At 37.0% G+C, this 72,089-nt stretch overlaps 1 protein-coding gene across 3 annotated transcripts; it reads right to left on the reverse strand.

The window, feature by feature from the left end:
* Window positions 1-11,666: 11,666 nt before the first annotated feature.
* Window positions 11,667-54,033, reverse strand: RAB11FIP2 (RAB11 family interacting protein 2). 3 transcript variants are annotated; one of them, XM_036898806.2, is made up of 6 exons: window positions 53,105-54,033; window positions 46,898-47,340; window positions 45,719-46,187; window positions 21,538-21,583; window positions 15,681-15,830; window positions 11,667-12,000 (listed from the first exon to the last, which is right to left on the reverse strand). In XM_036898806.2, exons 1-6 carry the CDS (start codon window positions 53,455-53,457, stop codon window positions 11,992-11,994), a joined length of 1,470 nt encoding a protein of 489 aa, XP_036754701.2. In that variant the 5' UTR covers window positions 53,458-54,033; the 3' UTR covers window positions 11,667-11,991. The 3 variants fall into 3 exon arrangements, with proteins under 3 accessions (XP_036754701.2, XP_036754700.2, XP_036754704.2); XM_036898809.2 differs by lacking the exon at window positions 11,667-12,000 and adding an exon at window positions 35,201-35,244 and having other exon boundaries at window positions 15,638-15,830; XM_036898805.2 differs by having other exon boundaries at window positions 11,667-15,830.
* Between the last annotated feature and the right edge of the window lie 18,056 nt (window positions 54,034-72,089).

Here is a 72,089-nt window from a genome sequence, read left to right on the forward strand (position 1 = left end):
ATCAGCTCTCCCAGAACCCCCAACCCACTTCCCCATTTAACAAAAAGGGGACACAAAGCCAACAAGTTGAATAACAAATGAAATCACAAAGCTCCTCAGTGATGAGTCAGTGCTAGAACTGGGTTGCTCAGATCCTCCATGTATCTTCATTAATCTCAGCTTCTCACATGTTGGGAACTTGAGGGAAGAATGCCTGAGTCAAGGTGTGAGTGCCACCAGCTACCTGTATTCTGGGTGTGGTGCTCATTTGCTGACGTATTTAAGGTCAACAGTAAGCTGTAGATAGCATGTGTTAACCCAAAGCATGGTCCCACTTTTCCAGAGTTCTCAGCTCTCACTGCTCTTCTCTATACATTTCACATTATAGAGAAATCACTGCACTGATAGTCCCATTCCACATCTGGGAAATGCAGGTAAGAATTGATCCATGAGTTTGTTGCATGAGTGGACCCAGAACGTACATCATTTAATTGGGCTCAACTGTTCAAGAAGTATTTGTTTTGGGTGTTGTTTTGGAGGTCCTAGGGATTCTGGTGGAATGATAGGAAAGGTTTTGGCATTAAATTTCAAAGTGTGAAAGTGAAAAGGTCAAAACAAGAGGGAGGAGGGCGGGAGGGCCCTGGGGGAGGGAGGGGCACCGGCACCCTCCCAGCCACACAGGCTGCTGAGAAGTGGTTCAACACAGCCGTGCCTCACTAGAGAAAACAGATGCCGATGACTGAAAACACCCACTGGGGCACCGATGTTTGGAATCTGGAGAGGCATGGGGCGGTCTCAACTGTGCCCTCCTGGATTCTGAGAAGGCCATCAGCACTTGACATCACGGCTCTGAACTGGACACCTGGGAAAACGGCAGACCCAGCTCCGGGACACAGAGGGCAGGCAAGGCCAGAGACACTGACAAGAAACTCATGACAGCCCCAGAGGGCAGAAAGGAAAAAACCCACCCAAAGAGGCCAGGGAAGGCAGACTTTGCCAGGTGGCACCACTTCAGTTTAATTAGACAAAGGCTTGGGGGGCGGAGTGCGGGCTGAAAGCAGAGACACCTGGGGAATGGGAGAGAAGGGGGGTGGGGGCAAAGGTTGAGAAAAACAAGCCACCTGGGACCCTGATGGAAACACTCCCTGCCAGGATAAGGTGTAAAAGAGGCAGGTCCAAGAGGCTGGCAGAAACCAGAGCAGACAGGGAGCTGCGAGGGGGCGGCACAGGGGGGCCAGGCTCATGAGGCCCCGTGAACTGGGGAAAAAACTGGCCGAGCCACTGGGGACGCTACCAAGAGCATGTCCTCGCCTGGCAATAACGAGGGATAAATGTCGCATCAGGAGGCATGGCAGAAAGTAAAGGAGCCTCGCCTAAAAAAGTATTTCTTTCTTCTAAAATTTTCTTTTTGCTATAATCTCTATTAACCCAATGAATGCATAAGAGTCACATCAGATTTTTTTCCTCACTTTTTCACTTGAAAATTTCAAACGTTCTTAGAATTCTGAGTTGGAAGAATACCTCTGAACCCATATATCTTTCACCTAGATTTACAAATTGTTAATAGTCTTGCTACACTTGTTCAGCTTTCTAGCTATATTTTTTCCTGAGCCAATGAAAAGTTGTAAACCCCAAAATGCTTCAATCTGAAATACTTCAACTTGCACTTCCTAATAGTAAGGCCTTTCTGTTGCATAACCATTAACATACCTGAGAAAATCAACATGAATTTTATTTAATCTGTAGTTCACATTCAGTTTCCTCAATTGCCCCCCAGATTTTTTTTCTCTTGCCTATTTTTTCTAATCCAGAATCTAATATTTGTGCAATACATTTGCTTATGTCTCATTAGACTATTTCAATTTGAAGCAACCCTTTTTTTGTTTATTGTTTGTTTTTTATGACACTAAAGTTTTTGTAAACCAGCTGAGTAGAATGTACCACATTCTGGATTTGCCTGATTGTTTTCTCATAATTGAATTCAAGTCAAATATCCTTGGCAAGAATATTACATAGGGGATACTGTCCTTTCTAGAATGAAAACACACCTTAAGATTTACATCTCATTGACATGACAGAAAAGGTTCTCTTCAGAATGCCATTAATCCTATTTATTTCTTTATAATTCATTTTGATGTCATAGTTTCTTTCCCCCAAATTTACACTGAATGTCATGGTCAAAACCAGATCGTAGTTATCCAACACCCAGTTATGTACTGAACACTGCATGTGGTGCTAAGATTCCAGGCAAAGAAAGAAATCTGGTAAAGAAACTGAATTCTAGAACTTCAACTGTCCAAATCATACAGAAAACTGAAAAAGGAATTCCCAGACTGAATTCTACCAGAAACTTATCATAAGAAACATGATGGGCAGCACCTTGGATGGTGGTTCCCCAGCAGAGGCAGCATGAGTCCTCATGCACGCCTGGGTCACAGGAACTCTGGGTTCTAACAGCAAGGGCGCCCTGTGTTCTGGATACCAGATGTGTGAATGGGAAGCTGACAGCTGAAAATGTAGGCGTCCAATCCTTTTCTTGGCTAGATGGTGAACTGCTCACCTCAGTAGGGCAGTGGTTACTTGAAGCTCTCTACACAGTATTTCCCAAATATTGACCCCCAAATTAAGTAAAGAGTGGCAAAAACCTAAAATTAGGTAATACTAAAATATTCCCCAAATCCATCAAAAGACAGATCTTGTTTTATTCTGAAAATGGCACACTCCTATGATGAGCAATTAAAACAGATCAAAAGAAGTTTATGAGTTGATCTGTCTTCCAGGCAAATATCCAGTCTCATTCTTCATAAATAGCCACCATCTCATATATTCTTCCAGGAGTTCCTGCAGATACACACATACCCACACATATTTTGATTTATAAATTACTGGAGCTCTCAATACTTTTCTGTTCCCTTTCCCTTACCCTTTAACAATGTATCTTGGATATTTTGGCATATCAGTTTTTATAGACAGATCTTGGGCTTTTTACTTGCTGCAAAGTACTCAATTAGATACTAAAATTTGTTTGGCTGGTCGTTGATTTTGTTTTCTGGCATTATCAACAATGCAACATCCAGGCAAGCATGTTTGTGTATGTTCCAGAACATTTTAAAGATAAATTCCTAGAATAAAATTTCTGGATCAGAAGGGGTGGTATGCACTTAAGGTATTAATACATATTGGGAACGCATCCTTCGAAGAGCCTGTCTCAAGTTGCTCTCTGAGTGACCTATTGGAGGACCCAGGTCCCTTCCCTGGTAAGCCTGTGCATTAGCTTCACTAAGCAATCTGATAGGTGAAATGTGGCATCTTCTTTGTGCTTTCTAACTTGCAGATGTTTATAAGGCTATTTGGATTTCTTCTCCTGCCTGTTTGTCTTCTGAGTATTTTCCTAATGATTCGTCTTTTCTTATGGGTATAGGAGGCTCTTCATTTAATAGAAAAACTAGACCTTGTTTGTATTACATGCTGCAATTTCTGCCATTTGCCTTTTGATTTGGTTTCTAAAAGTGTTTTCTTTTAAAAGGTTTTAAAAGCTCTGTGTGGGCAAATATTTCTCTTTTCCTTTATAGCCTTTAGGTTTTTGTGATGTGAAGAGAGAGGCCTTTTCTGTTCTGAGATTATCAAGAAACAGAACAAAAACTGGTACATATTTTTGGTGCTTCTCATATTTTATGTTTAAATTTTTAATCCATATAGAATTTATTTTGGTATAGTGAGGTTTGGATTTGAATTTGTATTTTTTCCAGATGGTACTCAGTTACCTTAAATCTACTTATTGATTGGCCCATCTTTTTCCCAGTGCTTTGATGTTTGGTTTTCATCTTTCAAAGGTAATTATTCTCAATAAAAAGGCTAAATCAGACATCATTAGATGCTGGATATGAAAATTTTTTAGTCAGTTTATTCAATTGAGAAGCTCCTAGAAAAAAAATTCTTGTTATATTCAACTCAATCCATTCAGAGGTTTTGTACTTATTTTTCTCCAAAGAACTCATGTATCCTAAATGCTGATGGTTTCTTATATAAAATTTATTTGCATTCATCTTTTATGATATGGCTGCAATTCCAAGTGGAGAAAGATAATGGGTTCTCTGAGATGTTGAAAGGGATAACATTAGTCCATTTACATCATTAACTTTATTCAAGAATTGTCCCTATCCTGGAGATAATTCAGTTCTCTTTTGTTTTTTCCAATCTCGTTTGGAAACATCTCCCAGATTTCCACTACATTTTTTCAAAATTAAATCATGGAATCATAACTAAGAGTCATGGAAAAAAAACTGCATGTGAGCTCATCACTAGTTCTTTATGCTTCTAGACACATCTATCATTAACTCATTGTCCAGGGTATTTGTCAGATGACGTGGAGTTTTACCCTCGCGAGAAAAATAACACTGAACTGTTGCTTCAACTTGAGTAAGCCTTAAAAGAGTAAAAGATGCTCCTTAAAAAATGGGAGGTAGAGTAAAAGCAGTACTTCATGAGCCCTTGGTAGATACCACTGACTGATTATGGCACTATTTCCATTTGTCTTTGTTCAACTCTGTATCATTAGTGTTTGAAACAGTGCTTTGCACATAGCAGGTATTCAATTTGTTGAATGAAAGGAAGAATGGATGGATTTTGGATTGGATCAATGGATGGATGGGAGAGCCCAAATGAGGCTTCACCAACTTCCACAACACAGCAGCAACTGTTGATTGATCAATTTAACACCCAAGAAGAAATCTATTTACCACACTGCACTGAGGTTTTACTCTGGACTCATTCTTCCTGACTGTTCAATGAAAGAGATTTACATTAAATAAAGCACTTCGGTAAGAAAAGCCTATCTTGCTTAGAGTTCTCATCAAGATGAGATGATTTATTTACTTTTTCATTATGTTATAATTAAGAACACTTTTTTTATATAGGATGTTTCCTTAAGACTCCTAAACAAAAGTGGATCGATGGACTCCCTTTTTCAATTAGGGACCACTCAAGGTTTCCTTCTTTCTCATTAATTACAAATATCAGTCAAATTAGAATGGGAGCTTCTCCCTTCCTTGAGGACAATGGAGTGTTTTTATAATGGCCATGGTTGCAATATTTTAAGGTGCAGATAATTAAAATCTCAGCATGTTGCCATCCAAATTACGTGCAACAATAAAGCAAAACCTTCTTACATCATATTTCAAAGAACCAGCCACTAAACTCCCTTTTTCTAACATGCATTTACTGAGGATGTAGAATGTGATGTGACTTGTAAGTGGTAGGCAAGCACAGGTGAGCAGCTATTATGTTTTGTATGCATACAGCTAAGCAGGGAACACAGGCAAGGAAATGCATATCTACAGTAGGATATGGGTATGACCAGCCTTCACTAAAAAAAGGAATGAATGAAGAAGTTGACTAAACATGCTTATTAAATTTTGGTAGACTGCCTATAAATTTAAGATGAACATTTACGTCTGCCTGTGTCCAGTTTACCCTGGCAATGTTGTTTTAGTGGCAATCATTTCTCCTCCAGATCTAACTTCCCTTGCCTGTTAAAAAACCTTATTTTATTTCATTTCAAGGGGGTTCCCTTATAACATCACTGTTTATGATATTTGTAACAACCATACGGATCTTAATAAAAACAATTTGATCACTGATTCAAACAAGTATTTGCTGAGTACCAACTATACACCAGGACTGCTACATGTCAATGCCAGGGCTACAATGACTAGAGGCTAAAACTCAAACTCAGGAATTCTTTAGTATTTTTATAAAACATTTGACACCAAAACAAGGACAAATAAATGAATAAGATGGGAGCGTGCAGGGCATCAGCAGAGATCAGATGGACCACCTGGCATGGAGTGGAATGAGCTGAACTGGAAGAAAAGCCAGACTTAAAACCTGTATTCACAGGTGCCCCATCCCTGAAAGACTTGAGGTGATGTACAAAAATATATACAATTCAGAATGATGAAATGAATGAGTCAGGACAAAGAGAAATATGGATATAAAAGTAATATAAATATGTAACATAGGTGAAACCTGCTCAGTGCATCCATTCATTTGAAGACGAGCTCGGTGCAAAGGCAGCTGAAAGGCACTTTTAACACCATTGGCCAGTGTCTGGGAATCAAGAGAAGGGAGGGTCCCAAATTATCTTGCATGGATAGTAATGAATAATGGTAATAGGGAGTCTGCAACAATGTTGTTAGAGTAAGGATCAGAAAAAAGGTTGAAATGACATGCTGATATTCTAAAACAGCAAAATATATGCAATAGCCAATCAGAAATTAAGATGTGGTACATTGCTATGGTCTTATGATGGCTTTTGACTGGAGATTTGCTTTGGGAGTTTGAGGAACACCCGTAATGGAGTCACTCCTGCTAATGTGAGACTAATACATAACAGGCACTAAAAAAGTAGTTTTCATCCAAGGAGTCTGGTTAAGGCAGCAAAATACAAGAGTTGAAAGCAGTTAGAGAAGGCACCACTGAAGACTGAATACCCGGTTTCAGACTTACAATCAGTGGGACACCCTCTTGGCCTGGTGGGAACTAATTCTAACCCATATACATATGTACCATTCTGGCATATTCCTAGAGAAGGCGTCCTGATGGGTGTCTGGCCTACAGCTCATCAAGGAGGAAGAAACAAAATACCTCCCAGAACTAAGCGAGGTCCCTTAGAATCCACTCCTGCTGACACAAGTGGGTGGTGTGAGAACCCAGGTGTCTACATGCAGCTGAGAGACTCAGGAAACCTCAGTTCTCAATCTTTCAAAACAAAGGCCCCTTGCTCTGGGGGACCCACACATGGCGCCAACCTGCCCCCATCCTCCACCAGTTCAGGGGAAAGAAAGAAACAAACAGCCTCAAACTCCAATACGATTAAAATATCGGTCAAGGCCTAGGATTCTAGTCACTGCACCCAGCTCAGTGTTTCCAAGACTACCAAACCTGATCCCCCCAAACCCTTCCTCCAGGGATGACACACCCCAGGATAGCCAAGCTCTCCTAGTCACAGCCTCTCTTTGGCCTGCTTCACAAAACAGGCTGCCTATCGTGATTCCCAACTGTTGTAATCACTGCAGTAAAGCCTCACACTTAATGAAGGGCTCTTATAAGCACAATTCTAATTAGTATGAATTCCAATATTTTTATTTAAAATCTAGTCACTTAAAGTCAAAATGACATCTTAATGCCACTCAGCAGAGCAATTTGCCCAGAATAAGAAGAGAGCTTCATTTTCAGAAAGACTCCTAGATTTCAGACTGTATTTTTTTAAATTAGAATACATGGATTGTCTTTACACCTCTTCCTGAATATTTCATGTGTTTTGTGCCTTATTTGCTGTACATATCTTCACAGCGTGCATATTATTCAAATATTCCTAACAGATGGTCTCAAGTGCTACATATTATATAGCATTAAGTGAATAGCTTGGTAAACAAAAGAGTCAAACAGTAAAATATTTTACAGCTTATAAATCATCAAAGATGTTCGATAACAGTACATTAATAACAAAAACTTTAATGTAAACATAAAAACATTAAATGCCTCTATTGGATCAGTCAACTGATTATGACAAATGAAAGATTTCTTAAAAGAGGTGCTTATCTTGTATGGTCTCAGATTATAACCTAAATTAATCTGAGGTTGGCAACTAGTTTCCCTGGGGGCCTGGTTTACTGTTGCCGTCTCCACCCACCCCCTTGGCTTTCTCTGCCCTGTTCCCCTCGTTAACACCTTCTTCATAACCAGGGCAGGAGAGGAAATTCATAAACCAATATTGTTGGTCTTTAGCCTACCTGTAGCAAAATTTTGCTGAAAGAGGCTGAAACTACAGGCTCAAGTTGAGGATTCTTGAATCAGCTGTGATGTTGCTATTCTGTGCTCTCAGTCCCCTTTCAGCACTGAAGTTTCCATGAGGGTCTGCATGATGATTAAAAATAAATAAGTAAGAAACCCCAAACCCGGGAACTTTTGCCAGTGCTCAGATGTTCTTTAATCCACTTTACATATTTAGAACTATTAATGTTCTAGCCATTACCCCACGGAGGGATAAACAGCAATGCTAGTCTCACTGCAGGTATTCTCTCTCATGCCACCCTTACTGTAATTACGTTATTTAACCTAATGTGTAATGGCTACTTCCTAATCATTTCATTTTTCTAATATCTGATAAAAGATCTAACAAGACTTTTTAAATTTCACTCTAGATTTCACTAGAAATGAGAACTAGACCCAGTTTTGATGGTGAAAGTAAGCTTTTTATGAACTATTTGACAAAACGATAATAACTAGCAAAGTGACAAGGTGCCTGTTAAATAAAATATCTCACCTAAAGTCACAAGTTGACTTCATTTGTTATATTAAGGTTCATTATCCAATTTCACATATATATTCAAAACTTTATTGTACCATAATTACCTATGTAGCTGCATTCTCTTATTTCCTTTTCTGCACTTTTACCTCAGGTAAAGGCCTTTGTGAGGCTGAGAAAGATGGCTTCCTTAACCCAACTTGGCATAGACAATTGGAACAAAAGGAAAACATTCTCACAGTTTTACATTAAGGCCCCCATGCATTTTTGCCTTTTCAACCACAATACCAAATCTTACTGCACAAGCAAAACATCATAGCAATGAATCAACAGGAATTTATGATGCATCTACTCTGCATAATGTATTGTGCATGCCTTATGAACATTCTATCCATGTGGTTCCATCAGACCTGAAGATGAAGTTTAAAATGCAAAACAATAATTTCCTCAAAAAACTAAAAAACCAGGTACAGAAATAAATTCAGGGCTGGCAAGGAAAGTTGCATTAAGTCAAAAAAAGGATCTCTAAACTACACTAAGCTAAGGAAAAAAAAAAGAGTGGGGGGAGGGGCTCTATATTTGAAACAGCTTGTTAGAGGGCTTGTTAAAAGAGCTTTCAGGGTTCCACCTCAGTGTTTCTGCTCAGTGGGTCTGGAATAGGGCCTGAGAATTTACATTCTAACAAGTACTAACTTTGAGAACCAGTGATCTAAACCATCTGCCTTTCCTAACCTGGCTGGAGTAAAAAAATATGGAAGAATTTTAAATGGCCAATGTACAATATTAAACAAACTATGGTATCAATCAATGGCCACTGAATTAATTGAAATACATATTTTATACCCCCTCAAAAAATCACATGAAAGCACATTGACTTTTTATCACTGGCAACTGTATGTGATTTGACCTTAACACAGCACAGTGTGATGTGCTGAACTGATCTTTAGGACACTAATAGTTTTTACACGATTTCTACCAAAAGGCAAGGCCATCATAACTGAGATGTTGGAAGCTCATAAGTACCACAAAAATGGCATACTGTAACAGACCCCATAATAACACTCCAAAATGCTCTAAACACTAGAGCAGAGCAATGGCCTTCAGACTGTAACTCGGATTACGTGTACTGTTTGCCCTCTAAAAAGCAACTGTAATCAGGTTCAAGGACAGGCATACCAGGAAGTCTTTTCTCTTTTTTGGGGTAAGAATGTTTAACCTGAGATCTACCCTCTTAACAAATATTATAAGTGTACAGTACAGTATTGTTAACTATAGGCACCGTATGTACCTATCTCTAGAACTTACTCATTTTGCATACCTGAAACATTATAATACCCATTGAATAGCTACTCTCTCTCTCCTGCCCACCCAACAGCCTTTGCTGTGTCTCTGTCTTACATATCACACACCCTCCATGTGCCCCTTGACCAACACAGAATCATTGGTGGAGGAAGTAAGCCATAACTATAACTCTAAATTTTCGGTTACAATGATGATGATAGCAATGACTGACTGTACATCAGAAACAGTGACTAAGGAAGAGATTGAACACTGGTGGCCTTCAATTTTTTTGTTTTTTTAAAAATGAAATAGTTGCTAACATTTGGAAATCGTATCTCACATGAAGATCTGTATTTTCAAGTTTTTCTAGAAAGATAAAGTTCAGCAAGCGTGGCCTTCCCGATTTCTACATGGGCAGAACGAGCTGGAGCTGAACAGCTGCTGGTCCCTTTTAGTGGGGGAAATGGGCTCCCCAGATTGCCAGTGTCCCCAACAGTTCCTACTCTTTTACACCTGGCCTGTCTTATTACCCACTGAACCCACCTAGCTCTGCAAACAGAAGAGTCTGTAATCCCTGCACTAAGGCTGGGGCACAAATAGGGAAGTTTCTTGGGAACCACAAACGAGCTGCAGTCTCGGTCCCTACAGCTTTCTGTCACTCCCCAGAGCACACTCGCACATAAGTAACATTATAGTAGTGATGAGCTTCACTCTGTTCCATTAAGAAAACAAATCATTTGCAAAGTGTGGTACCAATATCTGTAACAAAATGGACTATATCTTAAATTTGACCACCACAGCACACCCTAGCTGAAAACCTCTGAGAGAGAAATTTGGTTTTGGCTTCCCAGTGTAAATTCTGGCTTTGGAATATGTCTAGCAAATGATGAAAGCTTTGAAAACTTAAGAACCTAATTTTAGGGTGTGAGGAGTATAAGGATGGAATGAAGCACTTCTAGTTCATGTGATTCCTGGTATATAAAAATGTTGCTTTTAAGTATTAACTTTGTGAAAGAATGTGAAAGTATGACATTTGTGGTATCATGCAAAATTTTGGGGGGAAAACAGAGAATGTGGGCATACAGGTCATGGGACCATTACTTTGAAAACTGAACAGAAACATTTCTGAGACAGGCACTGCATTAAAACAAAAACTATGTAAAAATGGCTACTTCAATAGTATAATAACTGTCTATTCCCCTATTACCCCAAATATCTTTGTCTCAGCAGACTAAGGGAAAAATTAATGTATGTGCTGGGCATAGGCAGAAAGGAGAACAATCTAGAGATACATTGGGGGAAGTGAAGGGGTACATTAAATGGACCCTAAGAGTCTGAGAGCAATTAGAGACCAGGGAGGTGCTCAGGCTTGCAGGGAAATCCCTTGTTTCAAATGTGTGTGATGTATGTCCAGGACTACATATGGATCACACCTCAGAATCCAGAATCCTGGAACTGCCTAACCCACACTCACACGCACACCATCCCAGGCCCTTGGATTCCTGGTTCCCAGACAACACCCTGGATGGACAGGTGGACACATGGACTGCTATGCTGAGAAGGCTGGAAGTGGTGATCGACTGGTGATTTCTGCCATGAGCTGGACAGTAAGAACTGGTGAGAAATGCTGTGGGTTTGCCAACTCAACACTACTCTTGAGTTCTATCTACATATAGATTTTACATTAGTTGTCTTAAATTTCCTTTGAAAGCTTGAATAGTCCTTATTCACATAATTGTTGTGAGGAATACATGAAATGATGCATAAATATAAAGCCCTGAGCAAAGGCTTTACCCTCTATGTAAATACCCAAATGTCATTCTCTACCAAAGCATTAGCTCTGTGCCTACAAGAGGATGTCTTAGACAGAAAGAGCATTCATACACTGGTTGAAGAATGTTCTAAGGTAAGTACCAACCACTCTCTGAATGACTTTTCAAAACTATTTTCATGGTGAAGTGGGTTTGTAGGTCTTCCAGAATACTTGCTGCCATATGTCAAATAAGAGGCATCCAAAATATTCTTAAAGAACAAGGATTCACATACACATGCCTCAGTCACACTGTTTCATCTGCAACAAGAAATTATGACCACTGAATTCAGATTAAACACTTTAATCAACTATAATAAGTCAATAATCATATATAAAAATCTGATTCATGCATCAATTACATACATTATACAATAGTCACATTATGCAATGCTTACATTCTTTTGAGTTGGTACCTGCAAAAACATATACAAGTTACAAGAGCATTTTACTTAATGAGTGTGGTACTCTTCAGTAAAAACAATGCTTCTGTCTTTCACATACCTGCTAAATATATACACCTCTAGGTCTGCAGTATTTTTTCGTACCTTAAAATATGAAGCACCTGGAAGCTTTGAAGATTAGTAGGCCCAATGTCTTGTTTTTACAGACTTCAGTTCCACTGCAAAAGTAGATTTTTGACATAGAAAAATAAATGAAATAAAATGTCAACTGTAGTTTAATGCTTGAGGAGCTTCTACACTTCTTATTAAATACATCAGAAAACTTTTCATTTGCAGATTAATTAGTTAAGGTGCTACCTATTGCATATTAAATACTTCCAATGATTGCATATGGATTATTAAAGTTATAAATCTGTGAAAATAGGGGCTTTCAAAGTGTGCTGACAGACCCTAACATCTACCATCTCATGAACCAGCAGCACTGTGATCCTTTACCTCTTACTTCAAGGAGATCGAATGAAAGAGCATGCTTTACACTTCACTTACACACATGTGAGACACCTACTGTATCTATAAGATATGTGAGCACATGGACATCAAAAAGTTGCAGCTTGATTTACAAATCAAGGGAGGCTGCTTTTCCTAAAAAGTTACAAAGGAAGATAAAAGCTCTAGAGTGACAATTACTAGGTATAGTAAAGATAATAGTTTTTTTCTTTGTTTTAAAGATTATCCTTGCTAAAGATTAAGAACCTTTGTATGGGTGGTAGGCAGGGGGGTGTGAGGGTGGTTGGAGTTGGTGAAGGAAGGATGTGAGAAAAGCCAGTCTGTCACTGATGAGCTAAGTTTTACTTAGGTTTCCATTTGTGAGACCCTTCTAATTACAAGGCAACGTTTTGATAGCTGGAAAATTACAACTAAATCACTTACTACCAAAAGCAATAGATGTAGTTATGTATAATCTATGGATAATACTACATTCATGGGAGGATGGCAAATCTAGGCTTAATGTAGAATATAGCAGCAAAAAGCAATACATATTTCATGAATGGGTAACACATCATTTTATGTACAATTCTAAGATATGACCCTGGAGTTCAGTAAGTGAAACTTGAAGCCTAAGTGGTAGGAAGTTCAATACTTTGAAGTGGAATTTCAGATGTGGAAGGGGAACTGGTTGTGAAATAATGCTCTTTTAAAATTACAGCAGAGCCATTTTAATTATGCAACAAAAATGTATTAGCTTAAAACAGGTGTGAGATAAATATCAATTCTGTAATTATTGGTGGAAATATTTTTGAGCATGCATTTTTTTAAATCATAAAAGCAAAAGTAAAATGTTGAAAGTCTATTGTGTTGTGCAGTACTTAATGAGTACATGTATTTTATTTCCATTTCTAAGCCACTAACAAAATATACCACTAGAACACTTAAAAGTTGCATTTTGAAAAATAAACTAAGGTGATCTTTTTGGCCTTTTTTCTACAATGCTAGAAATTAAAAACTATTCTGTTTGCACTTTGGCCCAAATACAGGAAACACTGACATGATTACTCATTTTTACTTTTTGTTTTTAGTTAATTACATTGACCAATTGGGAAAATATATGTTGTACTTTAGGTTATAAGTGAAAGTTTACAAACATCAGAACAGAACATTTTTAGGCAGTGATAAATGTAAATTCAATTTTCAATACACATCTTGTCTCAGATTTAAAGATAAAAATACTGATTCAGTTTTAACCAAATCATTCATATATGAATAAATCTAATCTTTAACAGTTCTTATACATGAAAAGAATCTCTCCTTAAAAATGAATTTCCTCATAAAAAGAAGAGCAGTCCTTGAACCACACTTTTTAATGAGCTCTATTTATATAAAACATATCTCCAATACAAAACTGACATCTTGGTTCATTCTATAAAGAGTAAATTTGGCCAAAGCATACAGATAATTTGTCATAATACTGAAAAAAGAGCTTCAACCATATTAACAACAGAAAAAACAAATACTAAGAATTTTGTAATACTTAATGTTAACTAAAAATGGTACCATGTTAAAAAATAATAATTACTAAGACCTCAAATGGGAAAATTAAATTCTACTCCAGATTTTGAGATTTACTACAGGAATTTACAAGCAGAGGAAAAAGTTATTTGGTAGAAACTATTCTTGCTTCTCCATTTCTTCATTTAAAAACATTATATAATTTTTTTATATTTGGGAAAGTTTTTCAGAATTTCAAAATGTTTGCTCTCATAGGAAAACTAAAGAAACTACAAAAATACAAATAACCGATTTTAGACGACAAAAATAAGCTTGGACACTATCTGATTTAAATATTAAAATGAGCAAAACCATTATATCAGCTGTATATTTAACTTTCAATGAAGACATACCAGAGATAAATACCAGACAAAAATGTGGTTCTTTAAAAGGTCAGGGAATATATGTCTCCATATAAAGGTGAATTTTTCTTTTTAAATTCAAGACATATATTCAGTGTTCGTAGTTAAATATTTTAGATTTTTAAAGTAAAAAATAAGCAAATGATTAGTAATATTTTTATACAACTGTTTTTCACTTTAAATTTTAGACTAATTTTGTACAAATATAGTTAATTCATGGAAGTAATCAACACTTTTTAGGAACAGACTTTTTAAAAAAAGCCAACCTATAATTTTGTAATAAATCAATTCTTTAAGGGTGGATGTATAATGCCATGCTAGTAAAGATTTGTTCTGAAAACTCACTCCTTTAGTAACACTTATTTTGGTTCAAGACCCTAATGCAACCATCTGTTCTTTTACTTTTGTAACTTGAAACCAAGCCTAATTCTTCATTCCCAGAATTTGCCCACTGCTTTGGGTTATCAGGCATCAGATGATATACTTTTTTCCCAAAAATTACCTTCAGATATAACTTATTATTTTCCTTGCTAGTGATTTAAAGGCATTCAGAATCTCAACAAAACAAATTAGCTTATCTTCTGCTTACAGCTTAAACAAAATTCAAATGTTAAGATAAAAAATTAATTCAAGAAATTCATGCTGTTGTGAAGCTAATGAAGCTTCCTAAAGTAAAAAGGGCATTGGATCATTTTTTGGAAAAAGAGTAAAAGTTTGATACTGGGATAATATATGGAAGCAGCTCATTTTGAAACCAAGGTACACATAGTCGAGAGTGATTTGAAGCAGCTTCCCTGTCACAAACCGTAACAGTAGCAACGATGATTTGTTTTGTAATGATGGAGCACAGTACTTTCAAATTAAGAAATTGGTATCCTCATTTTAGGGGCGACCAGTTGTTTTTAAATGTTCTAAAAACACATGTACATGTGAGGTATATGCATCTATTCAATATACAGATACATGAACATATACTCATGTATATATATATATATAAAATATGGACTTTTTTTAGTAGTGTTTAACTGCAGCTAAATACAACTACAAATTAACTTCAGAAAAAGCAACCACAGTATCAACTCTGCTTTACGAGAAATTGATGCCTGAGGAGTAAGTCATGTACTTCTGAAGGTATTTCTGAGCCTATGGCAGACTAGTGGGCCGGCACCAGCACCTAAGTGGACCCTAAGAAACTGCTAATTCTTTGAGAATCTGGCCCATTTTCACTTTAAAAGTTTAGATTATTTAGCTCACTTCAAAGGTCACTCTTGACAGTCTCTGTTAATATTTACAGGTAAAACAGTTTTTTACCACACAGCAGAATATGTAAGGAAACCTGATAATGGAGTCTCTTTCAGTAACAAGTTTTTCTTCTTTTTTCCCCCAATTATAAATGCAGTACAATCAGCTTATTAACTATTGGAGAATTTGCCAGCTTTCCTGGACGGTTCGTATGGCACTCTGAGAATACTGGGTGTTTCTTCCATTACCCTTACGAGGAGGTTGTCGATGTAGTCCTCGAGTTCCCGGATGTGGGTGTCCTTCCTCCTAAGAAGCTCTTTGTGCTTCACTAGTTCCTGTAGTACCTCCTCATAGGTCAGACTGCGATACCCTGCAGTGGCATCAAAAGGGTTGCTGTCCTGGAACAGGATATAGGCTGTCACTTTAGCAGATTATAGTATTGGGCACAAACTAAGAACGAATGAGATAGTTCACAGAACGGCCAGCTAGTTCTGAGGCAAGGACTAAGGCAAATATATGAAAGCCTTGGTTATGATTCTGAATTCTCCTAAAAACTTTTTTACCATGTGTACAGTGCCCTAAAAGATTGACCATATACTTTAGATTAAACTAAGAGAAAAAATGTTCTTCAATAAATAACTAAAATAGAGAAAAACTAAAGATCTCTAAGAATTAACTTAGAGACTGTATGAAAAATATACTTTAGACAGTAGTCCTCATGGAACTGTTTCCATTGAATCGTGACTTAATTATGCCCTTGGCTTTTTATTGAAGACAGTTATAAGAAGCAGCAGTACCAAATCTATTTCTCCAACTTGCTAAGTAATGTTGAAGGCATTCAGAATTAAATCAATGAGGATTCTTCTAAGAAATGCCATGGCAGTAACTTCTATTTTAATTTAGATGAAAACAGAACTTTTTTCTCTAACTAGTCTCTTCTTCCTCCTAGGACAAATACTTACATCGTATTTCCCTTTTTGCCATGGTTATCAGGAAACTCAGAGTTCAACAATGATCATGTTAATACTTAGGATTAGTGTATCTGCATTCTTTCCCATTTCATTTATTTACTATTTTCCTAACCTTATTCTATTGATGAAAATTCATTTTACACAAAAATATAAATAAAAAAGAAAAAGACATTGACTTAAATATTATTACAAAGCATTCTAATATTGAAAGAAAAATATTTCTCAGGAATGGCTTCAAAAAGGCCCTGTAATGTCAACTATTTATAGTGCGCAGATTTTTCATTATGTAAAATATAAATGCCCAAAAATAAATTAGCAACCTTTATGCCTTTTTATACATAGCTCTGTCACTTAACTCAGCAACTTTAAAAGATTTTCATCACTCTCTTTCAAAACGTTTGATTTGGCTTTAAGGAAAATAAACTAAAATACTGAGGAAATTAGTCTTGAGTTTAAGGACTAATTCTATCTAGTGTCTTCAGTGGAGGAGGCAGAATGGGGACTGGTGAATAGAGGAAGACTTTTTTCTCCATTTTTCCCATAGAAATTAAAGTTGTCTTTCCATTTTCAATATCTATTTTAATTTGCTATGCAAATTTTTTTGAAGTACAACTTTTTATGCCCCTGCCCCTGGCCCAGGCACCATGATTTCCAACACCAGAGAGACAAATTAGAGAACAGATATCAATATAATGCTTGGGTTACCGAAGCACGCTTCCTTCTATGGGATAAGGGAAAAAATAATCAGGACTGAAAACTTCCCCAATCTCATAAAATCTCTCAGGTTTTGTAGAGAAGATATAGCTTGTACAATGCCTTCAAAGACTTTGCCAGGCAGAAATGGGTAATGGGCATCTCAAGCAGCGGGCTCTGCTTGTTCAAACGAGGAAACAGGTTCAAGGCATAGTGGTCAACAGCAGGTAATCAGTGTAGTACGGCTGGAAAATAAAGTTCAGGATAAGGCACAGAGGCTGAAATGGTAGGCTCCAAATAGATGATCAAGGACACTGAATGCTATTATTAAAGACTTTTTAGACTGATTGCTTGGGAGCTAGGAAGCCATTAAAGGTCTCTAAACAGGAAAGATATGTTAAATCTAAGTTATAGGAAAATTAAATGTCAGCAGTGCGTAAGATCATTTGGAGGGGCTGCAAAGAATCACAAATCTTTTGAAATATTAAAGACAAGAGTTAATAAGAGCCTCCACTAGATTAACAGAATGAATAGAGAGATGCTAAAGAGAAGTGAGTTCAAATCAGTAACATAATTTAAAACAACTTATTTGAGCATTAGAAACTGGAACAGACACAATTCTAAGATGTGTATTACATCTTTATCCCCAGAACACTTCAGAATATTGCTTTGCAAAAATTAAAGGACAATCCTGGTGACAATTGTTACCTTACATTTATTCTCTTCTCTTTCAGATCAAATAATCTTTTGTAAGCATAAGAACATATGCAAACTCAGTATTTACTAGTTAATTTAATTGATCACAAGTAGTTTAGAAATATAAAGCTTATTAATTTCCTAACCACATTCTTATTAAACATTTATTATATTATGCAGGTTTCTACAGAAAAGATAAGACATACTATTGAGGTAAATATAGTTTTTTAATTTACTAAAAATAAGATATAGTTTCTTTAAGCTAAGTAATTCTCCACAGATTTGAGACAGAAACCACCCAGGTCTGACTCAATCTTTATCTGATAAATGAGATGTTCTCCAAGGTCCCTTTCAATTCTAAAATTTCCTGATCTACAAAATGACTTTTTCAGAACTGCATTTGAAAAAATAATAGTGTCCAACTAAAGTGATTTCATTTTTCTAATAAAATATTTACTGAAAAACAGGAGTTCTTATGAGAATTGCAGGTATTAATGAAATTAAATGGGACTCATTACTACTTAGTTGACTGTTTTACTTTTTTTCTTAATTAAACATTGCATTGTAATAATAGCATTGGTCTGAGTCACTCTAACCTTAATCAAATTATGCATATATGAACTGGTTTTTCTCCAAATTAAGTGATTATATACAGTTAGACAATCATTTATATTATTTAACACCATATCAGTACTACCAGATAATGTAGTTAAAATTTTTTTTATTTCTCTAAAGACAATGAAGAAGAAAGACATGTCAAAAAATTCTTGTTTTGATATAAGTAGTTTAATTAATACCATGATACAAATCAAGCTAACAATTTAATCTCTTAAAATAATCAATTACTATCCAGAATACTATTCAACACTATAGCCATAATTTAGAATACACAAATCCAGTACTTGGCTTATTTTTTCCCTCACAACCATCTAATATTTATGTATAGATAGATTTCCTGGAAATACACTTCTGACCTTTTCAATAAATTTTCCATTTGTTCTTTCATGTCAAAATTTTGTCCCAAATTTCTGCATCAAGTTTCTAAGCAGGAAAACATCTTAGAAACACATGTACTATAAACCATATTCTGGAAAATAATATCAAATAATTAAAAACAGTTTTATGCTTAGTTCCAGATTTTATCTCATATTTGAAAATTATGTAAACCTCCTAATTTTAGGCAGAAGGTTCTTAAACTGACTTATATACTCAATAAATATATAAATCCTTCTGTTTGCTGATATAAGTCCAAATCAAATACTAAAGATTAATATTAGCATATACAATAGGAAATTAAAGCATTTCCTCGTTATAAAAATTACTTCACTTAAAGAAGAAAACTCAGGAAAATACACAAACTGTTCTTTCAGAAGATACTTTTGATTCTTAGAAAAACTGCTTAAACTGAGAAATCTCCAAACTATGGTAAAGACTCTAATAACCTACAACAGGACTGACACCTAAGTCCTCAATATTTTTTCCTCTAGCACTCCACAGAGATAGTACACATGGTTTTAACATATCTTCTTATATTGAAATCTAATGTAAATTTTTCTTCTCTTCTTCCCTTTTCACAACCAATCCTTTTTTATTCCTACCCAACCAGTGTTAAAAATTTCCATATACAGATATAAGAAAATAGGGACTGGGTGAGAGAGTAACAGAATCATTACATGAAATTTTCTAATCAGAATTTTAAAGAATATAGTTGTACAGAAGACTGAGAATTACTAGTGATCTATTTGTACTTTACACACAGTCTAGCCTTTTAAACTAGGAAATGTATATTTTTTACAATATTTAAATTTAAACAAAAGCAAATTATCAGGACTCAAAATAACTGAAGATTTAAAGAAAGGTTGTCCTGGTAACCAAATATTGGTGGGGTACTAACTGACATCCAAGGCAACTAGAGGAGAGAGAGAGAGATAAGATGAAGGCCTGGCATTCTCTGATCATCTCATTATTGTTCTAATGAGGAACTTTGCTCTGGGAATATCATCTCAGCTACTTTCACATCTTTTGTCCTACTCCCTTCATCTCCCTTTCAGTTCTTAATTAGGCCTTAAAGAGCTCACACTGCCCTTTCAACTGGCTACTGCTCCTGTTTAAACACTGTGCTTTCACAGACAGGTGTTGGCACTAGCATATAAGACATACAAACTTAATTACAAAATACTATGTCCAGAAGGGGAAAAAAAATAACTTGGTAGATGGCTATTATGGGAGAACTTAATGTAAATTACTTCAAACATCTTGTAATCTTCAACATAAAAATTGTTCAAATACTTTTCCTCAATAACGATCAGTATGAGGATGAGCTTTCTCCTCTTAATTGTATCTTGCAGTAAATTAACAGCACCTAGTAATCCTTTAACTGTCATTTAGAATAGTTAGTATTCCAGAGAAAAATAATCACACATCAAGGATTCTTTTATCACCTTTAAATCCTTTAACTAAAACAATTTTCACATTTTATTTCTTTAAAGAATTCTAAGGATGCTTTTACAGCAATAAATTACAAGATTGGAAAAGTACATTTACGAGTACATAGAAATTGTAATTAAGGTTACTTAATAAACAATAGCTGCACATTAAATCGATTTTTTGATGTTGCATTTTGTTTGAGATTAAGTAACTGCCTGATAGAATTCATTTTACTATCTGATCAAAGGCTGATTTCATATATACTGACATTTCTCGCCAGACTGCCATATTATAAAGACTTGAGTATTTATGAAACATCAAAACTTATAAATCATTTACATAAAATAGCAAAAACAGTACAAAGTCCTCTGCTTCCATAATGTTTTCTACAATTTTAAAGACAAATAACTACACTTAGAATGGCTTATACACCACCATGGTTTCTTCTAGGAACATCACATCATAGAAAATTGTGATATGTTACTGCTTTAAAAAATCCTTATTATACATCTGGATCACACACATTAAGGACAGATGGTTCAAACAACAACCATCAGTCTCTTGGAATAAAGGCCCTATTTCTGTTATTCAGTGAGAATTTACTTTTCTACCAAGAACATGTGCCCATATTTTTGTAAAGTAACTTATTCTCTAGGTTTAATACATTCAGCAGTGACTGAAGATGCAATGGAACTCTGAACAGAGATCCAAACCTGTACTTCAAATAACAATAAAATGAAGTTACGATATCTGAACAATCCTTGCAAAATATGTGAGTTAATTTAGCAGGTTGCTTCCAAGCCTGTTAATATATTTGGTTTTGTTCTGACTAGGAATTTAAGTGTCTTAAAGGTTCTTTCAAATCATTTCCTGGTTAACTGCATCTCTTGACAGGATGCCTTTCCTACCGCTGAATGTTAACAGGCAGTTTTATTTTTTCTTCAAACTTTGTCAAAACAACAAAGTGTTTTCTCCACATACTTTTAGTTCATAACTATAGTGTTGACCTTGACATACAGCTTTCATATTAATTTAAATAGTCTGCAAACAAAATATGTATTATTCTAAATTGGCTTCAATTATAATTATGTTTGCTAGAACTTCCACAGATCGTTACCTAAGTCATACCCTACCATATATTAAAGACAAAGTTTGAATTTTGCTTTTCTCCTTTCTCCCCAAATTACCATGCTAAACTGTAGTCCACAGGTAGCCGAGGGATTCAAAGAGATAGAGACCTTTTTAGAAACATGTTCTGGACAGAAGGCTGGTTTGTGGCTTACTTTCTGGTAATTCTCTAACCCCCTCTGCAACTTACCGGGATTTTCCTGAGGTCTTCATTACTTGTCGGATTCATATGAAAACTGAGTAATGAAAGACAAACATAAATGTTAGAAGTGTATGATAGTCGACGTGGAAGAAAACATAAAAACAGAACATTTTTAACCAACATTGCAATAACAATTTCTCAAGTCTTTCTCAGATGAGTGAAATCTAATCCAGGATGTAGAAAAAAAGCAGTGTTTATTCCTTCCACATTCTAAAGCAGCTACAATTTTAAACTTTGAAGTAAAACCCTTCAGTTATTTGTCAGAACTGAAGAAGTATAGTTTCTAAACATCTTTAAACATAAATTATTTTAGCCACCTTTTTCATTTCATATACATAAGCACATTCACTCACCTTAGGTGCTCTGATATAAAACTACATGGAGAATTAAATAAATTTAGATTGGAAATATTGTAGCATGAAAGTTAAAGCAATCTTTTAAAAAATTCTACAGATGTTAGAAAAATTAACTGTTAAATATTATTCCATCAATGTGAATGAATTCAGAGTTGTACGAACCATTGCTATAATTAATGTGTTTTCTAAGTAGCTGGTCTTCAAAATTTAAATACCCAAATGAACCAAAACAAAATGGATATTTTCCATGAAGAGAGTAAGAAAACATCACAGCTGAATGCTATAATCATTTCCTTCTTTAAACATGTCCATTAGGAAGAGGAATGCAACCAAAAAGAAGCTAAACTTCAAAGCCATCTGATGAGTAAATATTTCATCGTTGCTATTCAAGCTTAATTTTTACCCTGCACTTAAGAGTATTAGCCATTAGAACCTCTACAAAGCATTACTGTCCTAGGAACCTTTTTATCTCCTCCCCCCCTAAAAAAGACTTAACTATAAAATGTATTTTTTCATTATCTGTACTTTATCAGCCAAATAATTGTAATCCTTTGGAGAAATTCAATTATACAACTTTTGATTGTGTGCACAAAAAGCCTGGACACTGGATACAAGGTCTGGAAAATATCTGTTATTACAGGTATATACCCCAAGCTGTAAATCTATAGGGCATACATGAAGGAACTACCACCTCAAGAAAATTTCTCACATATCCAAGGTTTCATTTGTTATGACTAAGATTTCTAGAACAAGCTTCCAGAACTGGTTGCTGACTTTTTCTAGCTAAAACTCTTCTGGATAAATTTAGTTATTTCCATAGAGCTGGGTGACATGGTAGAGAAGATTGAAATGTAGTTTAAAATACCCGCAATGCACCATATATAGGCCGATGCAACTAACACTTTCTCATTCCTGTATCCCACCATCTTTTGGTGTTCTGTATAGTCCCAGACTAGAGTCACTGTCCCAGCAAAGCCTCAAGGCCCTAACAAAAGAACTGCTTAAAGGAAAACAACAAAAACAAAATCCAAAAAGCCATTATCATATAGCACATGCAGGCCTAGAGTGCCATGGCAGCAGCTGCTAACACATGCGGTTCCCATCCTCTGATTTCCAATTCAAGGCAGTCAACATCACAGTCCAGTGGGACTAACATCTCCTTGCCCCATTACCTCACAGCATGTTGCTTTTTAATAGGTCAAGAAATGTGCTCGCCTGCCTCTCTCTCCATCTGACTGTGATATTCAGAACAATATGATTTATGTTCAGTTTTGACAGTAAACCACAGTGGTTACAAGCAGAGAAATGGTTGAGGGCCCTGGAGCCAGGTAGTATGAATTCAAATCCCAGTTCTGCCTACACTCGCTGTGGGACCTTGAGCAAGTTACTAACCTTTGAATGTGTCTGGGTTCCCTCATCTGTGAAGTGGGGATCCCAACATTATCCACCATATAAGACTACTGTGAAGATTAAATGAGTCAACAGCTTAGCTCTATGACTAGCAAGCAGAACATGTTCAATAAATCATTTTATTTAGTAAACATTTCCATAGCACTTGGACTGTACCAGATACTATTCTAAGCAGCTGACCAAAATTAACTCATTTAATCTTTATAACCATTAAGGTAGGTATGATCTTCATTTTCAGAATAAGGAAATGAGTCACAGGGAGGTTAGGTAACTTGCGTGGGGTCATACAGTTGGTAAGCGGTGGAGGTCTCTGGCTCTGGAATCTGTCCTCTGACCTGGGACACACAGCCCTAACCCCGTTCTCTGCACACAGAGCTACTCAGTGAGCCCTGGCTGCACTGCTGAAGACCTGAACCTGAGGACACACGGAGTGATCAGAAAGCAAACATCACCTCGTTCGGAGTAAGCACCGTGGAGCTGCACTTGTGGGAGGCAAGAGGAGAGCGCTCTTGAGAATTAAACTCTTAGATTCCACAGAGGAAAGAAATGTTCTACCACAGCAATTAGTCAAGGAAGGCTTATGTCAAGGAAAAAGTAGGATTTAAAATCACATGAAGGATAGATTTGGTAGGCCAGAGAAAGAGGACTCTGAAGACATAAGCGATGGCCTGGTGCTGCTGGACAGCAGCGCCACTGCAGGACACGGAAGAGCCAGGGACACAAGGCAGCGGCTGGGAAGGACCCTTGAAAGGTTTGGATGGAAAAGATGGGGGCCCTCAGGCCTGACTCACACAGCAATTGGCAAGTTTCTGACAGCTGTAATCCTTTCATAAACATCCTCTAAATGCTTGAACTAAATTGCTGAACTAAGAAATAGAAATACTGGTATAGTATTTATTGTCATAAAGGTTTTTAAGGAACAGATATTTAGAACAAAGATTTTATTAAAATCACAAAACTAACAATATGTCATATCCAGTGGATTTAGCCTATAGATCTAAAGTGAAACTCGGTAACAACCTGAAAAATGTCTGAGATTTCTTAAGAATGATTCAAGTGAGAAGTTCGCAACTGTAAGGGAAAATGGTGTCTAATGCAGCAAGGCCTGGCGACTCCCCATTATACCTGAGGTAACCTGAGTTCTCGGACACTCTCTCCAGCAATCCACAGGGCAGAGCTGAGGGAGAGGGAGCTCTTGTGTTGGGCATTGTCTGAAATCTAAAGGCAGAACCCCTCCCTTGTGGTCGGCTTTATACTCACACACTGACGTGTCAAACACATGATGAACTCAGTCATTCATGGCTGCCTTTTTTGATCTGTCCTTAAAGGGAAAAAAGAGTTAACTGAACTGGATTGAATTAGCTTGAGAAAAATAAAATGTCTCTATTTATCGAAGTGTGGCACCAATTTGTGATATCTTTCTCTCTGGACTGCTATCCTCAATGTCAGACAAGATATTGTGTAATACAGTCTGACTGCTCAACTGAGTTGTTAACAAGTTAAGGAAAATGGTGGTTTTTAATCAGGTAAAAATAAAGTTAGACATATGCACTCTGAAAACGCCTATACAAATTAACATTTCAAAATTAAAAAAATTAATTTTAGAAATCAGAACTGAAAGGAGTTTCGGGATGGCATAGGATTTTAAAGTAACTTTTAAACTGATAAAAAATATTTTAAATTCGTATTTTAAAAATAATTTAAAGGAATAAAATGCTTACTTTACCATTCTGAAGTTTTCAGGTAAAGCCTATTTTTTATACTATGATTATTTCCAAATGTTTAAAATAAATTTTCCAAGTAAACTCTAATTTTTAATTTTAAAATTAAGAGATCTCAAATATTTATCTCAAGGAATCATTAGCATCTCTTCTTCTATAATATCACTTAATTTATTTTGAAGTGAGAATAAACATTGAATAAAGAAATGTCAATTGGTAAGAATGTAAAACTGTCTCTCAACTTCTGCTACAGACAAATCTTCCACAGGCCAGAAAAGCAAACCAATCTTTGTAAAGTGGTAAAACTGACCACTGCAGAAATCACTAAGGCATCTATCTGGCTGTGGACAGAGCTTTTTTCTTTGTCCCTATTTTCTCTTTTTAAAACATGAATACATTCTTTTGGAGCAAGAACACCTAAGACAGAGAAGAGACTACTGAGAGTGTAAAAGTGGTTGTCAAGACAAAAAAAAAAGAAAACCCACAAAAGAACAAAGATCTATTAAAAATGATTAACTGTCTTGTTCGCAAAGACAATGAAGCTGTGTATATTCCTGGCTCGAGGATTTTAACTCTTTCAATGAGAAGTCATGTAAGAATACTTGAAGCTCTTGTGAAGGTATTTAAAAACAAGTATTACGCCTTCCATATCTATTTCCAAGCCCATTCCTGCTGAAATTATAAAGCTAAGCCCACTTGGCCTACAACTTGACACATTTTAACACATGAATTCAAATTTTCTGCAAAATCCAGAGGTTTCCCACCTGGCTGGCAGGGGGCAGAGGGGATGGGATAGAACGGTAATTTTCTCAAATACCATTCAATTCCTCAATGTGTACAGGAAATAAGTATAACTAAACTATCACAGAACTTCTGCCATTAATTATTTTCAAAGGAAAGACTCCTGTTGATCTTGTTTCACTGAGAGAGTGGGCTCTAGAGACCTGGGCCTTCACTTTGGTGACAAATGTAGTTGGGGGAGGGGAGGTATAAACTTAGAATTGTAAAAATACATAAACCCTTTAATGAGTCTGAAAAGAAAAATAGCCCATTTACAGTGAAACCAGGGCAAAGAATAATGACACTAGGCCAAAGAAAAATGACATTTGTTCTTACTGGACTTTAGCCAGGGTACCAGGCACATTTCCGAGCACTTTACATGTTAACTCACTTAATCCTGTAACAATCCTATGAGGTGAGTGCTGCTTTTATTTCCATTTACAGAAGAGAAAACAGGCACAGAGGAGTTAAAGCTTACTCAGGAGAGCAGTTACTGAGTGGCAGAGTCAGGAGCCAGACTCCTCGCTCAGCCCCTGCAGCCATGAACCGCACTTCTTTCACACAGGTGTTCCCAGTGTTCAGGCCCACCGTGAGCTCAGATGGCTGGCTTCAAGGAGTCCACTACAATTTCCTGAGGTTTCTTCCAATCAGAAACGACTACCAAAAGTCCAAGCCTTAGACAATGTAAAGAGATAAAACAAAGCTGAACAGCAATAGGCTTTGAAATAGCTGTGACTAGTTCTCTGTCTGCCCTTGTGCACCCCGGGAGGCTGACCTCCAGAAAGCACATAATCTGGGCCCTGTTCCCACTGGCTTCCAGTTACGCTCTGCCACTGGGAGGCTCCGCAAGAGATGGGAGGACAGAACAAAGAGGAGACAGGGTACTGACCTACCCCATCCTACCATCTCACCTCTGCCTATCCCCTCCTCCTACCAGCTCCTCAGCCCCTCCCTGTCACAGGGAGGCCTCGGCAAAAGCTTCTCTTCCACCAGCCGCAGCTGCAGCTACAGTGTACTGTCTCCCCACACCTCAGCATGGCGGGCCCTTCTGGACACTGCTGGTCCCTTGCACTATGCCACCCCTTGGTGTCCTCAGTCCTAGCCACCCCTCTGTAAATGGCCTCTTTTACTAAAGTTTCTTCAATGATCTGTTTTGAGTATGTCATTTGTTTCCTGCTGGGATGAGAATACAAGACTACACAATAAATGCCACTAACTATTCACTTAATAATTTAAAGTGGTTAAGGACAACGTTTGTTTTGGAAGGAAGGAAGAAGAGAGAAACAAAGGAAAACAATCTCTCATGATTATTCAAATGAAGTATCTACACTTCCCTTTCCCCTTCAATTTCTGGGTTATGCTCCATAACTACTTACTTTAGCACTTTTAACATTGTTTTTCTCCCCCAAATACATAGTCTCCTACTTTGTAAATGATAATTCACTACCAGTACCAGCCACAAAAAAGTTCCTCGCCTTGACTGTACGACACTTCTCACCTTCACAGAGCTAGAGTACTTTACGTTCTAAATTATTTTCTTGGGATTAAATTATGGGAGACTGAGTGTTTGTGGAGTTCTGAAATGGTTTAACTGCTTAAAGTGACTTGGATTTTAATAATACCACTTCATATTTATATACTGCCTTACAATTAAAAGCACATTTTCACAAAGAGAATGTCTTTAAACATGTTTCCAAAGGAACAATTACCAGTGTGGTGGGATGCAGTCACTCAGGGTGAGAGCTCACACAATCCCAATCCCTCTGATCAGTGTCTCCTCCTCATTCTCCCACTCCCTCACTCTTGGCAGACCTGCTTTGTAGACCCCACTATCATCCCAGTTGTTTCCTAATCCATTTGTATTTATTCATCTCTGTTACCAGAGCACATTCACAGCCCCATTACCCCTCAGACGCTTTTACCATTTTGATGCTGCCAATCTCTAATCCCTCCCAAGAAACCCCTGCTGATTCTGTTAACATTATTCACTCATGTTCTATAATCTGAAACACCCGACTCCAATACTCATTGCTACTTTTATGAAGATCGCCAACAAACAATTTTTAGCTAAGGCAACAGCCTCCTCCTCTTTAACCCCTCAACTCCATTTGATATCAATGACTTGCTTTTGATTCTCTCTTCTGTGATATCTGGTAGCCTATTTTTCTCCTATGTTTCTAAATACTCCTTGTCCTTGTATCTTCCTCCCTTCATCCCTAGGTGGGAAACATTGGATATTTCTTAAAGTTCTCTTTTCACACCTCCTCTTCTACTCTACTTCAGTGATTTCATATTCTCCCACTCAACTACCATCACTAAATGGACCGATTACTGCTATATCTTTTACCTTCAACCATAATTCCTTTATCCTTTATAATACCACCTTTACAAATGCCTGGTTAAGTTTTGAACTGGGTATCCTACTTGTACCTCAAAGTTAACATGTCCCAAACCAATCACCATCATCATCATCATTATATAAGTTCTGTCTGGTTTTCCTCCTTCTGGTACAACCAGCCTTGTGGTCACCGAAGGCAAAGCCTCAGAAACGCCCCTGACTTCGGCCCTCAGCTTGTATGCCTCAGCAAAAAGCTGCCAGTCTCCCAATACAGCTTCGGGACGCAGATCTCTTATTGTTTCCTTGCTAAACATTCTCCCTGCTACCTTTCTGATCACAAGACCACATTATCCCCAACCTAGACTACTTCAACAGCCTCTTACCAGTCTCTGCCAAGGTCCAGTGCAGCCTATACAACATGTCTGGGTAGGATGCGCTAAAGCTCAAGTCACATTGCTATTTATATGCAAAAACCATCTGACCTCTAGCATCTCCCTGAATAGTAACAAAACTTCTTAGCCTGGCTTTCAAAGCCTACTGGATTTGACTTAATTCATCTTTCCAAACTTACTGCTCACTACCTACTACCCATTTACAACCTACTTAACTGCTCTAAATATATTGTATCTTTAATCAAGAAATAGAACCACCACCACCTATTTCAAAGAATTACAATTAAAAGAGGAATGAAAGAAAATGAGTATGAAATGTTTCGTACGACACACTGCTATTTAAATATAAAGTGAATGAACCTAGGAACAGATCTTACATCCTTCATAAAAATTAACTCAAAACTGATCACACACATAGATGTGAAACACAAAACAGTAGAACTGCTAGAGGACAACATAAAATCCAGATGACCTGTGCATGGTAATAACTTTTAGATACAACACCAAAGGCATGATTCATGAAAAAACTGATAAGCTGTACTTTATTAAAATTTTCTGCTCTACAAAAGACACTGTTAGGAGAATGAAAAGACAAGCCACAGACTGAAAATATAGGTGACCCTTGAACATGTGGGTGTTAAGGATGCTGGACACCTCTCCATCTTCTCACAGCAGAAAACCTACAAGTGACTTCTGACTGCTCCAAAATTTACTAATAGCCTGCTGTTGATCGGAAGCCATACAAATAACATAGTTGATAACACATATTTTGTATACTATATGCATTATATACTTTATTCTCACAATCAAGTAAGCGTGAGAAAAGAAAACGTTCTTTCAAACTGTTGTAAATGTCCAAAAATTTTCTCCATATATTTATTGACAAAAATCCATGTATAAGTGGACCCATGCCATGGTGTTCAAATCCATGCTGTTCAAGATCAACGGTATATGCAAAAGATACATCTGATAAAGGACTATTATCCAAAATATACAAAGAACTCTTAAAATGCAACAGTAAGAAAACCCAATCTAAAAATGCACCAGAGATCCTGACACCTCATCAAGGAAGATACACAGATAGCAATAAGTATATGAAAAGACGCTCCACAAATGACATTGGAGAAATGCAAATTATAACAATGAAAAAAACACTACACACCTATCAGAATGGCCTCAATCTAGGACACTGACACCACCAAATGCTAGCAAAGTTGTGGTTATCAGTAATCTGTCATTCCTGGTGGGAATGTAAAATGGTACAGCACTTTGGAAGACAGTTTGGCAGTTTCTAACAAAACTAAACATATTCTTACCATATGATCTAGCAATTGCATTGCACGGTATCTACATGAAGGAACTGAAAATTACATCCACACAAAACCCTTCACACAAATGTTTACAGAAGCTTTACTCATAACTTTCAAAACTTGGAACAACCAAGATGTCCTTCATTAGATGAATGGATAAACTGTGGTACACCCAGATGCTATTATTCAGCACTGAAAAGAAATAAGCTATCAAGCCATGAAAAGACATGAAGAAAGCTTAAATGCACATTACTAAGTGAAAGGAGCCAGTCTAAAAAGGCTACATATCATATGATTCCAACTACATGACATTCTGGAAAAGGCAGAAACTATGGAGACAGTAAAAAGATCAGTGGTTTCCAAGTGATGGGAGAGAGAAAATTATCAATAGGTGGATCGCAGAGGATTTTTAGGGCAGTGAAAATACACTGTATACTATAAAGGTGAGCATGTGTGATTTGTCAAAAGTCATACATCTGTCAAACCCACAGAATATACAACACTAAGAGTGAACCCTAATGTAAACTATGGACTTGGTATAATTATGATGTGTCAATGTAGGTCCGTCAATTATAACAAATGTACCATATTAGTGGAGGATGTTGATAATGGGAGAGGCTATGTTTGTGCGGGGGTAGAAGGTATATGGGAAATCTCTGTATCTTCCACTCAATTTTGCTGTTGTCTAAAACTGATCCAAAAAGTAGATTTTTTCTTAAAGTTTGCCTTTTGTGTATATAGCTTAATCCTTGGATCCCCCACCCCTTTCTACTACATGCTGAAGTGTAAGTTGCAGGAAGAAATGGTATCTCATTAATATTTTCAGTCCTAGCATCCAACACAGTAGATGCTAGGGCATGGCAGATGCTTAACAAATGCATGTTGAATACATTATATCCAGTGCTTAATAAAAATTTGTAACAACTGAGCTAATAGTTGACTGGGTAAAACAATGAATAGGGTAATACAAGTTTCAACAAGATATCAAGTCCTCAAAAAAGAAAGGAAATCATTTTTCTGAATAATGATTACTTTTATCTAGACCTGACAGTACATTAATGGAATGTTTTTCAATTCTTTTTAAGATAGAAATATTCTGTTACTTACAATTGCCAATATGAATTAAAATAAATTTCAAATTGGTGACTTCCAATAAAATCAATATAACTAGCAAGTTGAATTGCCAACCAAGTCTATATACCAGTTTAAGTATTTGACCGTGATACAGATTAATTTGAGATTTTCTGTCAATCCTGAAAAGTTATTCCATAGAGGGTCAATGTTAAAGGAGTTTAAAGAAATGTTCTTTAATCATCTTCTTTATAAGTAAAAAGTCCTAAAAAATTAATGTGTCCAAAGAGAGATTCTACTAGTAAACACAACCTTTAGCACATTATAGTTATGTTGATTACACATGCACAGAGGGTTTAACAGGCAAGGCGCAACTCAATATTGTTTTTTTTTTTCCTTTTAGGAAAAAAGTGAGTACCAAATCAAATTAATGGTATTATAGATTAAAATATTGCACTATCTCTCCTGGGACTGGGCATGCAACACTAATACCTGGATGGCAAATAGAACCTAATACATAAAAGTCTATGGGGATTAACAGTAATTTACTTATTAATATTCTCACAGGATATCTTTTATGAGATCTCATAGGCAAGACAATTAAAAATTGTGGTCAGTGACACCAAAGATCATGGACAGAAAATTCAGACCTAGCTGCTTTTCTGTCATAAGCAGTACAAATATGTTGTTGAAGTCTAAAACTTAAGGACTTAAAGACACCTATGAAATTAAGGCATGTTTCATCAAGAATGTTGTATTCAATCAAGCTTAACTTACTATTTCTCCTGATGATGAAAATAAATAATTATTAAATACGGTAAAAAAATTCACACATTTCCAAGCAGAAGCCCTATGGATTCCAAAAGTTCTCCATTTCTTTTAAACTACGCTTCTCAAGCTGACTCTAGAACATGAGAACAAATCTAGCAACAAGCCTAAAATTTCCCTGACATCTCAAATTTAATTTAAAAATTCAGGCAGAGTTTTGCATTTTACTCCATACCATAATCTTATTTCTTCTTTAAAAAGAATCTTTTCTCCCTCAATCTTCAGTTAAGTTGTCACTCTGGAAGTGGTGCTGTATTCATGTGTTGCTCTGAGTAGACCTGGTCCACTGCCTGCCATACATCCACTAGCATCTATTTGGGGGTGGGGGAGATGGGGCTCTAATGCTGTTTATTTCAGAAGTAAACAGTGACTCTGGAAGGAGTGATGAGAACAGGCACCAGGCCCCTACTCAGGGACAGACCCTGCAAAGGCTCCATCAAGACAGCATGTCTGTCTCTTGATCAGCCTTCTTCTGTGAGGAGAGGCTGAGGACAACCTGTTAAAGGAACTCTTCCAGGAGGTGGGGTGAGGCAAGTTAGCCCTGGGTCCCTCTGAACTAGGAGAAAAAGGCCAGAGAGCCCACAATGCCCCTCAGCCAAGAGTACCCCAAGTTGGCTCTGTTCCTGGGACAAAGCCAAGTTCTGGAGATGAAGCCATGGTGCCCTCTGGTCACCAGGAAGGCCTCAGAGTTGAAGAACAGCCTGCAATAAGGCTCCTGGCCGGAAAGCACCTGCCTACCCAAGCACAGTCATTTCTGTGGCTTCTCCAAGGGGTACACAACGACAGCCTGACTTCCCAGGGTCCCTCCACTGGGCAACACAAACCCCAGACTGCTTCTCCTTGAAAGCAGAGCTGATGGGGCAACTGGGAGACTTCTGGCCACTCCACACCCTAAGCTGAGAAGCCTACCCTTAAAACATTCTTGGCGATGAAGAGCTGGTTTTGAAGGGCTATGAAATTATAAATTTTGCAGGAAAAGAATATTATTTTGTATAAAAATATACTCTCCAGCCACCCCCCCCATTAGATGACTATATAATTCTATGGGAAATTGTACATTATACTGTATCTTTCAGCCAGCTCTTTCTGAATGGTTCTTTACAAAACAAGAAAAAACTACTCAAGAATATTTAAAACACAGGTACCCACCGATTTAAAGAATGTACCTTGTAATATCTGCAAATTTCTGATGCCATAATAATTTCCCCATTGTCTTTTTCCTATAAGCTATATAATTAAAATCACTTTTTATTGCAAAAATTTTGTTCTGAATCTAAAATTGCACTTAGAAATGTAGTCTTTCTGGTTTGACTTCAGGTGTGTCTCTTCCTATTCAGGTCCATTATTGCATATATAATAGCAATGTCACTGTTCTCTGGGTTTTCCTAAAATTTAACTTTCATCACATCACTCATTTTCTGAAAAACCTTCTTACTTACTATAGAATTAAATGCAAATTCTTCACTCTAGTATGCTAAGTTCCTAGTAATAAGGTCCCATCTCCATTACTACTTCTAACCTTAACAAGTCTTAGATAGACTGGGTACACTGAGAGCCACTTAACACACTCATTTTTACATCATTGCCTTTTCTCATTTTAATCTCCATTCATAAAAGCCCTTTCCTCTCTCCTTTCACAGATCCACCCTCTGAGACTTGTCAATTCCACCTTTTCTACGATGCCTAGACTACCTAACCTTACCCTGTAATTTTTATCTCCATCAGCACTTACCAATGGTACCACCAATTAGGACAATTAATTACATATTTTGGACCTACGTATCTACAATCTTAAAGACAAAGACATTGTCTTATACATCCATGTGTCACAATATGAACAGAATCCTTATATGAAGAAAGGAGAGCAATGTCCATCTCTTATTATCAAGTTCTAAAACAAACATCTTTATTTTAGAATGTCACCCTAGTACACACTGCCTAGTAGCTAAAGATAGAAGGTGCAAGATGACATTAAGACCCTATCTATCTCTGTAAGGACAAGAGATAGTCCATAAAATAAATGGATGATAATCCAAAAATATCTTACATTTAAGTTTTGGTTATATATTTTTTCCTGTTAAGTGAGGAGTATTTTTTAAACCAGAATGACAGAATATTGCAAATACAATTAATATTATTTCAGGCATATAAGGAACCTTGTTGAGTCAGGCCACTCAAGTAGAATCTTATACTCTTGGTGAAAAACAAAGAGGAAGAGGGTACTTTCACTGACAAAGAAATGAAAGTGGCAACCTCCAAGTCGTGGTTAGAAGAGATACACTAGTACCTGTGTGAACTTCCTGAGGCAGGGGCCCTCTTCCCAAAAAGGACTTTGAAATGTTCTGAGTTTTCCATAAACAGCATTTATCCTGCTTAATATGATAGTTTGAACTGCCTTCTTCAACAATTTATCTGAGCTCAGCGATGTGAATTTAGGAAATATTCATTGTGCTTTAAAGTAAAGCCAAAGCTTAGTATCTACCCTGCAATGTCCTTTTCAGTGCTATGCAAGAATTTCTGAACACAGAATTTAACAGCAATATTGATTATAATGCCTTTGCCTTGTAAAGTAATAAAATTAATTTTCTATTTAATACAGGGAATACTTTTAAATTTCAACGTGGTTTAGTTTATTTCATCAAAGATTATTACTGAACATACATCTTGAAAGAAACTAGAAAAACTATCATGTTTCACTGCTTTCTGTCAATATATATGTCCTTTATAGACCAGTGAAAGCATGAGCTCCTAAATTCTACTTTTATTCACGATTTTTCTTTAAGTTGAGAATATATTACTTGGAACTGATTTCATTTAACTTATTTAAAGCAGTTGTTATATATTCTGTAGATGCTGCATTGTAAGATCATAGTGAAAGCTACCACTTCCAGACTGTGGCAAATACTAGCCTCAACACTTTATGCAGGCATATTACATTATTTAATCTCTTCCACAACACCAAGGTTGTTATTCCATTTTACAGTTGAAAAAAAGAGGTTTAGAAAGGTTAAGTATGGTCAAACACCTATTCAACAGCCTCAAATCCAGACCTGAATCCTAACACTGAACTCTTAATACCTATCCTATAATCCCTTCCGAATATACTATTACTGTATTTTTATTTTTTCATGTTACACTATAAAATTCTTGGGTGGAAGAAGAATGTATCAAATATATCTACTGAATGAAATATCAAATTATGTTCAGTATGATTTCCAACTTACTTCGGACACTTAATTTCTTTGAAAATGAAAAAAAAAACTATATAAAGCAAATATACTGTAGCCTCAAGTAAACAAAATATGTGATTAACCTGAACACCCCATTCCCACACCAAGATGCATAACAAAGAGGTCATTATACTTAATGCAGAGCCCCTGCAGGGCATTCACTAATTGGCTCCTTGGTAGCCTAAAGTAGGAAATATACTTCCCCGGGAACCTACCAGGCAGGGAATGACAGACACAGAGGACAGCTCCATGACTCCAACTAGAGAAGAAATGGTAAAATTACTAAGTAGTTAGTAAAGGGCTAATGATATAATAATATATAGCCACAGAACATATTCCTTTATAGTGTACCTCACAATTTTTAAAAGGAGCTTTCTTGCTATTTATTTAACAATTGCATATTTACTCATTCCCCAACTAATAAAATCAAGTTCAGTAGTCAAGAGCAAGCTCAAAGGCCTCTTCCTTGAAGAAGCATTTCCCAATTCCTAGCAAACTGTTCCTCTCTCTACATTTCCACAGCAAACTCGAAGTTCAACAACGTTCATTCTGCTTGAACTACAGGTCATTGCTGACATATCCCCCTCACCAGCTTGTGTGACTACTGGGACTTCAGTTCTCTATGAATCCTATATTCAACCCACCCACCCCTAGCCCTAGTAGAGGTTTACATACCTATTTGTTAGAATAATTTTAACAACTGCAATTTGAATTAAGTTTTAGTTTAGGCCAAGCTAATACATGTAATTACTATTTCAGTGGTATTAGCACTTTGTCAGAATGATTTCTAAGCTGAAAACAGATACACTAAAAACATTTTTATCTGATGTATATTTAATATGTAGTAAATATTTGTATATTTTAATATTTTTATATTTGTATTATAATTAACACATCAAATCAAAGAGAAATCATTTATTCTTAAACTACAAGTTCAAGAAGACAACTATCCAATGTCTGGATCCTAATATTCTTAGTTAAATGCATATAAAGAAAATCATTTCATAATTAATTGCTTTAGTTCTTATTGCCAGAAGCTATTTAAAACATACTGCCCATAGGTAACACTACCCACTTTTATTAAAAATGTAGAAACAACACCTGTATTTCCAAAGTTTAAGCTTAGTTGTTATGTAAACAGGTAACCCCCAGGTGATGTGGTCAAAAAGGAAATGTTCTAAATATGAGTGGCCCAAAAGGAAATACACTAAACACAGAAGTAGGAGGCCTGAAAAAGTGATGTACATAGAAGTAAGAGCTGAGTGTAGAAGAAGGAAAAGCTATTCTCTTGATGAGACAATAATAGAAGGTGTCCAACAAGGGACAAAGGTGTGTAAAGTCAACACCACTGAGGAGAAATACATGTAGTAACTACAGTGTTAAGGTGAACACACTTCAAGTGCATTGAATCCATAAGCAGTTACAAAAATGTGCATTCTTGTGTTCAGGGAAGCCAAAACGTCTTTCACTGTTCAGAAACACTCAAGAACCGTTACTGTGCTGATACTAACTTGCCTGTCTCAAGCAACTCAAAACACATAATAACTATTCTCTAAAACAAAACTCTAAAAAGACAGCAACTCATTAAATACAAAAACAAAGAACTCAAATCCCTCCATCAAGACTAAAACACCAACTTCAATTCAAACACTACAGACCTGACGTTGTAATACAGAGCTTCCTCAGCTTATGATGAGATTACTGGGGTTACATCCCAAAAAACCTACTGAAAACTGGAAATATCATAAGTGAAAATACATTTAATATATCTAACCTGCCAAACATCATAGCTCAGTAGCCTACCTTAAACACATTCAGAACACACATTAGCCTACAGTTAAGCAAAATCATCTAACACAAAGCCTGTTTTATAATAAAGTGTTCAATATCATGTAATTTATTGAATACTATACTAAAAGTGAAAAGCAGAATGGCTGTAGTACAGAATGGTTGTTAGTGTACTGGTTGTTCGTCCTCGTGACACTGGGGCTCAGTGCTGCTGCTTGGAGTTATGAGAGCATCATACAAATCACAAGTGCAGTAAAAGATCCAAATTCAAAATCTGAAGTATGGTTTCTATTGAAAGCATATCACTTTGACATCATAAAAAAGGAAAAATCCTAAATCCAAGGCCATCTATGTAGTTTTTACAATGTTGTCTATTTTAGCCCAGGAATATCTTACAGATACTCTCTTCTCTTCCATTCTCACTGCCAAGTGACGTTCATCAACTCTTACCTCAACAATCACACTAACTTCCTAGTTTTCCTGCCCCAAGTCCTCTCCTCCCCTTCCCACTCCTGTCCCCAGCAGATTCTCCATGATACAGGGCTAAGTTACTTCTTTGATAGTATCACAATCCAACTTAAAACTCTTCCAAGGTTCTCCAATGGCCAGTCCACAGCACAGAATTCAGACGTAATATTTACATGCCTGTCTGTATGAGCTCTGGGAGCAAGATTTATATCTTAATAACTTCCGATTTCCTAGTAAATATTCTAAAACTAATGGAAATGAAAGTATCATTTGATTATCAGATCTGAAATTGAGAAACAAATCATTTTGAAGGACTAGAGCAGTCAAACTGAGGAGGCAATGGAATGAATCAGAACTGCAAGGGCTTCCTTTATACTCTTTAATCTTCAGAGTGTAACTTGTCTCTGATGATAAAGGTTTGCTGATGCTGGGAGTTTTCTGAGCCAAAACTTGATTCATAGCCCAACAATTTCAAATTTACACAGAAAATAACTAAACCAAATATTTGAAATTGGGAATACCAAGTCTCAGACTCGAAGGTTCCATAGCACGAGTGGAGGGATCCATGCATATGACGTAGAAAATTAGCTGGTGAAGAACAGTCTCCTCTCTGGCCTCAAGCCTGAAAGTTTTAAAGGGGCCCAGCAACGTTAGGTCAATTTGGAGTAGGCGATTTTAGCCAACAGGCCACACGTGAAAAACACAACAGGAAAGGTCTAAAACAACTTAAAATTGTATTAATTTACATCTTCCCAACATGCTGTTCTCAAAATATGTATGTTCACTAATTGCAATTAACAAAGATTATTAATCTGCATGTAACAAGCTTAGCTGCTTATTGGCTTTACGAAGAAAAAACCCTCTTAAATCCTATCTTAAAAGTTAAACTAAAAAATTTACATATTGATATATAAAAATTAGTACACTGGGTCCCTGGAATATAATCTTAATACTTTCCTATCAGAAACCTCAAGAGGACTTACATATTATATCTGGTATTTGATCATATCATAACAACCTGTTCTTTAACTATTGGACTCACTGTGTTATCCTGTGTCCAGTCCTAACAGCTCATTAATTACCTAAACTATATCTCCATAGGTCTTGTTAATTACCCGTCTCCTGTCTCAGAGGACCTTGTTAATAACTTGTACAGTCTCTCTAAAGAGGTCCTAACAACACATTAAAATTAAAGATGCTTTTCTTTTAGCACCTGTCAAGTGCTGTAAATTGAGAAATTTTCACATCGGTTTATTAGCCTACAGTTTTTGTGGATTTTTTAGGCTGCTTTTCTCCTCTCACAGAATCTCTCGGTATCTCAATCTCTTAGCTCAAAATAATAATAACAACAACTTAGCAAAGTTTGTCTTTTTTTGTTATAGGGCTTTTTTTATTTTCAATTTTGAAGTCTATAAATAGCAATTTGCATTAGTGAGTTAGCAAAAGGATGGCATGGTTGGTATCTGCAAATTAACCCATTGGGAGATGTACCAATTAATGAGAGCTATTCTAATGAGCATTAGGATGACAAAGGGTAAAAAAGTTTCTAGTATCTGGGGAGCTAAGCATAAAAGTTCTAGTTAGTGTTAAGGGAACTAATCACACTGCATATTCCATGTTCCCAGTCACTGTTTCATTGGATACATTCTGTAAATCCCTGGGCACTAATGAATTAATGAGTTTAAAAATCATCTCAAAAGTTTTTGTTTTCTGTCTCATAAATGAGGCTACAAATTTGCAGCTGTGTAAAAGATTTATAGCCTGCCATGAATAAGCAAATTATGTTTAGTATTAGACAGATATGAACAAAAAATTATATTGCTATTAATACAGCTATTAAAATAAACCTTATTCATGTTAAGGTTTATTGTGCCAAAGACTGAGCTTTAAATTTACACAGGAAAAATAAAGTCCATAAAGAACATTATAAAAATGAAGATTTTAGAACTATGAACAGGATTTTTTCTTTGGATCATTTGTTTACTATAACTTTTTAAAATCAAAATGTAAACCTAGAGTAAACAGTCTATCATTTTTTAATGGACATATTATATAACTTCATAATAATGGTTATACACTTATAAGCCTATAGTGATTTTTGATTTGTAAGAATTAAAAACACATTTAAGTACACATTCTAGGTAACCAGTTTTTTGTAGCTTCTAAGAAAGGTATGATACAACCATAGGTGGGAATTAACTAAAGGAAAGAAAAGGAGGGAGGGCAGAAGGGAAAAAGGTAAGTAGGTCAACTTGATCCCAAAAGTAAAAGAATGCTGTCATGTCAAAATTATAAAATACTAGTGATAAATATGAGGTCTTACCTAGACACTAATTCTTTGATAGTACACTAATTCTGTACTGCCCTAAAAAATAACTAGCTGCCCCAAGTTCATCAGCTAAGAAGTAGACAGGTTCTTCCACAGCCTATGGAAATATGAGCATATATGCTCTAATAAAATCAGTAATACTAGGAACATTATACAACACAATATTCAGTTATCACAGAGCAACTAAGAGTTTGCTACATAGTATTCACAATTACAATTAGGCAGGAAGTAATGAAGGGCAAGCATGTTCTTTGTGAGAGCCACAAATAAAAGGATGTTCCAAAAATAAAATTCTATGGAAAAATTATCTCCCATAAATTCTTGCTCTCCCATGGGCTGCCCCTCTAACCTCAAGCAACATTAAGCTCATCATATAGAGTATGCTTATGTTATTGACTATTTTTTAATTTCAGAATAAGACATACACAACCAAGTTTCTCCTTATATTAATGAATTCCCTGAAGTAGGTAGAGGTTTTTCCATCCTAAACTTGTTCATGGAGCCTCAGAATAATACATTACAAACACAGTTTCTCTTCAATTTATTATAGGTGGCATACAAAAACAAGCATTATTTTAATGCTTTAAGTTTTATTAATCACTACTGATGCCTAGGTTTTACATATATCCTGAGACAATTCATCCACAGATGCCAGAAATATTTAATAGACATTTCTGCCTGGTCTTCAATGGCTACATATAATTTAGATGTTTCTTAGCTATTCAGCGAGCTCTCAAACTCCTCCCCACATCCCTGTTTTAGTCAAGCTGATCTCCATACTGCGTCCTCCACCTTAGTTAGACCCCTACAAGCAAAGACAATGGGACTAAGTTGTCTATTCTGTTTACCCACATACTGCCTGATTCCTATTCATCACTATGCATTTATTTACTTAACTCTCATGAAATAGACAATATAATTTAGATCAGCAATTTTAAAACCTGCCTGAGAGTCAGTGGGAAGTTTTTAAATGTTGATTTTTATTTCGGTGCCCATTCACTGAAGATTGTAACTCAGTCTGAGGTAGGACCCAACAAACTGTAGTTTAAAAACTCCCCAGGAGCCATCAACGATCAGCACTGAAGACATGTATTGATCTGGCTGCCATGGGGCACTCAAAAAAGAAGACTCAGCAAAAACAATTAAGAAGCTTACATAGTTTAGTAAGGAAGACTAAAACCAAGACACAATAAACATCATATAGCAATCATGTTCTTCAGTATCAGCAGAAATCCAAAGAAGGGAAACATCATATTAATCAAGAAAGAATTAAAGAGATTTTAGCATCAAGGCTAGACAGGCCTGGCCACTCAGGCAGGTTAAGAAAGCACACCACAACTGAGCTGAGGCATGGAGATGGCCAGGACCTCGGGGTAGAGAGGTGTAATAAGGAAATTAACTAATCTAGAACAGGAACATGAGGAACAGAAGAACAAAAGTTGAATAAGTGAGGAAAGCCTAACATTCAACAAGCCTTGAAGATTAGAAAGAAGAGTAGGGATTTGGTGTTGCAAGTTTATAGTTTTTAAACTTTTTTGAACTAGGCATTCTTAGAACAAGAGGTACTATGGTGGCTGTGCCCTACATGCTAAATAACAGTAAGGCTCAGTGCCATAAATAAATAAATGCAAAAACTGCACTAACTTAATATTTTGAGAACCTATCAATTACACAAGGTTTAACAGGTTACCCTTGGTTAGATGGCCTTCCACATATACTCAGGGACCCAGAATAGATAGCTGTTCCTACCTTGTCTGTCTGCCCTTCATAAAGATCTCCACTCAGCTAGTGAAAAGTTCAGCAAACTATTTCTGTATAAGGCCAAATAATATTTTTGGCTTTGCAGGCCATATAGTCTCTGCTCTACTATCATAACACAACAGGAACCATAAACAAATGGGTGGGCTGTGCTCCAGTGAAATGTTATTTACAAAAACAGGCAGCAAGTCATACTTGATCCCAAAGCCTTGTTTGCCAACCCTGGTCTAGGATAGGGAGAAAGAGGCAAAATGGAGGCTTGTGAAGGAGGTTTTCATGACCCAGACCTGGAAGCAGAATACATCTCCTCCACTAACTCTTCAATAATAAGCCAGAACTTAGTTGAGTCCCCATCTAAGGGTGTAGCTGTGTCTGTTAAAAAAAAGAATGACAATTTGGTTTCTGAACACACATTTCCACTTTCCAGTGAAAAGACAGTCCAGTGTTAAAGAACTGGTTGTGAACAAATTACTGAAAATGGTATGACAAATGTAACATACATCCAGGTATATTTGGTTTTGAAAAATTATATACTGCTGGTGCAAAAAACATTATTTACAAATTGTGGGGTTAACCACACAACAAAATAGTTGATAGTGATGATGCTAAACTACCTGCGATTTACAATTAAAAAGAACAGCAGCAATTTTAAAACACAAACTCGATACCAATAAGGAACTGATGAAACATTTAACTGAAAAGTACAAGAATCCCAACTACACTTTCATTACAAGTGTGGTAGGAGTTCTGCTGCATGCCACGTGTGAGACAGTGTGTGGACTTCTTAGAACTGGCATCTATGGCAAGCAGAACACTGAGCTCACTGCACCTGATTGTTTCCTCTGGGTCCATAGCGAATCCTATTTCTTACCTGGCTGTACTGAGGCTGGGACATACCTGAGCTCTGGCCAATGGGACATATGTGGAAGTAATGCATACCACTGCTAGGCCTGGCCACCAAGACGGCCTGCGTGGATCCTCCACTCTCCCCCTGCACCACCTTGGGGGTCAGGTGTTAAATGGTGGCTTTAAGAGAAGGAAGGAGCCTGGTTCCTGGATAACATGGGGAGCTGAGTGACTGTATGCATACAGCAAAGCACCCACTTCTCTCTTCCCCATCATGGTGAATTCTTAGGTTGTGAAAATGAGCAATCAGCTTTAACTGTGACAAGCCACTGAGATCTGGGGTTCTTTATCACAGTTGATAACCTATCTTAAAACAGAATTCTAACAAATTCCAGAAATATGCTGTTTAGGGTATGAATACTAACTTTTAAGAGTCCTTTAAAACTAACTTCGACATTTAATGATGTTTAATTATACACAGAAGTGTACAAATTTGCCTTTATTCAGTCTATTAGAAAGATCTTCACAGCCCACACTGGGCTGGAAGCAGGAGACTAAGGGAAAAACAGCTTTTAGGAAATAGGTCCACTATACTGTATTCATTTGTTCAAAACTGTTTTTCTAACACCTACTACCTACCAGGCATCATGTTGAAGATTAAGGCAGAAAGATGAATGAAATGCAGGTACTGCCTTCAAGTTGTTCATGGTGGCTGGAGGGAAAAATGTGGCTGGTCTATTAGTCAACAAGATGATGCCCCATAAGCAAGCAAGACTCATGTAGGAGAGGGCGCAACCCAAGACAGCTCCGAACCCCTCCAAGGGCAGGACAGGCTTCAGAGAAGGCGGTGCATGGAAGGAGACTGAGAGTCAGTATCTAGTAGCTATTAGCAGGGAAAAGTGTTTCAAGAGCCCTGTTCTTTGTTAAGTAACCCAACAAAAAGCCTGATTCATTTCCTCTCTCGGTTTTATTCACGACTACAGGATTTATTCCAAGAACAGAAGCAAAATACAGTATTTTTTGTGACTTTTAAGGTTGTTTCTTCAGATGGTTTAACTTACACTATGAAATAAAAACTTTAAATTCTAAGAAAAGTGTCCTTGAGTACTTTAAAGATTTTTGGCATAAGGAAAATTATCCAGTTTTAATCACACACATTAGTCACTTAGAGTACAAGGACATGGTTCCCGTGCACCTACAATCACAGGTGAGCCAGGTCACTCACAAAGAACAAAATCCAGTTTCATTGCTATAGATTTTACCCTTAACTTTGTTAGGCATTCTCACAAACATCGGTCACAAGAGTCCAGGAGACTCTGTAAACAGACCTATTTAGCACTACTGGAAAAAAAAGATTCACAGCATGTGTCCTAGTCTATAGCTTCAAAAATGTATTCGGTGTAGATGCTAATTGAGAAACCTACTCACTCTGTCCCATACACCTGAGGGATGCTAACGGGAAAATAGGTAGGAGTGCAAGTAATGTAAAGACAACATTACCTTGACCATAGCCTCCCAAATTCCACTCAAGATAAAGTTGCTTTCCAAAAATGTGAACTGCATTTGCATCCTTCAATCTTATTTTTAATACAATTAATTATAGCTACTCCTTCTTGCAAATGTTCTACATTTACCACAAAGACGGTTTGTGACAAAAAGGAAGAGTAACTTCCCAAGAATCTATAAATGTTTCAATCCTCATATCTGGCAACTCACAGAATATGAAAATGAAAGAATATGAAGAGAGAGTCTAAAAATTTTTAAATCTATAATTTTGCAGTTATTTTATACACATACCATGAAACAGCTCTAATTTTGATAAAAACAGTGCTAATACTGAAGTAATCAAAAACAAAGTCTAGATGTAGCAAACACCACATTCATAAACCCATGGTAGCCATGTAAAATAGCCCAAGTGTAAGGCAATTTAAGATTTGAGGATACTTATTTTTCCATAGGCTACCATAAGTTAAAAATATTGTTTCCTTACCAGTTCCCATTTTTTTTAATTTTGACTCTAATATAAATTACCTAATCTCTCATACAGGTGCTTTCTACAATTGTTTTTCAAAAAAAAGTTCAGTAAAGGGGAAAAAGCAAATGTATTTCTATTTACCTCTATAATTTAGAACTTGATGCAATATGAAGTATACTATGCATAATATCAACATAAAACATTTCAGAACAACACACCAGAACTATGGATTCTTCAATAAAATATTAATACCGTATGATAAAAATGTGTTTCTTTAGAATGCAGTCTATAAAGAAAACATTTTAAAGCCATAGCAAATACTCATTTGTTGCCAAAAGCAAACAAAATACACACTTCCCTTTGAAAAATTTAAATATATGTTTTCATGTCTCATTGAAAGGTTAGAAGACAAAGATAACAGCCTAAAAGGGTGACTGTTAATACTCTATTTTCTGTTTATAGTGAGACAAAACAGTTTTTGAATAAAATACGACATGACTGTATATAAAATACAGTATCAGCCACCATTTATGGGCTCCCTATTTGGGGCCTGGTATTGTACCATGTATTTTATAATTTATCATATCATTACCCAATCCTACCAAGTAGGTGTCCTACCAAAGATGGAGATGCTAAGGTCTACAGAAATCATGAAGCTACTTAAGACAGGACTGCCACTCGGGTCTGTGTACTATACAATATTTAAATAGATTTAAAATGTTGGTATACAATATACCAACATTCTGCCAGGCTCTTTCTTCTATAATTGCTTAAGATTCCAATAAATTCATCTTGTTCTTTGCTTGAGGTTTCCTTAATTAGCTATTCCACTGTTCACTTCCGCAAATCCAAATTTTATTTAAATGTATAGAGTTCCAACTTGTACTGAGGAGTAAGTACCACTATATATGTAACCAAAAATTCAGATTTTGAAAATCTTATCATGATAGTGATTATTATTCCTGTGACTAGATATCATCATATAGTTAGTTACTCCTTGGTGTATTCATAGTACCCACAAGGGTCACTGAACTCCAATAAACTTTGCAAATAAAAACTACTTCTAAATAGCCATTTAATAAGGATAGTAAGACCTATTAAGAAAATCATTAATACTTAACTTATTTCTTAAATGATAGCCCATGGGCTGCTATTAGTCCACTAATCCTCTCCAGAGAGTCTATAAACAGATCCCTGGAAAATAGTATCTAGAAACATAACATGTCACCTAAATTTCTGGGTTGAATTAACACCCACTGGTGACTTCCTCTATGTCTCATCAAAAGCTATGCCGTTCTCTCCGTAAGTTTCAGCAAGTTTCTTCTGGCTCTTTACATAAAAAGAAGCAGACTAGGATAGGGATTAAGAATCTTTTATCCTTCTAAGATAAAAAAGGTCAATTCCAAAGATGTATGCAAAGCTTCCTGGCTCCATAATTAATTATGAAAGTAAGATAAGATTTTTTCAAGTAAAATAAAAGCAACTGAAAATATTCAAGGATTGAAAAGATATTGGATACTTTCAAGTGCAGTATTTTTCAAAATAGCACAACTTCCATGTGAAGCTTACCTTGAAGATGGCATTATATTTGCAGCCCTGAATTTTGCTGTAAACGGATTAGTTGACTCATAATCAAAATAGTCCTGCTGGTTTTCACTAAATGCATTGGGTGATTTCAAGTCACAAGGGCTATCAGATCCCCCATTGTTAAGTTTATCAGATCTTCTGCTATCTTTTTTTCCAGTCACTCTTTCAAACAGGCTAACTTTCTCCCTTTTCTCTCTCTTATTTTCTTTCCTTACTTCAACTGATTTTGTAAATAAATTCACGCTGCTGTCCCATGATTCATTGCTTTCTTCAAATGGATTTTTCTTCCTTGGCAGTGTTGCAAATTTTTGGGGTAATGAAGCAGTCACATTTGTAAATGGGTCATTTCGTCTTCCAAAAGACGATTCACCTTCATCCACACTGCTGTCAGGTTGGTTCATTTTAGAAGTATCAAAGCTTAATGTTCTTCTGTGTGGAGATTTGAGACTTCCTGCAAACAATTTTGTAGTTAGTACATAATCAGTGACACATTACATCACACTGTTTGACACATTCTGTGTGCATACTGCTGCTTTTAGAATGAGAGCAATTAGCTATTTAAAGATATTAACCTTTAAAATAATCAAGGAAAACAATCTTAAAACACTAAGGTGTAGCAGTCTTAAGGACATAGGCTAGTAACAATTAGCAAATTGCTAGATAATCAGTAATTTACTCAGTTCAGAAAGAAACAACCACATAAACAAACTACAATGTCAAAACCAGAGGTTCTGCTTGGCATAACAGTGCTATAAATTCTCAAAGACTTCTTTACATCATTAGGATTAAATTTGCTTTCTTACTTCTGAATAAAAAGTTTTTTCCTGGGAATTTTCTGATTGAATGGAATATTCTTTTATGCATCAGACTTTTGAGACAAGAGAACAACAGTAAGAAAAGCAGCCAGGCCATGAAAAGTGACTAGGAATCATTTTTATTATCATCCAATAATATAAATAAAATACGGAATGCAGACAAGTGCTGCCTTTAATAAACATCAATTTTGAGTGTAGTAGGTACTCAACTATTTGATGGCTGAATTTAGAAAACACTACCAAGAAAATTATAATTTTTATTTCCTAATGTTTAGAAGTTAAATTTTAAAATTAAAAGGGCAATGTAGACCACTGAGGATACAATTAGAAAGAACGTGGCACTTACCACTTTCAGGAACTCCTCCAAAGGAATCTATCTGGCATCCAAGAAGATGTGATTGACCAACGACGCCAGACTTCAGTTTCTCAGAAGACATGTGGGCCCCAGTTAAATCAGACATTGAATGTGCTGAAGAGAGTCGCTGAGGACCCAAAAGGAAAGGCTTTTTTGGTTTGGATTTCATCGGTATCTCACCACTTGGAAATTCAGTATTGGCATCAGGTGTGTGAGAACTTGGAATGATTGCAGAAGACGTGTCAGAAAATGTCCCATCATTTTTTCTACCTTTCATCTTATCTTTTAATTTTGCAAAAGGAGATCTTGTTTTGTCCTTCATTGATAAGTCAAACATACTCGCTGTCATATTGTTCCTCATGAATTGAATATTGACCTTTATCTCACCCCTGTTTTTGGCTCTTTTTCCTTGTTTGGATTCTAATCTAAACCACCTTAAAGAGAAGGAAAAACTGGGTTTGTAACATGTAATGAAGAGGATATCGAGCTTTGTTATATACAAATAGCTTTTTAGGTAAAGCTACTATACATCAAAGCAATCTAAGCACTGGATAAGTGAGCCTCTGTTAGCCAGAGTACTCCTGGTTTTACTCAATGTTTAATTTAAAAAAAACTCATCACTGTATCTGTGGTGACAGATACTAAAGGAATGGGTTTAGTAAGTCTGAAAAAGTTTTTAGATAACCTCCTTCAGGATTTGAAAGTCATTCATCATCAAAAGTTCCTAACCAACGACAGCCATTATGTTTCCACCTGGGATAAGTGTTGGTAATGGCCTAAGAACATTTCTTAACTTGAAAGAGGCAGAGGTTGAGACTCTGACCGTATTCATAAATGCAAACTATTTTTGAGCACTATAAAATGAAAATGACCACATTTTTAATAAACATCAAGCCCCACCCCAAAATATTTCTTCTGTAAAAAATATTAAAATTAATCTTAATATTGGAGACCAATACATAGTTTGCTAATCAAAAAAATTTCATATGCTTAAATTCATATAAAATGGGTCAAAGCCTTTTCCTGAACAAAAAATGCAACATGAATAAAGTACAGAAAATGACAGATAGTTATCTTGTAAAGTTTTTGACGAAAAAAGCAAGCTTACACGCTTCCTGTTGGAATCTATGTGCTTCACTGACTACTGCTACTGTGACAATATCAAATAACAATTATTTTAATTGGAGCCAAATGTATTCTGCAGTCACTTCTCTGTATTACATTGACCATTGTTAAAAGATGTACAGCAGTTCCCCCTTATCCAAGGCTTCCGCTTCCATGTTGTCAGTTACCCGCTGTCAACTGTGGTGGAGAAGCAGATGATCCTCCATCTGACATGTCATCAGAAGGTAGCCTAACATTACACCACATCAGCCACCTCACTTCATCTTATCACCTAGGGATTTTACCATCTCACATCACCACAAGAAAAAGAAAGGTGAGCACAGAGTAAGATATTTTGAGAGAAGGAGAAGGAGACCACATTCACATGACTACTATTACAGAATATAACTGTTCTATTTTTAATTATTGTTAATCTCTTACTGTGCCTAATAAACCTTATCATAGATATGTGTATGTACATAGGAAGAACATGGTATATATAATATGGTTTGGTACTATTCTTGGTTTCAAGCATCCATTAGTGGTCTAGGAACCTGTTCCCCATGGGTAAGGGGGGATGATTATAAGAAGCAGTTTGTTTTAGTTTTGTTTATAGTATTTTTATCCATGAGAGGGCAGTTGGTGTCATAAGAGGTCATTCTACAGGAAAAACAGCCAAAAATTACAAAATCAAGCCTAGAAGAGAGTTCCTACAATGTTTCACATTGCTTAACGATGAAGCATATTACCCATTCCCGGAGACAGGTTATCATTTAAATACAGCTCTACTCAAATGTAACAAATTTCGTAGCTACAAAAGAACTCTGATCTAATTTTTCATTAGTTTTCTCTCATTGTTACCAACATGATATGCCAGAAGCAGCTTACATTTACTATACATCAAGTGGGAGGCAGTGCACAAGTATTGCTAAGCAGGAAAGAAAACTAGCATGTAGTACATATACCAGCTATACCTTAGCCAGTAACACACAGGGAAATATTTCTTTGATTAATTTAGGGTAATTCAATCTATTAAGACCTAGTTGCATGAAAACAAGCAATTTTTTAAAATAAAATATTTTATGATAGAAAGCATTAACCTGAGAACCTAAACTGGGAAAAGCCCTCATCTGAAGCAAACACTGAAATCTGAAGACACAGGACTTAGAAGAAGAAATGACAGCAGTCAACCCTGTGGAATAGAGGACCCAGACCAACACAAAAATGAGCACTTCTTAGAAAAGCCTGGAAATCAAACAAGGTTAGTGCCCAGTTATTGGAAAACAGAGACATTTTTAAGGGGAGAGAAGTACTTCTGGTGAATGGGACATGAGAAATACTCTAACATCTCTCAAGTTTTACAGAAAACAGTGAATACACTTGGCAAGCAATATACCAAAGACAAAACAAAACAAAACAAAACACCCCAGCATGTAGAATTTCCATGTATCTGACACATCAAAGCAAACCTAAGGAAAAAACAAAAACAAAAACCGATAACCCAATAAATGAAAGGGGAGATGAGGATAATCAAAATTCACACCATTTCAGATATAAGACCAAATAAATCAACTACTTAAACATCCTTATTGCATAGATGAAGAAACTGAGGCAGATTCCCAATGTCAGATTAAAGTCAGTAAGGAAAACAACCCAAGTTGATGACTAACATCTGTATGAAAATAATTCTTTCCTACCTGATGAACCACACGTTAATAAGGTTAAATGCATCGCTGATCATATATTATAAGACACTGTATTTAATCAGGAGACATGACAGCCAAAGAGAAAGGCAATGCAGGTTTTCTCCTGCTAGGGCGTATACTTCTTGAAGGCACTTGGCCTTGCACTAAATAAATGTTCACTGAATTTTTATTTCTAAAATATTCTTAAAACAGCCAAGTTACAACTCTGTGTGTGTGTGTTCTTCATTCTTTTGTTTTATGGTGGGAATGCTAAAGACTTAGGTAAGCTTTAAAGAAAAAGTAAGTGTTTGAATACAAACTGTAAATACAGTATATTTCCCATCCTTCCCCCTTCAAAAAAAAAAAAAGAAAAACTGCAAAGAACTTTAACAAATACAGTAATTTAAAATGTGGTGTGACAAATAACTTTAGCTGCTTTGTTTTGAAAGTAACGTTAATAGGGAAGTCTTAATGAGACCTTCAAGAATCATTCCAGAGATAGCACTTGTTTTCACAGGCTTTGAAAAGATAAAATGAAGACACAGCATTTGGGGCTTAGTGGATTAATGCTGACTTTTTTTTACCTCTGGAGTGCTGGATTTAAACTGTATATGGCCTCTGTTCAATCTTTAGTGGGCACAGGTCCATGTTCAAAAACCACCACACATGTGGGAACTATTCCTAAGCAATTGGTGCTGTGTGGTCAGAAATGGAACAAGGTTGGCAGTGAGGGTGCCAGAGGCCAGCACACAGGTGCACAGCAGAGACCCACACAAAAGTACCAAAATCTGCTTGTGTTTGAGTCATACCTACTCTAGGGACTCTGATTGCTATTACTTTACATGAGCATTCCAAAAAAAAAAAAAAAATCAACATCACCCACTGCTGTTGTAAAAAAAAAAAATTGGTATTACCTAACAGCATGAACAATTTTACCATTCTATTATTAAACAGTGTATTATTTCCTTAAATCTTGTGCCAGAACCTACCCAGACACCCATTAAAAGTGAGAGATACAGAAGTTCTCTTTCCATGCCCCACTCAAAGTGTTCTGGCTCAGGCCCTTTTTCCCTCTTCTTAAGAGAAAAAAAAAAAAGGCATTTAATTTCAAGGTATAAAGATAATAAAATAATAGTTTTAGCCACCACACTTCTTTGCCTATCAAGACACAACTAGAAGACAAGCTGTAAATACTTTTCTTCAGTGTCAAAAGTAAAAAGTGTCACACCCAGCAGCTTCGTGGGACTTCTAAATCATCTGATAGCTAGCCTTCATCACTCATACTGGTTTTCCAAAAAGCACATGGGAATATGCGGACAAGGTTCAGCAATATGCAGAATATTAAATATCTTTCTTGCAATACACTGGTGGCTCAACTCCGTCTCTTACTGTGCCATATGTACAGCTGTGCTGGAAAAGGAAGCTATTAAATATATTAAAAAGCCAGAAATATTACCAATAAAGATACTTCATCAAATAGTGGTCCCCGTTTATCCACAAAGAAAATGTTAGGGATTTAATAACATATGAAAATCACTTTGAATGCAATAACATCACAAGCTCTGTTGATAACATTTAAAAGCATTTTTCCCCTAAAACTTCTAATTGGTTTTATATAGTAGCCCAGAGAATTTCTGTAGGGAGACTATGATATTAGAGTATTGCTTACAGCCAAATTTACTGTAATTGTGATGCTGCCAAAGATAAGAAGTAAAAGAGGAGGAAACTTTAAAAGCTTATTTCACCCTCAGAATCTCTGAGTCCACAGCAGGGCCTAGTTTTACTTGGAAAATTTCTATTTCAGAGAAGGCCTGTAATCCTTCACTCACTACCATTAAAAGTACTGAAAATGCAGTATGCAATTTGAAGTTACAACATACTTACAAGTTTACATTCAAAACATTTTAAATATTATATAGGAAGTGTCACCCAAAATTGGCAATCTGAAACAAATTATTTGGTAATTATCCATCTTTTATTTTAAATTTAATAAAGAGCCCCTCAGGGAAAAGTGAATGCTACTTTGTAGGGAATCATTTTATTAGTTTCATCGATACATATTCAACTTCACTTCCTTTGAACCCTTTTCACTCATTTTTCTTAAAATACTTTCATATCCTCAATTAGTTTAAATATTTACTATTTTTCCTTTTGAATATATAGTATTTTGTATCTCTCTACCCTTTTATCCCATATATATTAATCTTAAGCAAAGACCTTATGTTCTAAAAAAATTTTTTAATGAAAACATAAACTCCAGAGAAGCTTGCAGGAAGACATGTATAAAAAATAACAAAGGATGGATGTTTTAAAATAGAGAAACTGACATGAACTTCAAGAACATTACCATTATAAAAAAGTTTTCAACAGGGTAAATAAATTTCAGTTTTGACTGAAAGAAACACCAAAGCTATTTTGGAAATATGAAGTTCTCTGATAAATTCAACATAAATTTTTCTCTCACTAATTCAATCTTAAGTTCTCTTGGACTAAAAAAATTATAATTTGAAGGACAGAGTGAGTATACCTATCTCTGAAAACACACTGCTTTTCTATTTAGTACACATATATCCTAGTGTTAATATTTATATTAAGGTTTTCCTAGAATATATCTCCCCTAAACTTGAAAGTCATATTTAAAAAGCCATGTTTTCATTGACAATTTCATTAAACCATTTCATCACAAGAATTTAATCACTGTCTCCAATCTGACAGCACTCAATGTGGTCAAAACACACTGGTTTTGCAGAACAAAATCTGAAGTAATGCACCAGTCAACAGATTGAAAACTCAAGGGAAAATGTTAGTGTATTCAAGGTTGAGAACATTTGTACATACTTTTGAAACTTTTTTTTAACAGCTTTAGACTTCATCAAGATGTACTGATCCTAAAAAATGGTTGGGCTAAAAGAAGAGCCAAATGTGTTACAATGCTCAAATGACAGTGAGTCCTAAATTTGGTAATTTACTTTTGACAGCTTCAGAATTCTCTATATACATGTTATATTGGCAGATTTAATTTTCTGATGTTCCCATTTCCTGGAAAACTGTTATGTTTAATGATCGTTAACAATTTACTCTTTTAAGTTTTAGGTGGTGAACACTGATCCAGACCTCTTTTAAGTAGTGAAACAATTTAAATTTACTAAAAATCCAGTGCAAAATACTCAACTGTTTAAGATGTTTAACTTAAAATAGAAATGAGAAATGGATCATTAATGACTCCATTTAAAAAATGTTTCTACACAAGGGCTATTTTTACTTTAGATTCATGCAAATATGGTGCTTAAAAGTGGGTCATATTTCAATCCAAAAACCAATGCCCAGCTATACAAATAATTTCCAAGAACAGAAACTCCATAAGATATTGTTAATCTCCCCCCAATTCAAAATAAATTACATAACTTACTCTGTTTTCCTTCTTTGTTTGTCCTCAAAGATGTCATTGAGATTGATTGCCACCTGCCCTAAAAACTTATCCAGACCCACCAGGGACCTGTGCATAACTATGAGGAAAAGAACGTATTTCTCTGGATTCCCCTGCATTAACAATCCAGGTAGTTCAAAAGAGGCCTCTTCCTTCCAGACTGGCTCAAGGGTTTTCTCAGCTACAGAGGTGGAGTACTTTTCCTTGCCCAGCTGAATTATAGTGTATGTGTCATTGGTGCCACTTTTGCCTTTTGGCTTAAGATCTTTGGCTTGGAGCACTGTGACCTGTACGTGGGTGGGAAACCACTTTGGGGCTTGCTCGGACAGCATCATTCCGTCCTGCTTCTCTGCACCGAGTTCACATGCACAGGCAGTGCCCCTCCCGGGGCCGGGAGAGCCTAATTCCTCAATCACTGCATCCTAAAGTACGCTTAAGCGCGAGAGGCAAACTCACAAGTGCCCGACTTCCCTAGGGCTGATGTCAAAACGCCTCACTGGAGCAGCCCGGGGGCACGGCTGCTCTGGGGGTCCCCTTTCCTCTGGAGAAGCACAGGAGCCCACCATCACCTGGCCGCGCCGTCCAGGCCTCCGCGTATACCCCCGCGCCTAGGGTCCGCCCTTTCACTCTCCGCAGGCCCGGGGACGGGCCCTCGGCGGCGGCAGCGGCTCCCGGGCCTGCGGCCAGGTGAAGCCTGGCCTCCAGGGCCGGGCGGAGGGCTGCGGAGGTGGCGGGGGACGCTCCCCCGCCCTACAGACTAGAGCTCGCTTGCCCAAATTTGCAGCCCCCGGAGCCCCGCTTGCCTCCTCGAAGCCGGGCCGCCCCCGCCTCGCCCGCGACTCCCAGGGCGCTGGCGGGCCCGGCCGGGCTCCTCCTTCGACCCCGGTAATACGAACCGCCGGCGGCCCGCTCGGCCTTACTCCCTCGCGCAAACCTCTCCCTCCTCCTCCTCCCCCTCGCCTCGACTCCTCCTCTCGGGCGGGGGCAGGGGCGGGGCGCCTGGGGGCGGAGTGGGCCAGGGGGCGGGGGACGCGGCTGCCCCGGTGCGGGCCGACCGCGGGGCGGTCTGCAGGCTGCAGGGCGGCTGGCACCGAGCTTGTCTTCGCCGACCGGCGTCTCCTAGCACCTGGCGGAGGGCAGCGGCGACACTTCCGGGTTGGCTTTCTCCATGTGGATCTCGGGAACGCGAGGGGGCGGGGCCTGGGGGTCAGGGGTCAGCACCTCCCCGGTTGCCGTGACGACCGCGGGCGCGCGACGCGAGCTCCCCGCCCAATGCAAGCGTGCTGCTCGCGTGATTTAGCGCCCGCTGCTGCAACCAGGCACAGCGCTGGCCTCCAGGGACGTGTGGGCCTGCTCCGGCCGGCAGAAGAACCTGGTGCAGATTGGGGGACAGTCCTTGAGAGGTGGCAGTCAAAGCCCCGGACCTGCCGGACCTAGGGAGAGACCCAGGTTCAATCACTGGAAGCTGGCTTTGCTAGATGGAGCCTGGATGCCCGGAGCCTGGCACAGAGCGGGCAGGAAGTTCACTAAATGGTGGTGGAATTAATCAGTCCCCTTCACTGACCGAAAGCATACTTCTCCCAAAGCCCTTATCCACTCTTTCTTTTGCAAAGGAGAGAAAGCTGTTATTTGGCTGGAATGACTCCCATCCCCCCCACACTAAGGGTGAGGGAAGCAAAGATTTCAAACAGGAATTAATAAAGGCCATAGGAGGCACTGGACTGGAATCGGAAGACCTGCTTCCAATCCCAAATCTGCCACCATTGGTCTGTGTGACCTTGGGCAAATCGTTTCCCTTGCATGATTCCTATGGCATTTCCTCATGGGTAAGAAGACTCCTGAAACACCATTGCAACTCTGTGGACCTCAAGGCCAAAAGAACTACCTGGGCACTCACAGCCTGGTAGGCTACACAACTTGAAAGTCAAACAGAAACAATTCTGCTTATATTGTGTCTACTAAGAAAAGCAAAGAGCATTTCACCAAAGGCAACAGATATTGCCTGACCTGCGCCTGAGAGACACCAGCGCTGTGCGAATGGAAGAACTCTGTTGAGAGGAGAAATCAGGGATACTTTTGTTAATACTGCCCGTTTTCCGACCCAGCCTGACCTAGTGGGAAAAGTATGCGTAATGCTGATGAGTCAGGAGCTTTGCTTGATGTCCTGGCTCTGTCAGAAAATCGGTACATAGCTGGTGATGGGCATTCAGCTTCCCGAGGCAAACAACTTAGATTTCAGGAGCCTATAAATAGTTATTTACAGAGTTAGGAGGAATGGTTATGAGGTGATGAACAGTATAGCACATAATTCTAAGTCTCCCTTTGCCCCTCTAGTTCTCAGTTACAAGAGACATTTACATACTACCTTTATTGAATTTATTTCTGTTTTGTTTTATCTTCCCAAGGAAATTTTCAGTTCTTTGGTCTGCCTGTGTATCATGGATCCTCCATCCCTTCACACCGCCTAGCACGCAGTAGGCACAACATATTGAATGACTTAATGCCTTGTGTCCATTTTTGAGAGACTGATTTTGAGAGTAAAACAACATGATAGATGTGCATATGCTTTCCAACTTAAAACAGCCAAAAAGTGTAAGGCATTGTGTTTATTATTATCAGGCAAGGTTTAAACCTATTCCATTTGAGGAGGATATTATAGTCTCTGTGTTTTTCTTAGTGTCCCCATGTTTATAGGAATGCTACCTGCAGCACTTAAAACTAAGAAACAAAGGTCTTCTCATTAAGTATTTTTTGAACTGAGGTATGTCAGGGCCCAATATATTTGTATCAGAAGCACAGCCAAAGAGATGAAAAACCTTGGGAGAGAGGAGATATCATTATGCATTATTTTAATCTTATAGAAGGAAGATACTTCCCTGTCTCTAAAGGGTAACACACAAACCTCAAAGACCTCCCAGATTCTAGCACATTCTTTTGGGGACCCACGACACTTACTGTGTCTGTAGATTTCCTTTCAGTTATTGGAGACTCCCAGTTTTTTAGTGTGGTTTAAGCATAGTGGCTGGTGTGAGTTCTGTTTGAAGTAGACATTCCAAAAAGAAACATTGGATTAATTTACCACCAAGATCTTCAGGGAAACAAATTACAGATGAAGTTTGAGTACTCCTGAGCTAGATACCATACAGAATGAAAGGACCTGGCTTTAGGTCATTTTAATGAAAGTTTCCTATAAAATGTTAAAAAAAAAAAAGAGGCAGAATTTTCAATCTCTGAGAGACAGTGTAGGAAAAGGCCATGTGTTCAAAACAACAAAATCATTGCCCTGTGAATGCAGCATCTGGATCCCAGAGTGGGCAGTTGTCAACTTTAAAGAAAAATATTGATAGGGATTTTTAAAGGGTGCATCGAAATAGTGGTGGAATTTCAACCCAGCTCCCCAGGGAGAAATAATTTGACACCTGAAACTCACCAAAACAAAATAAGCACCATGAAAACAAATTTAATGAAGTTTAGAATTTTTATAAATTGCATTGTAAAAGTCTTCATGCCTCTATTAAAGGGTATAATTAAATAAACACTAGGCAATTAATTATAATAGTGGATGTGTGTTTCTAAAGAGCTTAAATTGTTTGGTAAGCTTTATGAATTATTATAAACTTGTTTATAAGTATCAAGTCACTCATCTCTGAAATACAGCCATCTCTAGGGTGGAAACTGGCATCAGTTGTTCACAGCAATAAAATAACATACATATTCCAACACAATTCAGGGAATACTCTAAAAGGAAGGGGCTGAACAGCTGGAATTACTAACATCTCTTCCTGTCCCACCTAAATTACTTTGGAGTTTTCCCAAAACCTGGCTAGAGCCAAAATTGTTTCATTTTACTATCTGGCAAGATCAGAAATTACGACTTAATGTTTGTAAGCTAAAATAAGAAAATAGCATATTTTTGCCCCAGGGAATCAAATAAACAACAACAAAAAAAATGAGCTGAGAAAAAAGAGGATTGGAGAAAAAAACTGAACTATATAGAATTCAGAATTGCATTGTGAAAGTTAAATGATTTCCTATAAGGAAATGTTTTTCTTTTTTGATTATTTGTATTAAGAGAGTAAAAGCATGTCAGTTGGGTCAAATACATGGTTGGCTTGGAGTGAAAAATAATGGCAATTATATAAGATCTTGGATCAAAGTGGTTCTGCAAAAATGTTTATTGTCTTAAAGTTTTAAAAATTCTTACTTAATTTTAAGGTATACATGGACAGTAATTTAAAATAGGAAGAAGGATTATATATATAAGGACAACATACCAGAATTGAAGAGAGTCACTTTTTTTTATTACCCTATGACTAATGATATGTCCAGAAATGTTTGGTATAATTCCAAAGTCAAGGGCTTGGGGAAATAATTCATCTTAAAGAAGAAAACTGCTGTAGATGGTCAATTAATATACGATAAAGGAGCCATGGACATACAATGGGGATATAACAGCCTCTTCAACAACTGGTGTTGGCAAAACTGGACAGCTACACGCAAGAGAATGAAACTGGATTATTGTCTATCCCCATACACAAAAGTAAACTTGAAATGGATCAAAGACCTGAATGTAAGTCATGAAACCATGAAACTCTTAGAAGACAGCATAGGCAAAAATCTCCTGAATATAAACATGAGCAACTTTTTCCTGAACGCATCTCCTCAAGCAAGGGAAACAAAAGCTAAAATGAACATATGGGACTACATCAAACTAAAAAGCTTCTGTACAGCAAAGGATACCATCAACAGAACAAAAAGGCATCCTACAGTATGGGAGAATATATTTGTAAATGACATATCAAACAAGGGGTTAACATCCAAAATATATAAAGAATCCACATGCCTCAACAACCAAAAAGCAAATAGCCCGATTAAAAAATGGGCAGACAATATAAACAGACAATTCTCCAAAGAAGAAATTCAAATGGCCAACAGACACATGAAAAGATGCTCCAGTCGCTAATCATCAGAGAAATGCAAATTAAAACCACAATGAGATATCACCTTTCACCAGTGAGGATGGCCAGCATGGAAAAGACTAACAACAAATGCTGGGGGGGATGCAGAGAAAGGGGAACCCTCCTACACTGCTGGTGGGAATGTGAGCTAGTTCAACCATTGTGGAAAGCAATATGGACCCAGGAATTCCACTCCTAGGAATTTACCCAAAGAAAACAAGTTCTCAGATTCAAAAAGACATATGCACCCCTATGTTTATTGCAGCACTATTTACAATAGCCAAGATATGGAAGCAACCTAAGTGTCCATCAGTAGATGAATGGATAAAGAAGAGGTGGTACATATACACAATGGAATACTATTCAGCCATAAGAAAGAAACAAATCCTACCATTTGCAACAACATGGATGGAGCTAGAGGGTATTATGCTCAGTGAACTAAGCCAGGCGGGGAAGGACAAGTAGCAAATGATTTCCCTCATTTGTGGAGTATAACCATGAAGTGAAACTGAAGGAACAAAACAGCAACAGACTAACAGACTCCAAGAAGGGACTGGTGGTTGCCAAAGGGGAGGGATGCGGGAGGATGGGTGTGGAGGGAGGGAGAAGGGGATTGAGGGTTATTATGTTTAGGACACATGGTGTGGGGGATCACGGGGAGAACAGTGTAGCACAGAGAAGGCAAATAGTGACTGTGGCATCTTACTACACTGATGGGTAATAACTGGGGTATGGGGGGACATGATAATATGGGTGAATGTAGTACCACGTTGTTTTTTCATGTGAAACCTTCATAAGAGTGTATATCAATAATACCTTAATAAGAAAAAGAAGAAAAATGCTGAAATTTCTAATTCTAAACTATTACAATGCCTGCTGCAATGAAGAAGAACAATTTGACAAGAAAGTAAAAAATAATATTTATTTTCCAATGGTGGAGGCTTTCACTATTGCGAATATTTCATTATTGTGACTATTTCACTAAAGTGCTGTACCTTCAGGTAAAATCCCTTAAGGAGACTTATTCTGAGCACTGGGAAAGATTTTTTTTCCCCTTTGGGTGTCAGCATCTCTAAAAATCACAACTTACAAATCTATTGTGGGACAATTATAATGTTCTTAGTATTTAGATAACCCACCAGGTCAAGAGTGTTAACGCTCCCATGTACTTCATGGAACAGATATTAATTATTTTCCAGTTGGAGAGGTTCAGAGACATAAGGGCAACAAGAAGCATTCCCAAAGTATTATTACAATCTTCAGACTTCAGATACACACCCACACATTTCACACACACACACACACATATACAACTCAACTATATATAATATGTATACATATACACATATGGCAAAACTCCAGAGTTGTGTTACAGATACATACATAGATTAATCTTCAAAAATTAAAAAAAGCATTTGGCAAGTTGATCTGAAACTATAATCACAATCAACCAGTATTTGGCGATTATTTTGTTTTCATCACTGGATTGCTTAATTTGTCTCCTGGGACTGGGCAGTGTATGGACAGTTTGTGATGCACAAGAAGCATACAATATGAACTATAAAGAGCTCAGGTCTTAATCCGAGGTCTGTCTTTTACTAGCTATATATCTTTAGGAAAGTAATTTTTCTTATTTTGACCTCTATTTCCTCATCTGTAAAATAAGAGTCTATAATAGGAACCACTAAAGCATTCTCTAACATTTAATAATTCTTATAGTACATCCTCAACACAAAGAAACAAATTGCATTATAGTTATCTAATTGAATTTGGTCCCTATACTAAAGCAGATTCCCTTTTTATATAACTTACTATTGAAGGATCTTCTAATCAGGAGAAAAAAATCTTCAAAATGTCCTGAGAGCTTTTTCTCCCAAATGAAAATCATTACAGAAAGGAAGTAAACATAATTTTTGTTAATAGACCCTTTATGAGGAAATTGACACTAACAGCTTAATATTTGGAAGAAATTATATCTAAGTGTTAGTGGTTTTGCAAAGCCTTAAACTTTTCATTTGTAGTCATAAACTTAATTCCCATTCATATTATTTGTAGCTTTTCAGGCTATGAAGACATGATGAGGAGAATAAGAACTTAAAGACCAGAATACATACTTGCACATAAGGAAGTATGTTTTGTATGGATGTCTTTCTTTCCTCTTCATGGTATCATACTGTTATGTTGTGCAATTTTTGTTCCCCTAACAAAATCAATGCATGTTAATGCACAGAATGTGAACCAATTTACTGAAAAGCAAAGATTATTGTTATTGGAAAAAGATTTTATGAATACTTGGTTGTCTTCAGGACTCAACTATCTCATTGTCATGAGTCTGAAATCTTCTAGAACATTGTTACTTGTATGGATTCATGTGGAGGTTAAAAAGGACTGGATAATTTTGATTATTAGTGAAAGAAATGTTTATCAGAGTTATTTAAGCTTATCATCCATGTACTTTCTAAACACCTGTTAATATTTGTTCATGTTCAGTTAAAATCCAAGATGGAGAATATTTTAGATCTAAATGCTAAAGGTTATAATTTTATTATTTGTGGAGCTAATATATATGTTCATTTGGAAAGCATTGAACTGGTAGGCAGCTGGCAAAAACATTTAGTGGCAGAGTTTTTCACCCCCTACCTAAGATCTAGTGCTCTTCCCCTTTCTGCTTATTTAATCTATGCTAAACGAAATAAACTACATTAAAAGTGTTTGTTGTATTTTGTGTGTTTGGTATAAAGCCCCGGGAAAAAACTTGATTTTCAGGGATAGATCCAATTCTTTTGATCCAGGATCAGAATTAAACCATTTTGGCTAAGCAGTTTTCAACGAACCTGAACAATGTTTTAATCCATTTGAGTATCTGATAATAAAAATAGTTTTGGCTTAGAACTGGAGGCTTATCTTTTACAGTGTTTGCATTAGGTCACCTTCAGAGAACTTACAGGTTATGATACAGGGAAGGACTGTTGCAAAATGGTGCTGTCATCATTTTCTAGTTATTGGAATAATCATTAATCATCTACATAGCCATAATTCATCAGAGGACTTAACTTGGCAAGTAAATATAAAAGAAATACCTGCTTCTAGGAAATTAAGTGGTATAATGGAAGGAGAATTGAACTGAAAGAACTCATCTGGCTCAACCAACTAATGGAGTGTATGACCTTGAGCAACTTTAATTCTTCCTCAGTAAAACAGCAATTTGTGAATTTATTTTACCTCCAAACTTCAATCTCAAATTATCCAGAACAGCTTTTCAGTAGACTCACATCAATGAGCAACTGGTTTTTACTGTGGTTGTTTATCATATCAGGTTTATGCAGAAGGATAAAGTACTTAGATTGTGCAATTTGTGCCTGTAACTGTGCTCTTGTAACCTAAGGTATTAAGAAAAATTAAAGCAGTTGTTAAAAAATCTCCTATTCTAAGTATGAAGTGCATTGTATGAGTTTCTAAGTTAAAATTGTAACTAAATCACCTTTGTAATTTCAAGGGGTTTTGTTTTCCTTTTGTGTATATACTTAGACATTGGAAATGAATGAAGCAAACTAGCTTTATAAAAGTGAAGTCTGGTGCATTAGATACCTCTGGAATCAAAGGCTTGCAACATTTTCTAAAACAAGATTTTCTTCCCAAAGTTCCTGGGATATAGATGTTCACTTAGAAGTACTCAACTCAACTTTTGTTGTGTGCCCATCTCAGGTTAGGTTTTGTCCCTTGGGCACTAACTACCAGTGTAACCTTGGAAAAATTATCTTCACTCTCTAAATGTATGTTGCTCATCTACAAAACGGGTTGTTGGGAGGATTAAATGAGGGGTCAGGTAAAGCGTACAGTGAGCCTGGCACATAGAAAGTAGTCAAAAGATGTTTATTGCTATTGAGTGATTGTTGCAATTCCATCTCTCTTCACAACTGCTTTCGTCTTCTCTAAATGCAAAAACTAGATAGCACAGTTTTGGGCTGTTCTTCACCAAGTAATTAAGGTCTGGGGCTGCAGCAGGTGCCTCCCTAACCAAGCTGGTGAGAGCCAACAAATGGAGACCCTGAGTTACTTTTGAGTCAAGCCAGGCCCAATGTTCTTACACACTTTTTCCAAAGAAAAATTTTTTTTAAATAACCCCTTAAGAGTGTTTCAAACCTTCATTTAAAATTTAACAATGACTTTTTAAAGTATCATATTAATAACTTTCTAAGAATTAATCAGTTTCTTGAGCTGCAGAAAGATAACAAGGACTCCCTAAATTATATACTTTCCATCTCCACAGAGCTGAATTAGAAATTTAAGTAATACATTATACTGCAGGTATTTTAATATACTAGATTTCCACTTAGAGTTGTGAAGAATTTAAAACAAAATTATGACACCCTTTGGTTCACCTAGTAACAAACATTCAGCGAGTAATCACCGTTTTCTAACTCCCTTGTAACACTCTAATTTTAAGCATGTTATCTCTATTTTAATAATAATAACAGCTAATATTTGCTGATTGCTCACCTTATGCTTAAAGCGTTAACATCACAATATTTAATTTGAGAGAGATAAAACTACAGCCAACACAAACATTACCATTGTTTTTTCCTATCCCATCACCAAGAATGAAGAAGATTGTGTGGAAACTCTCCTCTTTAGGCATTGCTCACATCAGGATGAGGCAGGAAACTTGGAGACCAAGTCCTTCATATTGAACAATCTTGTGCTTCATTTGGCTTTAAGTATTATCATAGCATCTTCCACACAATCCCAGAGCCTAACACTGCTTTGGTGAAAGTGCAGACAAGCAAAAGACAATTGATTTGTTTTGCAATTTACCGGCATTCTCGGTGAAGCAGCAGCCTGTACTGTGGTGTTTGGCATTCATAAACGGCAGAGGGGTTTAAATGTATTAGGGAACACTATACATTGAAAAAAGAAATCACTTCTGACATCACTGAATTCTTGTGCTTTCATAACAAAGGACAAAAATGCTAATAGTCTCTCTTGTGGAAAAAAAACCCAAGGCTCACATGCCACCTCAATCTTCCAGTTACGTTTATAGACATTTGCTGGAGACTAAAACACAGTAATGTAAGTAAAGGCATTTGTGAACAATAAATAATTGTACAAATATGAAATTTTATCATAGTTTTTAGGCTTTAATCTATTAAATGTATACTTGTTAGCATTCACACTTTTTCCTGTAGCATCAATAGATGTTTAAATGATAAGAGTTGGACAGTTGTAAAAGCAATATAATTCTACTTTACCACCACCATTCACTCTTGTTAAATCCAACCAGCTTTATAAGGTAATGACTAATAAGAACTTGACAACTAAGTAGATAAATATGTGTCACGGGTCAAAACTGAGTATTACAGAACAGACAGAATATACTGTATTAAGGCACACAAAATTTATTATGGAATGAAAATCCCTGTGCCTTCTTGGAAAAACACACCTTAACAAGCTCATGTAGTTGTAAGGTTGATAATATGTTGATAATAATTACATTCCGAATAATACTAGGTCTCCTTGTGACTTGCCTCCAGGTTTCAGGCAGCACCAAGGCAAGCCAGACTGGCTGCTCCAGGGTCCATTCTCAGTGCTGCCATTTCAAAGTAGCGAGTAAGGATAAAGGCAACAAAAGCCAACATTTATGCAGCAAATGAAGAATTTTGAAAGAATTCAATTGATGACAAAGATTTCACCGGTCAGGGAGAAGGAGCAGAAAGGAGACTGGTAGAGAAGGCCAAGCTCGTTGGGTATGTGTGAATGCCTCCAAGACATTTCCCTTCCCTCCCTGCTGATCATGAGAATTGGGCAAATTATTGATAAAGCCTCCAGACCAATTTGGGCACCCAAAAGCAGTTGTCATCTATGTCTTTCCTCCCAGGAGGTCCTTGAAAGTGAGCAAGGTCCTTGAGCTCTCTCTTGTCCCTTGCACCGTACTGACATGGAACAGCAACAGCGGCCTAGAATAGCAGGTCAGGAAGAGCTTAGGCAGAGATCTGAGGCTACCCCCTGAACCTCCTGTCATCAGAGGGGCTCCAGAAAACCTTGAGAATTTCATCTTCTGCAGAAAGGTATGAAAATGACTAAGAAAAGGCAGGAAGGCCAAAATGAGCCTCCAAGGTAGGATTGAGAAGATTTGCAACACAAGGATCGAGGACCAGAACTGCCTGTGATGGGACCTACACGTATTTTTGCTCAGAAGGAGGTGCCAGAGGGAATAGATGCTGACAGCGGGAGACTCAGTCTGGCTCCTCCCCGCAGGCCTTAACGCCGGGCAGCCCTTCAACTCCAGTCCTGTTCCAGGGAGAAGGATAGGGAAGCAGAAAGTCTTACCTTATTGAGTTTAAAAGCTGAAATGACTGAGTTTTTACAGTTAGGATGTTTTCTGGATGAATCTTGAGAGGAGTAGAAATGGAGGAATCAAAATAGAGATGAAGTTGACTAATAGGAAAACAGAGTTACATTTCTAAGTATGTAGCCTGAAATGCTATACTTGCTACAAAGAGATAATACAGTATAAACAAAGTGGGGTGATTGCCAGAGTCCAGGGAATTGAGGGGTTTCTCCATGATATTGTAAAATGATGTTGGATCCCCTTTCCATCAGTTTATCATGGTACATTAAGACTAAATGATAAAATGTATTAACATTTGTAACACATATTAAAATGTATTAACCTGAAGTGATGTCTCTGTTGAACCTGGTTTTAAAAATCATCTGCAGGTGGATTGAACAACCTCTGAACAGCATGCAAGGAAAGCATGTGGGGCCTTGGGTGCTTCCACCTGCAGCTGAAATTGATATCGAGGCTTCTTGCAAAGTTAATGCAAATTTTGGATGCATTAATGGAAATACAGTCCCTGAAGGTGTCCCAATTCTCTCCTTCCCTTTCCTCTCCTGTGACAGTGGCCCACCTTCTGTGCTCCCATGTGAGGACAGTTCCCCTGCACAGGTGATGAGTCTCACCTCTTCTCATTGTCTCAAGATTTTGTATCTGCCATTATCCCTTCTCTCTCCCGCATCCGCAATTGTTTTCTTCTCTACTTTTCTTCTCATCAACGTAGCCATTCCCTAATATTAAACAACAGCTCATTTAACCCAATATCTCCTCCAACTACTACCCCACTTTTCTGTTTCTTTTGGAGAAAAACTTCCTGAAAGACCTGTCCATACTTACTCCCTCTTTCTCCCATTTTGTCTTGAACATGTTCCAATCAGAGTTTTGTCTTTACCAGTCCATACCTAACATATTGCCAGGGTCGATTTTCAGGCCTCATCTTATTTGGCTGATTAGCAGCACTTGATACAGTTAATCACTTATATCTTTCATCCATTAGGTAAAATTGGTGTTCAAGCATGAATTTATTAAGCAAAGACGTCAGAGAAGAACACCAAGGTTCAGAATGATGGCCTACTCTGCTGTGGTAGTTGTGTATTGCAATGTCACGGTGACAACTGATGATAAGAAATGAAAACATAAACCAAGATCCATTTTACCATAGTTATTCAGTATATTTTCCCAATTATGTTTAAAATATGTCTTATATTCATCCACTGCTCCCATAATAACATTTATTGGATGAATTAAGCTAGTTCCTTCCCTAAAAAGTATGATCATTAAAAAGAATTCTAATTTAATAGCTCTAACAAGGGACTTGGAGTTTGGACTTCAAGCATAAATATTTGGGTCCTGGGACCTTTCTCTGGTTGGTGATATATATATATAATAACCTACAATGTTGTATATAATGTATAGCATATATATGTGATTACTATATGTTTACTATCAGACATTATTATAAATATATATAAATATTATACTATACTATATTATAAATATAAAACAAGTAATTACATGATGTAATATGAAATTATTATATACTTATAGGCTATATATAGTTAATGTGTATAATCTTACACATATGTATATAATTTATAGGGATTTTTTGGCTGCAGGAACATGGGACTCAGACCATTTAATTTGTTTAGGATGGTTTTATTGCTCTGATACTTGTGGAACAACATTAGGGAGATGGAATTGCATGGGTATTTAATCCCAGGAGCCAGTTCCAGGCTCAGGGTCCTCCTGGACCTTGGGAGGTTTGGGATCCTTGGTGGCTGGAGTTCCTGGATTAGATGGGGAACCCCCATTGCACACCTCTCTCTGCAGGCTCTTTCTGCTTCTCCCTGTATGGCCATCTACTCACTCTTTCCCTGGACTCACTATCTTATCTCTGCCTCACAGCTTTTCCTGCTCACGTTCTGCCTCTTTATCTTAATGCTCCCTCTCTTTGCCAGAACTGAACTTCATGGCTGAGAGGAAGTCTCACAGGATCAGCTCAAATTTTTGAGGCAGGCCATCTCATAGGAGCTCTGGCTCCTTCACCTATGTCTTGGGCCATGTGCAGAGAGGAGGCTGGAGACCTGGTGTCTGCATAAGATCCTCCTTTATTAGGGGGGGTGTGGGGCCAGTTCACTGGGACTGGGCTGTTGCCAGGCAGATGAGATGACTGGCATATAGATCATGTTCAAACACAGACCCTGAAGACTTCAGGTGAGATACACATTTCAGGGTCAAGCTTCATTTAGAAACACAAATGCAGTCTACTTATCTGTGTAAATGAAATGAAGTGTTCAAAACCACTAGTGTAAGTTCTTGTAACACAGATGTTGTATGATAGAAGCCCATATTACTACAAGTATGTCTTTCTATAGTCTAGTAATGTTTGTATATTTTTTCTTTCAATTGGACTAATAATGACTGCAAATGATAATTGCTAATATTTTCTAAAGTAGTAGCCTTTCAAATCGCCTTGCAGCATTAATACCTATTTTTCTAAAAAAAGCAGCTGAGTTGCGTTTGGAATTTCCTGGATTCTTCTGTTTGTCCTGCAGATACTCAGTTCTGTTATTTTCAAGATAATGTAAAGGAGTTTCTCATGGTAACATTGTAAATCATTTCCTCTCTACTTCATGCAGCTGGTTTTGTTACTATAATGATACTCTATAAGTGTATATTGCAGAGCACAAAAGATGCAATATGATAATTGCAGAATTTATATGCAATTACTGTTTGCCCAGAAATAATGAGACAATTTGGAAGTGTAGTAATTTATTGTAATACTTTTAATATATATCTACAGTGAGGGGGAAAAATTCCAAATTTCCAAAAATCACATGCCATCTCTCTTTGTTATATAGACTAGAGTGTTTTCATCTCACTGAAAATTCAAAATCAAATCAAAAACAGCTGAGGTAGTTACTCGGGTGCCTTCCTTCAGCTTATTCAAAAGAATATAGGATGAATGGTAAGAATTAAGTAAACCACAAATTATTTTGCTATGTCTGGTTTGTATTATAAATAAATTTTTCACTGCTGAGTGTTTTTCAAAAATATTAACTGTATTTTTGATATTCATTCCTGTGATCTAAAGTAAACTGTGTCCTACAAGTTTAATGTATTGTTTGTTCAAGATTACATTTTTTATTACACTCATATGCCATAAATATTTCTCACTCAGCTATTTTGGGACTCCCCCAAATAGCGATAGTCTTTCAGATATGTCATGGAGAATGTTATTAAGAGAAACATCCCCCTTTTGCATTGGTTCATAATAATTTCACACCTTGAATAGAGTCTAACCACATTAACAATGAAGTATCTCTTTTTAAGACACCAAATTAAACATTAAGAGGTGACAACTACAAAAAAAGTCAAAACAGAGTGTCACTCTGGCATCAAAATTTTCTTCCTTATTGGTCTGGACTAGGATTTTTAAATACTTGATGGGAAATTTGCATTAGTTTGTAGTTTGATAGACTTGAAGCAGGTTAGTTTTTGGTTGTGAAGTATAAATACACACCTTTTCTTTTTTTTTTTTTTTTGAGAGGGCATCTCTCATATTTATTGATCAAATGGTTGTTAACAGTTAACAACAATAAAATTCTGTACAGGGCACTCAATGCACAATCATTAATCCACCCCAAGCCTAATTCTCATCAGTCTCCGATCTTCTGAAGCACAACGAACAAGTTCTTACATGGTGAACAAATTCTTAGATAGTGAATAAGTTACATGGTGAACAGTACAAGGGCAGTCATCACAGAAACTTTCAGTTTTTATCATGCATTATGAACTACAAACAATATTCATTTGATTTTTATACTTGATTTATATGTGAATCCCACATTTCTCCCTTATTATTATTATTATTATTTTTTTTTTTTTTTTTTAATAAAATGCTGAAGTGGTAGGTAGATGCAAGATAAAGGTAAAAAACATAGTTTAGTGCTGTAAGAAAGCAAATGTAGATGATCAGGTGTGTGCCTATAGACTAAGTATTAATCCAAGCTAGACTAGGGCAACAAAACATCCACGGATGCAGAAGATTTCTCTCAAAACAGGGGCAGGGAGGTTCTAAGCCTCACCTCTGTTGATCCCCAATTTCTCACCTGATGGCCTCCCTGCGACTGTGCCTGTGTTAGGTTGTTCCTCCCTTGAGGAATCTTACCCGTCTCTGGCTAACCAGTCATCTTCCGGGGCCATACAGGGAAATGTAAAGTTGGTAAGTGAGAGAGAAGCCTTATTGTTTGAAAAGGTTAGCTTTTTACTTCTTTGCAGATTTATGCCCTGTGGCTTTTATGCCCAGCATTTGTCTTGAGGTATCTTTACCACTTGGAAGAATTATGATACTTGGTAATTTCTATATGAGGCATGAATTCTACTGAAGGGTTGTAATTAGGAAGGAAGAAGAAAAGCTATAGAAGTAGTAGATGGAAGAAAACATGGGAAGATTGGTTATTTCTTTGACATATCTTCTTGTAGAGTAACTTAAGCATGTATAGGTTTTAAACTACTAATTAAATTGCGTGCACACATTAACATAATAGGAATACAGTTACATAACCAAAGCATACCTGTAATTACCAGCCATCTCCAGTGAAACCAAGAAAACCAGTTAGGCACCTTAGGCATTTGTGAAAACTTATCTATGATATGGTGGATATTGTCTAACTGAATTTGAATAGTTTGAGAAAAATCAGGCAATTTAAAACACATTCCTGGGAACTGTTCACATCCCATGTGTTCTTTTAACAGTAGATAGTCTGTAGTCTCAAGATTTTGGAGCGCTGCAACTTGCACTTCTCCTAATTCTTGGTTGAGTTCCAACAGTATAGATCCAGTCAAATTTGTTATTTTACTGTATGCACAGGCCAGCTTAGATATCTCCCCCTTCATTCCAATGGCAATTCCAGGAACTGGCGGGATGAATGCAGCTACAACTACAAGAGCGCCAGGATCTTTGTTGACATTTTTTGATGATCATCTTCTGGAATGACACTTCCAGAGTATGTTGATGTTGGAACTTCTTCTTCATATTGTATCTTATTTCGTTTTCTAGGTAGCCAAATTGGGCTTTGATCCTCTGTATAAACACAAACAGACCCTTTGCCCACACTTTGATATGCCCTTTATACCATTGTGAAGAACCTATAGGAGGTCACCACACAGGAACTGCTTTTTTTTTTTTTTTTACGAGAAAGGAATATTATCAGAAAAATGTACTTCCATAGCTGATCATCTGACACCCTTTAAGTGATCAAAATTAAGGATATTTAAAGCATGCATTAATCGTTGATTTACAGTTAGTTTTATCCTATCAGGGAGTAATCCCCCTTTCTTTTTCTTTTTTTGTTATCATTAATCTACAATTACATGAAGAATATTATGTTTACTAGGCTCTCCCCTATACCAGGCCCCCCCTATAAACCCCTTTACAGTCACTGTCCATCAGCATAGCAAAATGTTGTAGAATCACTACTTGCCTTCTCTGTGTTGTATAGCCCTCCCCTTTCTCCCACCCCCCCCCTTAATGCATGCTAATCTTAATACCCCCTTCGTCTTCCCCCCTGCTTATCCCTCCCTACCCACCCATCCTCCCTAGTCCCTTTCCCTTTGGTATCTGTTAGTCCATTCTTGGGTTCTGTGATTCTGCTGCTGTTTTGTTCCTTCAGTTTTTCCTTTGTTCTTATACTCCACGGATGAGTGAAATCATTTGGTATTTCTCTTTCTCCACTTGTCTTATTTCACTGAGCATAATACCCTCTAGCTCCATCCATGTTGCTGCAAATGGTAGGATTTGTTTTCTTCTTATGGCTGAGTAATATTCCATTGTGTATATGTACCACATCTTCTTTAACCATTCATCTACTGATGGACACTTAGGTTGCTTCCAATTCTTGGCTATTGTAAATAGTGCTGCAATAAACATAGGGGTGCATCTGTCTTTTTCAAACTTGAGTGCTGCGTTCTTAGGGTAAATTCCTAGGAGTGGAATTCCTGGGTCAAATGGTAAGCTTATTTTGAGCATTTTGAGGAACCTCCATACTGCTTTCCACAATGGTTGAACTAATTTACATTCCCACCAGCAGTGTAGAAGGGTTCCCCTTTCTCCACAGTCTCACCAACATTTGTTGTTGTTTGTCTTTTGGATGGTAGCCATCCTTACTGGTGTGAGGTGATATCTCATTGTAGTTTTAATTTGCATTTCTCTGATAATTAGCGACGTGGAGCATCTTTTCATGTGTCTGTTGGCCATCTGTATTTCTTTTTTGGAGAACTGTCTGTTCAGTTCCTCTGCCCATTTTTTAAGTGGATTGTTTGTTTTTTGTTTGTTGAGGTCGGTGAGCTCTTTATATATTTTGGACGTCAAGCCTTTATCGGATCTGTCATTTTCAAATATATTCTCCCATACTGTAGGGTTCCTTTTTGTTCTATTGATGGTGTCTTTTGCTGTACAGAAGCTTTTCAGCTTAATATAGTCCCACTTGTTCATTTTTGCTGTTGTTTTCCTTACCCGGGGAGATATGTTCAAGAAGAGGTCACTCATGTTTATGTCTAAAAGGTTTTTGCCTATGTTTTTTTCTAAGAGTTTTATGGTTTCATGACTTACATTCAGGTCTTTGATCCATTTTGAATTTACTTTTGTGTATGGGGTTAGACAATGGTCCAGTTTCATTCTCCTACATGTAGCGGTCCAGTTTTGCCAGCACCACCTGTTGAAGAGACTGTCATTTTGCCATTGTATGTCCATGGCTCCTTTATCAAATATTAATTGACCATATTTGTCTGGGTTAATGTCTGGAGTCTCTAGTCTGTTCCACTGGTCTGTGGCTCTGCTCTTGTGCCAGTACCAAATTGTCTTAATTATTATGGCTTTGTAGTAGAGCTTGAAGTTGGGGAGTGAGATTCCCACCACTTTATTCTTCTTTCTCAGGATTGCTTTGGCTATTCGGGGTCTTTGGTGTTTCCATATGAATTTTTGAATTATTTGTTCCAGTTCATTGAAGAATGTTGCTGGTAATTTGATAGGGATGGCATCAAATCTGTATATTGCTTTGGGCAGAATGGCCATTTTGACGATATTAGTTCTTCCTAGCCATGAGCATGGGATGAGTTTCCATTTGTTAGTGTCCCCTTTAATTTCTCTTAAGAGTGACTTGTAGTTTTCAGGGTATAGGTCTTTCACTTCTTTGGTTAGGTTTATTCCTATGTATTTTATTATTTTTGATGCAATTATGAATGGAATTGTTTTCCTGATTTCTCTTTCTATTGGTTCATTGTTAGTGTATAGGAAAGCCACAGATTTCTGTGTGTTGATTTTGTATCCTGCAACTTTGCTGTATTCCGATATCAGTTCTAGTAGTTTTGGAGTGGAGTCTTTAGGGTTTTTTATGTACAATATCATATCATCTGCAAATAGTGACAGTTTAACTTTTTCTTTACCAATCTGGATTCCTTGTATTTCTTTGTCTGATTGCCCTGGCTAGGACCTCCAGTACTATGTTGAATAAAACTGTTTTGTTCCCGATCTTAGTGGAAAAGCTTTCAGCTTCTCACTGTTAAGTATGATGTTGGCTGTGGGTTTGTCATATATGGCCTTTATTATGTTGAGGTACTTACCGTCTACCCATTTAGTTGAGAGTTTTTATCATGAATGGATGTTGAATTTTGT

Source organism: Manis pentadactyla, chromosome 8, assembly GCF_030020395.1.
Source record: "Manis pentadactyla isolate mManPen7 chromosome 8, mManPen7.hap1, whole genome shotgun sequence".
NCBI lineage: Eukaryota > Metazoa > Chordata > Mammalia > Pholidota > Manidae > Manis > Manis pentadactyla.

Coding starts and splice junctions, on each gene's coding strand:
- RAB11FIP2 (XM_036898805.2), bottom strand. CDS start 53,457: ATGATGCTGTCCGAGCAAGCCCCAAAGTGGTTTCCCACCCACGTACAG. Junction 46,188..46,897: donor TGGAGGAGTTCCTGAAAGTG/GTAAGTGCCACG, acceptor AATTGTTTGCAG/GAAGTCTCAAATCTCCACAC. Junction 21,584..45,718: donor AATATAATGCCATCTTCAAG/GTAAGCTTCACA, acceptor TTCATTACTCAG/TTTTCATATGAATCCGACAA.